Source organism: Triticum aestivum, chromosome 2B (assembly GCF_018294505.1).
Source record: "Triticum aestivum cultivar Chinese Spring chromosome 2B, IWGSC CS RefSeq v2.1, whole genome shotgun sequence".
NCBI lineage: Eukaryota > Viridiplantae > Streptophyta > Magnoliopsida > Poales > Poaceae > Triticum > Triticum aestivum.
In genome coordinates, this window is record NC_057798.1 from 691,194,054 (window position 1) to 691,265,877 (window position 71,824).

General features: G+C 46.0%; 3 protein-coding genes across 3 annotated transcripts; 1 reads left to right on the top strand and 2 right to left on the bottom strand.

The window, feature by feature from the left end:
* The first annotated feature begins 19,474 nt into the window (after positions 1 to 19,474).
* Positions 19,475 to 27,995, top strand: LOC123046754 (disease resistance protein RGA2). The gene is made up of 7 exons (XM_044470185.1): positions 19,475 to 21,152; positions 21,472 to 24,034; positions 24,113 to 25,031; positions 25,127 to 25,343; positions 25,670 to 25,790; positions 26,027 to 26,097; positions 27,500 to 27,995. The coding sequence occupies exons 1-3, from the start codon at positions 20,849 to 20,851 to the stop codon at positions 24,648 to 24,650; spliced, it is 3,405 nt and encodes a 1,134-aa protein (XP_044326120.1). The 5' UTR covers positions 19,475 to 20,848; the 3' UTR covers positions 24,651 to 25,031; positions 25,127 to 25,343; positions 25,670 to 25,790; positions 26,027 to 26,097; positions 27,500 to 27,995.
* Positions 27,996 to 32,609: 4,614 nt separating this feature from the next.
* On the bottom strand, positions 32,610 to 33,928 carry LOC123042109 (glycine-rich cell wall structural protein). Its single transcript, XM_044464631.1, has 2 exons — positions 33,677 to 33,928; positions 32,610 to 33,532 (listed from the first exon to the last, which is right to left on the bottom strand). Exons 1-2 carry the CDS (start codon positions 33,768 to 33,770, stop codon positions 32,943 to 32,945), a joined length of 684 nt encoding a protein of 227 aa, XP_044320566.1. The 5' UTR covers positions 33,771 to 33,928; the 3' UTR covers positions 32,610 to 32,942.
* Positions 33,929 to 34,986: 1,058 nt separating this feature from the next.
* On the bottom strand, positions 34,987 to 37,752 carry LOC123046755 (tRNA (guanine-N(7)-)-methyltransferase). Its single transcript, XM_044470186.1, has 8 exons — positions 37,504 to 37,752; positions 37,352 to 37,408; positions 37,184 to 37,259; positions 37,014 to 37,093; positions 36,868 to 36,917; positions 36,683 to 36,767; positions 36,462 to 36,560; positions 34,987 to 35,818 (listed from the first exon to the last, which is right to left on the bottom strand). The coding sequence occupies exons 1-8, from the start codon at positions 37,660 to 37,662 to the stop codon at positions 35,567 to 35,569; spliced, it is 858 nt and encodes a 285-aa protein (XP_044326121.1). The 5' UTR covers positions 37,663 to 37,752; the 3' UTR covers positions 34,987 to 35,566.
* Positions 37,753 to 71,824: the final 34,072 nt, after the last annotated feature.

A 71,824-nucleotide genomic window follows, 5' to 3' on the forward strand; every position in this document is an offset into this window, starting at 1 on the left:
CGGAGTGTCACCTCGAAAAGTAGAGGACGCAACACGAAACATCCTCTTCCTCTCCGTGATGTCCTCCTTGTAGTCCTTCCACCATTGCAATTGGTCTTGATCCATGTCCTTCTTGGACATCATCATGTGCTCTTTCTCTTCCACCATGAGTTCTTTCCATACCTTTGCCTCTTTGAGCTTGATCATCCTCTCCTCCAACTCGGCCTTGCGCTTTGCTTCTTCACGTTTTGCTTCAACTTGTGCAAGCTTGACCTCTTTCTTCTTCTCAGTGATAAGAAGCTTCATCTCCAATGTCTTCGTTGTCAATTCCTCTCTTGCCTTTATCATGTGGTCCATCTTCTCCCTTAGGCTTGACGCCTCTTCTTCCATCTTGACCCTTAGCTTGCCCTTCTTGTTTCCCTCGGGCTTGCCCACGTTCCTCTCCTCCTCATCTTCACTATCGTCCATCCTTAGCATTGCCGACTTCTTGGGTGCGGTCTCTTGATCCCTCAACTTCCACTTGTCAAAGGTTTGAAGAATTGACCAAACATGCTTAAATGGGAATGGCTTGCCCTTGGAAGCGGCCATCTCCTTGTACCTCAAGCCGGCAATTGTCTCCTATCAACCACACATAAATCACATAAGAACCCACCAATAGCATAGTGCACACACATAATCAAAAAAGTGAAGAAATATGTACTTACATAGTCACTCTCCACGGTTCCACTAGGTGGTGCATCCCTCACTTGGTCCATGGCCGCACTCCAACGAGAACAAGCGGGCTTGATCAACTCCCACCGGCCTTGAAGCGACCGGAATGTGCGATGGATGAACCCACTATTCTTCGGCTTGATCCTACAATAGACGTCCTCGATCCTTTGCCAATAGAGTTTACCGGTTTGATCGGTGCCGGTGGTAGCATCCATTCCCACAGCCGCCTAAGCACGAACCAAGAGGACATCTTCTGCCTCGGTGTAGTTTGTCGACCGAGCGTGTGGGCGGAAAGCGGCGGTGAATGCCTCCACCCCTATCTCGGCCACCTCCTCCTCATCATCCCCTTCATCCTCCTCATCTTCCTCCTTTTCCTCCAAGTCGTCTCCAACCCTAAAGGGGTCTAGAGGCGGAGCTCCGAGGTCCACCTCCGCGTTTTGGAGGAGGTCCATGAACGAGGATGGGGTTGCCATTTCCTCGAGCACCTCGTGCACTGCGGGAGAAGGTTCGGCGACGGTGGCGGGCGGGGCCGCGGCCGCGGCGGTGGGCTTCTTCCGCGGCTTCTTCACGGCCGGGGACGAGCCGACGACCTTGGCGGCCCCTCGAGGCCCATGGCCGGCCGCCTTCGGCCGGCTCTTCTTGGGGGCGGGCGCCCGGGCCGTGGCGTGGGCAGGGGACGGGGGCCGGGGCGGGAGGCTGGGAGGCGGGAGGAGGCGCGGCAAGGCCCGCCCGCCGCCGCTTCGCCCAGACGTGGGTCGCCGCCACCACGTCGGCGACGGTCGGGCAGGCGGGGGCGGGGGCGGGGACAGGCGCCGGGGCGGGCGAGGCGGGCGGGGCGGGAGCGGCGGGCGCGGCGGGCGGGGGCGCGGCCGCGGCGGGGCCTTCCATGGCCGGCGGGGCGGGAGGCGGCGGGAGGCGGCGGGAGCGGACGAGCGGTTGCCTCCCGCGTGATGAGGAGGACTGCGACGAGGAGGAGTGCGGGTTGGGGGAAGATTTTCCCCTCAACCCCTACTTCTACAGATTGCAAAGTCGTTTAAGGGTTGGACCTCTGTTTTTTTACGGGTTGAGGGTTTAGAGGTTCTAGTCTACGGCGTTTTTCGGCGAAAACTGTAAAAAGCGGTTATTTTTAGGGGTTTGAGGGTTTGAGGTCTCTACTAGTAATGCTCTAAGGCTGGTCATAGTGGGTGGGAAGTAAATTAGGCTGGTAACATGCATATGTTACTAGTCTATATTATTACCTTCATAATGGGTAGTAACAGCGAACCAATCTGTGGTTGGATGGTTAGAGGGACTCTGGTATCCCCAGCCCACCAGGGTTCTGCGCGTGTATATGAGCGCTTGTGTCTGTACTGATGTTCAAAATAAAATAAAATAACGGGAAGTAACATATAAATGGTTCTCCCTTCGTTTTTATTTACTCCGCATATTAGAGTTGACTGAAGTCAGACTTCTTAAAGTTTGACCAAATTTATAAAAAAGAATATAAATATTTACCACAACAAATCTATATGATGTGGAAGTACATTTGATAATCTCTACTATTAAAGGAGAATCGTGTTCCGCAACTCCGCCGACGAGTCCGGTCCGAGGTTGCGGAGCGAGGGCGAGCATCGTAGACGAAGTAGTCGAACGCGCGAAAGTAAATGGCACAGAGTGATATGGAGGAGACCAGCTTTATTAATCAATGATCAGGGATTACAATGATGGGTTCCTCGTTGCTTTATATAGGGATTAGGGGGTCAAGGGATAAGTACCCACTTAACGTAAAGAGGGGAACGGGAGGGGCTACCCCGTGCGATACGCACGAGGCGCGCCGCCACCCCAGCGATGACTCGGTTTCCCAACACTCCCCCTTAGGTAATTATCCGTATATCCATGCCTCAAAACTCCGAAAAACCCAGTGGGAAAAATATATGGAGAAAGAGCACATAGTATATGTTGTTGTATTGCACGAATTGCCTCGTCAAAAACCTCGTGTGAGAAACATCAGGAAAACTCACTCAAGGGGAAAAGAGTACAATCCACTCAACCATAAAGTTGAGTACTCGATCATCGGGATTGAGATTTTAGCGACGAGTTTGTGAAGTTTCTCCCCCTGAACCTTGCATCTCTCTAAGTCTCATCATACCAATTCCACGCACACACCTCTCTAAGGTTGATGCCGGTAATGATTTAGTGAACATATCAGCAAGATTGTCACAAGACTTTAGTATGCAAAACTTTCACCTCATTCAACCGTTGCAGCTCATGTGCATAGAAGAACTTGGGACTAATATGCTTAGTGAGGTTACTCTTCACATAACCCATCTGGACTTGTGCAACACAAGCAACATTATCTTTATAGATAATGGTAGGGGTTTGTACGGTGTTCAGCTCACATGTCTGCTGAATGTGGCTGATCATCCGCCGAAGCGATACACACTCTTTCGACGCTTCGAATAGTGCCATGATTTCTGAGTGGTTTGTGGAAGTCGACACAAGTGTTTGCTTGGACGATTTCCAGGAAAACGCAGTTCCACCACAAAGGAAAACATATCCAGTCTGCGATTTGCAATCATGCAGGTCCGATAGGTACCCAGCATCGGCATAGCCTATAATAGATAGGTCTTGATTCCTTTTATAAAATAGGACAAGATCTTTGGTCCCTTGCAGGTACCGGAAGACGTCCTTGACGCCTTTCCAATGTCTTTTGGTAGGTTCAGAACTGTACCTCACAAGCAAACTGACGGCGAATGCAATGTCTGGCCGTGTACAGTTTGCGAGATACATGAGTGCTCCAACTGCACTCAGGTAAGGAACCTCTGGTCCCAGAGTTTCCTCCCCCTCTTCCTTTGGCCTGAACGGGTCCTTGTCTGGCTGTAAAGACCTCCCAACCATCGGGGTCTTAGAAGGATATGCCTTATCAAATCCAAACCTTTCCAACACCTTCTGGGTGTAGGCCGACTCGTGCACTAGAATCCCATTTGGGGAATGTTCAAGTTGCAGACCTAGACAGAACTTGGTTTTACCCAAATCCTTCATCTCGAATTCTGACATCAGGTAGGAACTCGCTTCCTCAATATCCTCAGGTGTACCGATTATGTTTAAATCGTCCACGTACACCGAGATTATACAGAATCCATCTTGGGATCGCCGTATAAAAACACATGGGCAATCTTTATTGCTCGTGTAGCCCTTCTCATGAAGGAAATCGCTTAAGCGATTGTACCACATTCTACCAGACTGTCTGAGTCCGTACAATGCCTTTTGAAGTTGGACACTGTATAGACCCCTGATTGCTCTATCATGGTTCGAAATAGGGATACCTTCTGGAACCTTCATGCATATGTTCGAATCCAAGTTACCATACAGGTAAGCAGTGACAACATCCATTAGTTTCATTTTCAAGCCCATGTTTACTGCCATCGAGATCAAGTATCTAAAGATAACTCCATCCATGACCAGGGAATAAGTCTCCTCAAAATCGACACCTGGTCGTTGAGTGAACCCTTGAGCGACGAGACTTGCTTTGTACCGTACTACCTTATTATTTTCATCTCTCTTTCGAACAAAAACCCACCTATGGCCAACAGGGCGAACGTGGGGAGGAGTTCGACAAACTGGTCCGAACACCTTCCTTTTGTTGAGAGATAATAATTCGGCAGTAATTGCCTGCTGCCAATCTTTCCAATCCGACCTTTTATTGCAATCAGCGAGCGTGTTAGGCTCAGGGTCAAGATCTATGATTGAGGCAATTTTCGTAGCAAAGTTGATGTCGACAATCATCATTGCTCGGTTTAGGGACTCCCCCGTATAAATATAATTTATGGCCATTTCATCATGGAGCGCATCCGGCGCAAACACTTGCTCTACCAAATTTCCCATTATGGGAGCAAGGTCCTTTAGATTTCCCGCGCCGATGTGTGCGCTCACATCTCCACTGGGTGTTTCCCCTATGGGAAAGTTTAAGTCCGGAATTTCGTGCACTGAATTTTTCGTACTTGTGCCAGGTCTCGACTGGCTCCCCGTTTCAATTTGGGGTACTTTGGCGACAGGCTGTGATAAATCTCTCCTATCCTTTTTCGTTAGGCGTCCCCGAGTACTTGGGATTTGAGAAGCCGGATTTCTCGTCCTTTTAGGCCTTTGGACGGGAGCGGGTATACCATAATTTTTCTTCGGTATTTCAACCCTTTCCGGTGCATTGCGCGCGTGCACATGCGTTTTTGTCACAGACTTTAAGTCACTAAAGTGGTCAGGTAGTTGATTTGCTAATGACTTCAAATCTATTATCTTTTGGACTTCTCTCTAAGTCTCAGTAGTGCGCGGGTCATGAGCGTGGATCCCCGTGGCTTGCCACGTGATTTCTTGACTTTTAGCATCAAGGGGTTGCTTCTCTCCCCCTAAAGTCGGGAAAAGATCCTCGTCAAAAATGCAATCAGCAAAACGAGCCGTGTGCCAGTCACCTGTCATGGGGTCCAGATACCTGATTATGGACACGGTCTCATAACCAACGTATATCCCCGACTTACGGAGCGGGCCCATCGTCGACCGCTGAGGGGGTGGTATTGGTACATATACCTGGCAACTGAACCTACGAAGGTGGGAAATTTTCGGTGCCGACCCTTGCGCAAGTTGAACAGGACAGTGGATGTTGTAGGCCGACGGTCGAAAGTTGATGAGATTAGCCGCGTGTAACACCGCGTGGCCCCAACATGTAGTTGGTAAATTACAACCCTGAAGGAGCGGTCGGGCAATGAATTTAATTCTTTTAATCAATACCTCGGCAAGTCCATTTTGTGTATGAACATGTGGTACCGAGTGCTCAACTTTGATTCCCATTGCCATGCAATAATCATCGAACGCCTTTGAAGTAAATTCTCCAGCGTTGTCCATTCGGATAGACTTTATACGATAATCCGGGAAATTATTCCTCATTTGTATGATCTGTGAGATCAATTTTGCAAAGGCATGGTTCCGTGTTGACAGCAGGCAAACAATGGACCATTTAGAGGAAGCATCAATGAGCACCATGAAGTACCGAAACAGCCCCGTGAGGGGCTGAATTGGACCGCATATGTCCCCTTGGATACGTTCCAAGAACGCGGGGATTTCATCCCTCACCTTGAGGGGCGATGGCCTAATGACTAACTTCCCCTTAGCGCATGCGGAGCACACGAAATCATCGGGATTCAGGAAGTTCTTCATGTTAACATTATGGCCATGCGAGTTGTTAATTATATTTCTCATCATCCTAAGTCCGGGTGGCCTAACCTATCGTGCCAGAGGCAGAAGAGTTCAGAGCTTCTAAAGACGGTCTTGAGGATAGTGTACACGGACAGTGCTACTATCTTAGTGAAGTATAGCCCTGTGTCAAACGAAGGAATCCTTTCGATAACATGTTTACCACCGGCATCCTGCTTTGTGATGAGTAGGCACTCCTTGCCGTTTTCATCATCGGTCTCAGCATGGAAACCATTAGTGCGGATGTCTCTAAAGCTCAAAAGAGTACGAGTCAACTCCGGGTACAACAACGCATCATTAATGATCAAAGTTGTTCCCATAGGGAGTATAATAGTGGCTCGTCCGGAGCCAACTATGTGAGAACCGCAGCCGGCGATTGTCATAATACTTCCCGGAGATTTTTAATGGACTCAAAGTACTTAGTTTCTCGTAAAATGGTATGAGTGGTGGCGCTATCGGCAAGGCACGTTTCCTCCATTCGGGCGCCACACGCGTTCTAAAATATGACATCTAATTAATGTAATGAGGAAGAAAATACATTAAATATAAATGCACACATCTTAGAACATAACATGCTATCATGTATAAATAATGGAATAAATGAATAAATGTCATCCAATCGCCAAAGTAAAGAATAAGTTTATGCTCTCATAGAGCTTACAACCAAATCGAATTTATTCAATTTTATTGTATCAAATCACGGAATCATGATAACCAAAGAGGTATGCTAAGTGGACTCGGTGAAGAAGCCATCCACTTCAGCCGCAATCTCCATACTAGTGAGCTGATCCTCCTTAGAAATCATCTTGGAGGCAGCATCAATGTCTAGTGGCGGCGCCGCTACAGAGGCGACCATGTGGTCAACCTCCATGGCGACGTGGGCGTCGGTAGAGACCGCCAAAGCTGCCGCGATGGGCACCACGGGGGTCGCCTCTATGGGCGCAACAGGGGGCGTAGCGATCATCTTGGGTGCCGTCATGGGCACCGGTGGTGCTGCCTCTTGAACCAAGGCGAGGTGTGTCTCACGCGCCTTCCGAGCCTTGTATGCTTCAACGACCTCCGGTGGTGCGCGGCACTGGCGGGAGAAATGCTCCACCGAGCCACAACGAAAGCAGTCCTGAGGCCGCTGCCCTCCCTTGCCCGGCTTGTTCTGATTAGCCGGGGCAGGAGGGTGAGGGCCCTTCTTCTTGCCCTTGCGGCCCCTCTTCTTTTGTTGAGGCTTGCGGACTTTGAGAGCGTTCACCTCCTGGCGAGAACTCCCCCCAAGTGGTTGCGCGACAAAGTTCTTTTTGAGAACCTCATCCTGCGCCTCCGCCACCTGGAGGACGCCAATCAACTCTGAATACCGCGTGTAGTTCCCCTGGCGGTAGTTCCGTGAGGACTGGACCGCGTCGGGGTGGAAAGTGGATAGGGTTTTCTCAATCTTCTGGGAGTCGGTAATCTCAGTACCACACAACCGTAGAGTCGTACAAATCCGGTGCAGAGCCGAATTGTACTCCCCAACCGTCTTGAAGTCCGCAAACCTCAGACGGATCCACTCTGCCTCTGCACGTGGCTTCATAGTGTACTTCAGCCGCTCAAACCGCTGCTTAAGAGCGGCCCAAAGGCCAGAAGCACTGCGCTCAGCCATATACTCATCTTTCAGAGTAGGTGACAGGTGATGACGGAGAAAGTGCAGAGCCTGCGCATTCTCAGTTTCGAACTTGGGATCAGTGGCGGCCAGCTGGGCCCCCTTACCGATCGCCCTCAGGAGGGTTTTGCCCTGGAGAAAAATCTCGCAGTCCGAGGACCATGACAGGTAGTTCAGCCCTGTCTGGGCCAACTCAGCAAACTCCTTGTGGACAATTCCGGCCATCTGCGATTTATGCAAAAATCATGAGATTACTGCAGGTAATCTTTTGCACAAAGCGATGTTGATAAACTTATTCAATAAAAAGACGTTCCAATATTTAAAACATGCTATTATATGACTTACTAAATGATTAAGAGTGCTAAACAATTAATCTACAGCAGTAAAATCATACAATAATATCATGTTACAAAAGATAGCATGTTAAGCGCATCTCGTATGTGAAAACTAGCCCAAAAATTGAATTCCCGAGGCATTTTTAAGCCCAAATACGCATTTTTCAGCAAAAACAGACAGTTCCAGGGGCTTCTACATGAAATATTACATCAGGAATATAATGCACGTAAAAACAGAAAACTGCAGGGGCTAAACTGCAAAGAACCCCGCGCAGGCGTGCAGTCTAGCTCGGTCCGGTTCGGCTACAGGCCAAAAACAATGGGCCGTTGGCCCGTTTACTGCGCAGCAGCCGGCCCGTTCCTCTTTTTTATGGAGGAACCCAGTCCACGGCCGCGGCCCATCCGGCCCAACAGCCAGCGGGCCGGCCCATGTGCTGCTCGGCCACACGCAGTGACGCTAGGGAAAACCCTAGTGCCGCATCGTTGGGCACGGCGGCGGCTCAGCAACGCGGCTGGCGCCACCCGACGGCGGCCAAGGCATGCGGCGGCGGCGGCCAAGCCGGCCAGCGGGGCGGGGCCAAGGCAGCGCGCGTCCACGGCCAGAGGCGCGGCGCGGCCTATGGCACGGGGCCAAGGCAGCCGGCCACGGCTACGGCGCGCGGATGATAACCCACAAGTATAGGGGATCGCAACAGTTTTCGAGGGTAGAGTATTCAACCCAAATTTATTGATTCGACACGAGGGGAGCCAAAGAATATTCTCAAGTACTAGGAGCTGAGTTGTCAATTCAACCACACCTGGAAACTTAGTATTTGCAGCAAAGTGTTTAGTAGCAAAGTAATATGATAGTGGTGGTAACGGTAACAAAAGTAAAGACAGCAAAAGTAATGTTTTTGGTATTTTGTAGTGATTGTAACAGTAGCAATGGAAAAGTAAATAAGCGAGAACCAGTATATGGAAAACTCGTAGGCACCGGATTAGCGATGGATAATTATGCTGGATGTGGTTCATCATGTAGCAGTCATAACATAGGGTGACACAGAACTAGCTCCAGTTCATCAATGTAATGTAGGCATGTATTCCGTATATAGTCATACGTGCTTATGCAAAAGAACTTGCATGACATCTTTTGTACTACCCTCCCGTGGCAGCGGGGTCCTATTGGAAACTAAGGGATATTAAGGCCTCCTTTTAATAGAGAACTGGAACAAAGCATTAGCGCATAGTGAATACATGAACTCCTCAAACTATGGTCATCACCGGGAGTGGTTCCGATTATTGTCACTTCGGGGTTGCCGGATCATAACACATAGTAGGTGACTATAGACTTGCAAGATAGGATCTAGAACACACATATATTCATGAAAACATAATAGGTTCAAATCTGAAATCATGGCACTCGGGCCCTACTGACAAGCATTAAGCATAGCAAAGTCATAGCAACATCAATCTCAGAACATAATGGATACTAGGGATCAAACCCTAACAAAACTAACTCGATTACATGATAAATCTCATCCAACCCATCACCGTCCAGCAAGCCTACGATGCAATTACTCACACACGGCGGTGAGCATCATGAAATTGGTGATGGAGGATGGTTGATGATGACGACGGCGATGAATCCCCCTCTCCGGAGCCCCGAATGGACTCCAGATCAGCCCTCCCGAGAGAGATTAGGGCTTGGCGGCGGCTCCGTATCGTAAAACGCGATGATTTCTTCTCTCTGATTTTTTTCTCCCCGAAAGCCAATATATGGAGTTGGAGTTGGCGTCGGAGGGCCACCAGGGGGCCCACGAGGTAGGGGGCGCGCCCAGGGGGGCGCCCCCACCCTCGTGAGCAGGGTGTGGGCCCCCTGGTCTTCATCTTTTGCGAGGATTTTTCTTTATTTTTTCTAAGGTGTTCCGTGGAGTTTCAGGACATTCCGAGAATTTTTATTTTCTGCACAAAAAACAACACCATGGCAGTTCTGCTGAAAACAGCGTCAGTCCGGGTTAGTTCCATTCAAATCATACAAGTTAGAGTCCAAAACAAGGGCAAAAGTGTTTGGAAAAGTAGATACGACGGAGACGTATCAACTCCCCCAAGCTTAAACCCTTGCTTGTCCTCAAGCAATTCAGTTGACAAACTGAAAGAGAAAAAGAAAAACTTTTACAAACTCTGTTTGCTCTTGTTGTTGTAAACATGAAAAGCCAGCATTCAAGTTTCAGCAATTATTATGAACTAACCATACTCACAATGACACGTAGGTCTCACAATTACTCATATCAATAGCATAATCAGCTAGCGAGCCATAATAATAAAACTCGGATGACAACACTTTCTCAAAATAATCATAACATGATATAACAAAATGGTATCTCGCTAGCCCTTTCTGAGACCGCAAAACATAAATGCAGAGCACCTTTAAAGATCAAGGACTGACTAAACATTGTAATTCATGGTAAAAGAGATCCAGTCAAGTCATACCCAATATAAACCAATAATAATGAATGCAAACGACAGTGTGCTCTCCAGCGGGTGCTTTTTAATAAGAAGGGTGATGACTCAACATAAAAGTAAATGGATAGGCCCTTCGCAGAGGGAAGCAGGGATTTGTAGAGGTGCCAGAGCTCGGTTTTGAAATAGAGATAAATTATATTTTGAGCGGCATACTTTCATTGTCAACATAACAACTAAAAGACGACGATATCTTCCATGCTAAACAGATTATAGGCGGTTCCCAAACAGAATGGTAAAGTTTATACTCCCCTTCCTCCACAAGCATCAATCCATGGCTTGCTCGAAACAACGAGTGCCTCCAACATTCAACGGGTCCCAAGGGGAGTTTTGTTTGCAGTTATTTTGATTTAGTTTGCATAAAGCATGGGACTGGGCATCCCGGATACCAGCCATTTTCTCGTGAATGAGGAGCGGAGTCCACTCCTCTTGAGAATAACCCGCCTAACACGGAAGATAAGGGCAGCTCTAGTTGACATATGAGCTATTCGAGCATGCAAAACAGAATGTTTATTTGAAGGTTTAGAGTTTGGCACATACAAATTTACTTGGAACGGCAGGTAAATACCGCATATAGGTAGGTATAGTGGACTCATATGGAATAACTTTGGGGTTTAAGGAGTTTGGATGCACAAGCAGTATTCCCGCTTAGTACAGGTGAAGGCTAGCAAAAGACTGGGAAGCGACCAACTGAGAGAGCGACAACAGTCGTAAACATGCATTAAAATTAATTCACACCGAGTACAAGCATGAGTAGGATATAATCCACCATGAACATAAATATCATGAAGGCTATGTTGATTGGATTCAACTACATGCGTAAACATGTGCCAAGTCGAGTCACTCAATACATTTAAAGGAGGATACCACCCCATCATACCACATCATAATCATTCTAATAGCATGTTGGCACGCAAGGTAAACCATTATAACTCATAGCTAATCAAGCATGGCACAAGCAACTATAATCTCTAAATGTCATTGCAAATATGTTTACTTCATAATAGCTGAATCAAGAACGATGAATCATCGTATTTACAAAAATAAGAGAGGTCGAGTTCATACCAGCTTTTCTATTCCCAATAAGTCCATCATATATCATCATCATTGCCTTTCACTTGCACGACCGAACGGTGTGTATAATAATAAGAGTGCACGTGCATTGGACTAGGCTGAAATCTGCAAGCATTCAACTCAAGAGAGAAGACAAGTAATACGGGCTCTAAGTTTAAATAAACAATCATGCATATAAGAGCCACTAAGCATTTTCAATATGGTCTTCTCGACCCCCAAGGAAAGGAAAAGAAAATAAAAACTATTTACACGGGAAAGCTCCCAACAAGTAAAAGAAGAACGGGAAATATTTTTGGGTTTTCTTTTTAATTCTACTACAAGCATGGAAAGTAAACTAACTAATTTTTTGGTTTTTCTTAAGGTTCATCAAACACACAAAAAGAAAGCAGGAAAAAGAAATTTAAACTAGCATGGATAACACAGTGAAAAAGTATGAGTACCGACATCTAGCAATGAGTGTGTGTGTGAACATAAATGTAATGTCGGTGGGAAATACGTACTCCCCAAGCTTAGGATTTTGGCCTAAGTTGGTCTAATGCCAGGGATGGCCTGGCGGATATCCGTAGGTGAAGCTGGGGTCATACTGTGACGCCGCGGCTATCGCCGTCTGAGCTGTAGAGTGGAGTCGAGCAGCCTCCACTCTCCTTTCGTACTCATCTGCCTCCTCTCTGGTAATAATATATCTTCTTTTTGCCTGTGAATCAAAGAAAGCAGGAGCAGGAAGAGCAACATGGACTACACGACGTCTGTCAAAAATTAGTCGATACTGGAGAGGTGCTTCAGTCCTCTCAACAAACTGGTGGGAAACCATAGAATCAAAATCTAAATAAGAAGGGGGTAATTCCATATCACCCTCACGAATGTATATCTCAAGAAAATTAGCTAAGCGGGTTGCATAAATTCCTCCAAAGAAATCTCCGCTATGTCTATTCTGATGCAACCTGCGAGCTACAATGGCTCCCAAATGATAAGATTGGTCTCCTAACACAGCACTCCTGAGAATACTGAGATCAGGGACACACATGTGACATGCTTCATCCTTAGCATTTATGCATCTACCTATGAAGAGAGCAAAATAATGTATAGTAGGAAAGTGAATGCTCCCTATAGTAGCTTGTGTTATATCTCTAGATTCCCCCACAATTATTCTAGCAAGAAAGTCTCTATATTCAGATTTAGGGGGATCCCTGACATTACCCCAAGATGGAAGTTTGCAAGCAGAAGTAAAATCCTCTAAGTCCATGGTATAAGATTTGTCATAAAGGTCAAACATGACTGAAGGAGAATTACGCGAAGATGAAAACTCAAACCTCCTCACAAATGAACTTGTGAGATCATGATACTGGGGGCATTTGTCAGCTTCAAAGTCCTCAAGACCGGCGTTACTCAAATATGTGCTAAATTCTTCTTTGATTCCCACTTGATTCATAAAATTTTCCGATGGCCATTCACAAGGCCTCACAGGAGCGTCTCTTGGTGGTTCCTCGTCAGCATCACGTATTGCAAGCCTGGGACCTTGCTTCCTTGAAGGACCACCTTGGAACATCCTCCTAAGCATATTGTTTCCTCTGAAAAATTTCTGAAATTTTTAGTAACTTCAAATAAAAGTGAACCAACTTCAATAAAATTGATAGTAACAACTCCCACAAGTGCCTAGAGCCTATATAAAGCATTGGAACTACTTGGAACCATATAAATTTGACATGCAAGCTCAAGAACATGGTCACCTATGCAGCACAAATTTGCAATGAATAAAGCACTAGAACAAAAACTAATTGGACCAATGGAGGAGTCACATACCAAGGAACAATCTCCCCAAGCAGTTTTGCGAGAGGTGCTTTGAGCAAGGAGATCGAAAATCACAGCAACGGGGGCTGGAACTCGTGCTTGAGTTGGTTTTTCGTGTTTGTGTGAGGCAGAGGAAGAAGATGGGTGCAGGAATAAGTGGAGGAGGGCCACCGTGGGCCCACGAGGCAGGGGGCGCGCCCAGGGGGGTAGGGCGCGCCCTCCACCCTCGTGGCCAGGTGGCAGCTCCCCCCGTGGTAATTTTTGCACAGTAAATTCTCAAATATTCCCGAAAAAATCATATTAAATTGGCATGGCATTCTGAGGACTTTTATTTTCGGGATATTTTTATATTGCACGGATAAGTCAGGAAACAGACAGAAAAATATTATTTTACTTTATTTCTACTAAATAACAGAAAATATAAAGAGGGTACAGAAGGTTGTGCTTCTAGTTTCATCCATCTCGTGATCATCAAAATGAACCCACTAACAAGGTTGATCAAGTCTTGTTAACAAACTCATTCCGAATAATCCCGGAACCGGAGAAATTTCGAATGACACTAAGTTACCTCAACGGGGATATGAAAATCCCCAACAATAAGAATATCATACTTTTTCTTGACAGTAGGGAGAGGAAATTCGAAACCTCCAAATATAATCGATGGAACTTTTCCAATAGAGTTGATACTATAAACTTGAGGTTGTTTCCTCGGAAAATGTACCGTGTGCTCATTGCCATTAACATGAAAAGTGAAATTGCCTTTGGTGCAATCAATAACAGCCCCTGCAGTATTAAGGAAAGGTCTTCCAAGAATAATAGACATACTATCATCCTCGGGAATATCAAGAATAACAAAGTCCGTTAAAATAGTAACGTTTGCAACCACAACAGGCACATCCTCACAAATACCGACAGGTATAGCAGTTGATTTATCAGCCATTTGCAAAGATATTTCAGTAGGTGTCAACTTATTCAAGTCAAGTCTACGATATAAAGAGAGAGGCATAACACTAACACCGGCTCCAAGATCACATAAAGCAGTTTTAACATAACTTCTTTTAATGGAGCATGGTATAGTAGGCACTCCGGGATCTCCAAGTTTCTTTGGTATTCCACCCTTAAAAGTATAATTAGCAAGCATGGTGGAAATTTCAGCTTCAGGTATCTTTCTTTTATTAGTAATAATATCCTTCATATACTTAGCATAAGGATTTGTTTTGAGCACATCAGTTAATCGCATACGCAAAAAGATGGGTCTAATCATTTCAGCAAAGCGCTCAAAATCCTCATCATCCTTTTTCTTGGATGGTTTCGGAGGAAAAGGCATGGGTTTCTGAACCCATGGTTCCCTTTCTTTACCATGTTTCCTAGCAACAAAATCTCTTTTATCATAACGTTGATTCTTTGATTGTGGGTTATCAAGATCAACAGCAGGTTCAACTTCTACATCATTATCATTACTAGGTTGAGCATCAACATGAACATTATCATTAACATTATCACTAGGTTCATGTTCATCACCTGATTGTGTTTCAGCATCAGAAACAGAGATATCATTTGGATTCTCAGGTGGTTCAGCGATAGGTTCACTAGAAGTTTGCAAAGTCCTATCATTTTTCTTTTTCTTCCTTTTAGAAGAACTAGGTACATCAATATTGTTTCTCTGAGAATCTTGCTCGATTCTCTTAGGGTGGCCTTCAGGATACAAAGGTTCCTGAGTCATTCTACCAGTTCTAGTAGCCACTCTAACAGCATAATCATTTTTCTTACTATTCATTTCATCAAGCACTTCTTTCTGAGCTTTAAGTACTTGTTCTACTTGAGTGGTAACCATAGAAGCATGTTTGCTAACAAGTTTAAGTTCACCTCTAATATCAGCCATATAATCACCCAAGCGTTTAATCATAAAGGTATTCTGTTTTAATTGTCTACCAAAATAAGCATTAAAGTCATCTTGCTTAAACATAAAGTCATCAAACTCATCCAAGCACTGACTAGCAATTTTAGTAGGAGGGACTTCAGCTTTATCATATCTATAGAGAGAATTTACCTTTACTACCTGTGTCGGGATATCGGGAGGTTCTTCATTAAATAAGTAATTGAGATCATATACTTCTTCAACAGGCGGTAAATTAAGACCATGTATTTCTTCAATAGGAGGTAAATTCTTAACATCTTCAGCTTTAATACCTTTTTCTTTCATAGATTTCTTTGCCTCTTGCATATCTTCGGGACTGAGAAATAGAACACCTCTCTTCTTCGGAGTTGGTTTAGGAATAGGCTCAGTAATTGGCTCAGGAACTGGCTCAGGAGGTAGCTCGGGAGGTGCCCAATTATTTTCATTTGCCAACATATTATTCAATAGAATTTCAGCGTCATCCGGTGTTCTTTCCCTGAAAAGAGAACCAGCACAACTATCCAGGTAATCTCTGGAAGCATCAGTTAGTCCATTATAAAAGATATCAAATATTTCAGGTTTCTTAAGAGGATGATCAGGCAAAGCATTAAGTAACTTGAGAAGCCTCCCCCAAGCTTGTGGGAGACTCTCTTCTTCAATTTGCACAAAATTGTATATTTCCCTCAAAGCAGCTTGTTTCTTATGAGCAGGGAAATATTTAGCAGAGAAGTAATAAATCATATCCTGGGGACTTTGCACACAACCAGGATCAAGAGAATTATAACATATCTTAGCATCACCCTTTAATGAGAACGGAAATATCTTAAGTAAATAAAGGTAGCGCGATCTTTCATTATTTGTAAACAGGGCAGCTATATCATTTAACTTAGTAAGATGTGCCACAGTAGTTTCAGATTCATAGCCATAAAAAGGATCAGATTCAACCAAAGTAATTATATCTGGATCAACAGAAAAATCATAATAATCCTGATCAGGAACACAGATAGGTGAAGTAGCAAAAGCAGGATCAGGTTTCATTCTACCTCTAAAAGATTCTTTACTCCATTTAATTAGCAACATCTTAAGTTCATGTCTATCCCGGCAATCAAGAATAGCTGCAGAAGACTCAGCATTAAAAAGATAACCCTCAGGGATAGCAGGCATAGGTTCATCATCACTAACATCATCGTGTTCAGGTTCAATAATTTCTCTTTCTCTAGACCTAGCAATTTGCTCATCAAGAAATTCACCAAGGGGTACAGTAGTGTCAAGCATAGAAGTAGTTTCATCATAAGTATCATGCATAGCAGAAGTGGCATCATCAATAACATGCGACATATCAGAATCAATAGCAGTAGCAGGTTAGGTGTCGCAAACTTACTCATAACAGAAGGAGAATCTAGTGCAAGGCTAGATGGCAAACCCTTACCTCCCCTCGTAGTTGAGGGCAAAATAGTAGTTCGATCATCTTTCAAGTTCTTCATAGTGTCCAGCAGATATAAATCCCAAGTGACTCAAAGAATAGAGCTATGCTCCCCGGCAACGGCGCCAGAAAATAGTCTTGATAACCCACAAGTATAGGGGATCGCAACAGTTTTCGAGGGTAGAGTATTCAACCCAAATTTATTGATTCGACACAAGGGGAGCCAAAGAATATTCTCAAGTATTAGCAGCTGAGTTGTCAATTCAACCACACCTGGAAACTTAGTATCTGCAGCAAAGTGTTTAGTAGCAAAGTAATATGATAGTGGTGGTAACGGTAACAAAAGTAAAGACAGTAAAAGTAATGTTTTTGATATTTTGTAGTGATTGTAACAGTAGCAACGGAAAAGTAAATAAGCGAGAACCAGTATATGGAAAACTCGTAGGCACCGGATTAGCGATGGATAATTATGCCGGATGTGGTTCATCATGTAGCAGTCATAACATAGGGTGACACAGAACTAGCTCCAGTTCATCAATGTAATGTAGGCATGTATTCCGTATATAGTCATACGTGCTTATGGAAAAGAACTTGCATGACATCTTTTGTCCTACCCTCCCGTGGCAGCGGGGTCCTATTGGAAACTAAGGGATATTAAGGCCTCCTTTTAATAGAGAACCGGAACAAAGCATTAGCACATAGTGAATACATGAACTCCTCAAACTATGGTCATCACCGGGAGTGGTCCCGATTATTGTCACTTCGGGGTTGCCGGATCATAACACATAGTAGGTGACTATAGACTTGCAAGATAGGATCTAGAACACACATATATTCATGAAAACATAATAGGTTCAGATCTGAAATCATGGCACTCGGGCCCTAGTGACAAGCATTAAGCATAGCAAAGTCATAGCAACATCAATCTCAGAACATAATGGATACTAGGGATCAAACCCTAACAAAACTAACTCGATTACGTGATAAATCTCATCCAACCCATCACCGTCCAGCAAGCCTACGATGCAATTACTCACGCACGACGGTGAGCATCATGAAATTGGTGATGGAGGATGGTTGATGATGACGACGACGACGAATCCCCCTCTCCGAAGCCCCGAACGGACTCCAGATCAGCCCTCCCGAGAGAGATTAGGGCTTGGCGGCGGCTCCGTATCGTAAAACGCGATGATTTCTTCTCTTTGATTTTTTTTCTCCCCGAAAGCCAATATATGGAGTTGGAGTTGGCGTCGGAGGGCCACCAGGGGGCCCACGAGGTAGGGGGCGCGCCCAGGGGGCACCCCCCACCCTCGTGAGCAGGGTGTGGGCCCCCTGGTCTTCATCTTTTGCGAGGATTTTTCTTTATTTTTTCTAAGGTGTTCCGTGGAGTTTCAGGACATTCCGAGATTTTTATTTTCTGCACAAAAAACAACACCATGGCAGTTCTGCTGAAAACAGCGTCAGTCCGGGTTAGTTCCATTCAAATCATACAAGTTAGAGTCCAAAACAAGGGCAAAAGTGTTTGGAAAAGTAGATACGACGGAGACGTATCAACTCCCCCAAGCTTATCATGTCATAGTGAAAATGTATGGATTGAAGTAGAGTGATGACACCAAAGCTAGAGCAAGGAGTGGACCGAGATTAAAGAGGGGCAACCAAAGTTTGTCTTGTTGGGTAGTTGCCGGGACAAATACAACCAAAATAACATTATTATGTTGTCCCATGACAACGCACGGGTATTTAGCTAGTGAATCTAATGGTGTTGATTTGTTATTGTATATGTTAATATTGTTTGTCTATAAACTTTGTCAAAGTTTATAAAGTTTGACTTTGACCAAAGCTAATATGCGGAGTAAATAAAAATAGAGGGAGTAACATGCAAGCCTTCGTTAATTGAGATATAGACTCATTTTACCTCGGGATGTGCTACAAGCATCTCTCTCCTCATTAACTCCATGCCACATAAGCAAATTTGTCTTGGGATATGTTATGTTACTATCTAAGTTATTCCCACTATGACTAATCTAAGACCTTTGCCAGGTCTGGTGCCAGGTCAACGACCCCACAATTTTAGTAGTGGGAATGAAGTCATGGTGAAATGTATGTTGAGGTTATGGGCTGAAGCATGGGTTATTACGGCATGGCTCGACCAACAGTTGCATGGCCATTCTGGCGCTCCGCGTGTAGCCATTCCCCACGATCTTAATCCTGAGCATCACGTGCAGCCAAAAGGGACTAATTTCGGCCGACTCGATCCCGACGTCCACCGGCACCCACGAGAGGCAGCTAGCGTCCCAGTCTTGTACGTGCTCGTCTGATCCCACTATAGGTCTAGATCGCATAGGGCGTTTGCCGATGATCCCACTGTAGGTCTAGATCACAAGTTCAACTACACCGGATCCAGAGGTAGATTGTTGAGTGTTTATCAATTCAGCTTACCCGGTCTTTTTTCCGCAAATCTCTAAAAGGTGTAATAACTGGCTGAATATGAAACAAGTTCAACTACACCGGATCCAGAGGTTCAAAATGGATCACGCGAAACTTGGCAATACTACACCGGATTTCAGTGGCGGAGACAAGCCTAGGGCAACTAGGGCTATAGCCCTAGGCTTAGTACCAAGATCCCTTGTAATTTCTTTCTACAAATTACTCAAAATTTCAAGAATTTGTAGTTTAAGCTTGCTCAGCCCTAGACGTGACTGGCTGCTAGTTTCGCCACTGCCGGATTTGCAGCCAGTTATTTGGAGTAACAGAGAGCAGGGTGTCACCCTGCTGGCTTGGCTCTCTCGGTGGGAGCAAGCCCACCCGGGTTCGAGTCCGGAGGTGACCCGGGTGCTTAGAGAATTTCTCCTATAAAAATATGCCTCCAAGGGCTAGTCCTCGATGGTTTCATTTTTTTTTTATTTGGAGTAACACAATGTACTATAGGCCAGAAACTCCGCTACATGTTCAGTCACGACTCACGACGGCCTCGCCGCTGCTGCCCTCCTCCCTTTCCTTCGCGCGCTTCCGCGCCGCTCAACCCGTCCACCGTCGCGGCACTCACGGCCTCACGGGGCAAGCGCGAGGTGAGCCCACCTACCGCGGCATGCGGAAGAGCGCGCGCCACACCAAGCCCCGCCCCCGGTGACGCCGCGCAGCCGTCCAGTGCGCCTGCGCCCTTCATGTGTTCGAGCAAATGCCACGCAGGAGAACCTGCGCCGGCCGGGTCTATGCAGGATCCACGCGCGGGTGGCCTTCGTGCAGTTACTAACGACGGCAGTCTCCACCGGAGCATTTCCCCGAATGATTAACCTGCTCATCTTGCCCATGGGGCTACCCTGGCGTCCCATGCTCGTTTCAACTACGAGCTGGCTGGTAGACCCACAGGTAAAAGAGCCTCTTGTGATTTGGCATCACACGTTGTATCCTTCGCCAGGTTCCCCATGTCTGCAGGTCAAAGTTGTCTGGTTATGATTTCCTACTCCGTTTGGAAATTGGAAAAATACCACACACAGCATAGCAGTTTGTAAATTCCTAGGGACACCATCATCCTTGGAATAGACGCCCCAGCTCTGTCTTAGATTGGTGGATTTTTTCCCTCTCAGAATACTGCTGGAGGTTTTACATAAGTTTCGCCAACTCTACATGCCAAAATTTGTCGATAGGTACAAGGTTGTACATACCAATCAGAAACAATCATGCATCTCAATGAGGAACCAGTTTAAGCCTAGTGACAGCATGCCGCTTTGTCGTGTTTTGTCCCCGCTTGTACCATTTGTTCAATATGCGTTCTAGGAGGTGGTTTGGTGTGTCCACTGTCTACATATTCCGGGCTGCTATTGGTCCAATGCCTCTCCCCTTTTCTGCTCTCTAGGCTCATTCCCCATGAAATTGCTCTGTAGTTGAATGCGGATTTGGTATGTAACATTGCAAGCTAGTCTTTTTTACAAGGCTGTGCATTGTACAGCCATACGACCCAAAACACCGTTAATTAGTGTAACTGTGGAGCCAGGACTTGGCTCATGAGCTTCCATAGTTCCACGGTTGTGTGTACCCTGCTTTGAGCTGCCATGATGTGCATGTGTGTCGGTTGCAGGGATCCTAGTGTTGCTTTGTAAAGTTAGCTGGTTCTGCTGTGTGGTTCTAAACTTCATCTCATTTGCTGCCTGGCTTGCCCTGTGCCTTCCCAGCTACCTCCTTTCGATGAATCATCACTCTCCTTTCCACTGAATTCATCGGTTTGGTATCTCCTCTGTGCCATGCCTGCTTTTGCTCCTGTTGTTGCTGTGCTGCCTTAAGCGTGCGGGGAGATGACAGGGTTTCTTGGCACGATAGTTGATGCAGCAACAGGATGGCTGGTGCAAAGCATCATTGGGAGCTTATTCACTTGGCAGATGGAAGCCTGGACTCATGAAATCGGGCTCACTGAAGATTTTGAGAAGCTCAAATTTGAGATGAGGAACGTGGAGATGGTGCTTGCCGCTGCTGAGGGAAGGATTATTGGTGACAATAAGCCTCTGTCCCAGTCACTGGATGATCTCAAAGGGCTGCTTTATGACTCAGAGGACGTGATGGACGAGCTCGATTACTACCGACTACAACAACAGATCGAAGGTGCTGCACTCGTCTCTCTTATTCCATGGTTGTTACTTTCAGCTTATTCTTTATTGATGTGATTGTGAGGCCTACTTTTTTTTAGAAAAGGAGGATCACCCCCGGCCTCTGCATCAGAGTGATGCATGCAACCCCTTAGTATAATGTGATTGTGAGGCCTACTTGGCTATAGTATAATGTGCAATCAAGAGCAGTTGAATATCATAGACACAGCCCCTTAGATTATCTTGTATTATCAGAAGTTACATGATAATATCTTCTTCTGCTCAAGTGGTTTTCGTTGTCTTGTCCCTGAATAACTGACAGTTTTCTTATGCAGGGAAAGGTTGTACTGCTGCCAGTGATGATAATTCTGATGGGAGCTATGTGTCCTCATCTACCCTATCTTCTGCTTCTGAATTAGTATACAGTGCCACAAGCCAAATAACTAGATGGGCCTCATGCGGCAGAAAAAGGAGACGCGAAGAGGAGGGGCCAACTCATAGTATCATGCTAACTTATGAGATTAAACATGACATTTCTCAGAGAATCAACGGTATAGTGAATGATTTATGCACTATTGGCAATTCTGTGCAGAGATTTCTTCAGCTTGAGATCTCACGCCCCACCGGAACATCAAGTGAGAGTCAGAATATTCGCAGGAATGCTCGATTGACAACTTCTGCTCCAATTGAAGGTAAGGTGTATGAGAGGGATGCAGAGAGAGACAAGATAATAGGGCTGTTGATGAATGGGGGATCTAGTGATCTGAATGTTTTGCCAGTGGTTGGCATTGGTGGTGTTGGGAAGACGACTCTTGCTAGATATGTATACCGTGATGAAAGAATTATAAATCATTTCGATTTGCAAATGTGGGTTTGTGTATCCACAAACTTCAATGAACTGAGGCTAACACTTGAGATCCTAGAGCATGTATGTAAAGATAGACAAGAGTATGAAAAAATAAGCAATTTCAATGTACTGCAGGAGATCCTTTTGAAGAATGTTAGAAACAAAAGATTTCTACTTGTATTGGACGATGTGTGGGAAGACAAGAACATGAGTGGATGGATTAAACTCTTGGCTCCATTGAAAAATAATCGAGTAAATGGTTGCATGGTACTAGCAACAACTAGAATGAAATCAGTTGCAAGAATGATTGGAACAATGGATGAAGTTAGATTGAGTGGTCTAGATGAAAAGGAGTTTTGGCTGTTCTTCAAGGCATGTGCATCTCGTAATGAGAACTACGAGGGTCATCCTAGTTTGCAATCTATTGGGAAACAGATTGCTAAAGTACTAAAGGGCTGTCCACTAGCTGCACGAAGTGTTGGTGCACTTCTGAATACAAATGTTAGCGATAAACATTGGAGGATAGTTCGGGACAAATGGAAATCCTTTCAAGAAGATTCTGATGATATTTTACCCATCTTGAAGCTCAGTTATGATTATCTGCCAGTCCACCTTCAACGTTGTTTCTCGTACTGCTCTTTGTTTCCAGTGGACTACCCATTTAATGTGGAGCAATTGGTCCATGCTTGGATATCACAGGATTTTGTGCAGTGCGAAGATCGTACCGTAAGACTAGAGGAAACAGGGCAGGAATATTTGGATAGATTAGTGGATTTGGGCTTCTTCCAAATGGTTAGCTCACACTATGTTATGCACGATTTAATGCATGAATTGGCAGGGAAGGTTTCGTTAAATGAGTGTGCTACTATACATGGATTGAAACCTGAGGCAATTCGACCAAGTGTTCGGCATTTGTCGATCATAATTACTGCTTTTGATACAGATAACCATGCCAGCTTTCCTAACGAGAGGTTTGACGAAATACTTCAGAAGGTTCAGCCTTTGCAAAAATTGAGGACCTTGATGTTGTTTGGGCGAAGCAGCATAAATTTATTAGGGTCCTTACGTAATTTATTGAAGGAAGCAAAATGTTTACGGTTTCTAAGAATTTTCGTGACAGGCGCTGACATCAGCTCTATAAACAGGCTGTTAAATCCATGCCATCTTCGCTATCTTGAATATGTTTGTGTTGTCACCACAACCATGTCGCTGTTTCCTCAAGCATTGACAAGATTTTATCACCTTCAAGTATTGAATGTGGGTATTTCAGGCAATCTTGCTGTGCCTACTGACATGCATAAGCTTGTTAATTTGCGCCATCTTATTTCTCATGAGAAAGTGCATCATGCAACAGCTTGTGTTGGCAACATGACCTCTCTTCAGAAACTAAGATTCAAGGTTCAAAATGTTGGCAGTTTTGAGATAAGGCAGCTTCAGTCGATGAATGAGCTTGTACTACTTGAAATTTCTCAACTTCAAATTGTGAAGACTAAAGAAGAGGCTTGTGGGGCCAGGCTATTAGACAAAGAGTATCTAGAAAAGTTGTCCTTGTCATGGGAGGATAGCAGCATGAGCCTTGAACCTGTAATGGCAGAAGATGTGCTTGAAGGTCTTCAACCACATCCGAACCTCAAAACTCTAGAAATAACTGGATACAGTGGTGCTATCCCTCCAACCTGGCTTTCCAGTACTTTCTCAGTTACCTCATTGCAGATACTTCATCTAAGGAATTGCAAAGAATGGCGAATTCTTCCAACTCTTGAAATGCTTCCTTTCCTTAGGAAGCTGACATTGATCAGGATGTTGAATTTAATGGAAATCTCAGTTCCTTCCTTGGAAGAGTTGATCTTGATCAATATGCCAAAATTGGAAAAATGTATTGGTTCCTACGGAATGGAGTTGACTTCCCATCTAAGAGTTTTGATGATCATGAAATGCCCTCAACTGAATGATATCACTCTTTTCCAGAATTACCCTTCTTTCGACGCTGAGCAGAAGTCATGGTTCCCATCTCTCAGCAAACTCTACATCAAGAAATGTCCTCATATAATGTAGTGATTTCTTCTCTCTAAATTTTCTATTGACATTTGCAAATTATTATGCACTTACTTTGATAAATGATGTTGCAGCAATTGGGCAAACCTTCCCCTAAGAGAAATGGGGGCGCTCAAGGAGTTGGTGGACCTACATGTTGTCAAAGAATTGTCAGTTCCTTCCCTGGAGAAGTTGGTGTTGACTAAAATGCCAAGCCTAGAATTCTGCAGCAGTCTAACAACTTCTCCACCTCTGCAATTTTTACCTTCCCAAGGAGATAAAGAAAATTGGACATCTAATCTCCATAGACTCACCATCCATGATTGCCCTTGTTTGATAGTGTCACATCCTCTTCCGCCTTCTGCTCTGATTTCTGAGTTGTCCGTCAGGGGAGTTCCTAAACTTCCAACAATGAGTATAAGCCAAAGACAGTTGATTATCGAATCTAATGAGTTGAGTGTGCTGGATGAGAGTATCTTGGCATTCGATAACCTTAGGGGCATAACATTGTTTGAAATAAGAAACTGTCCAAATCTGATCTCCATTTCAAGTGAAGCTTTCAACCAGCTCATCGCTTTAGAGGATTTATGTATATACGACTGCCCTAATCTGAGCATGGCAAACATTATGTAAGAGGTTTTCCAGGAAAATAGTATGTCTGCAAGCAGTCTTGTCCTTCCATCTCTTTGGGTAGAAAACCAAGAGAGCATGGTGAGCCTAACAGGGGAACAAGAGAGAGCATTACAGCTTCTCCTCCAAGAACTTTGATTTTGGTCATGCCCGAGTCTCTTATCACATCCTGCAAACCTACATAGCATGACCTCCAAGGAGCGGTTATCTATCATACAATGTAAGAGCATCAGAAGGCGGCTTGACATGGGCCTCCCACCTCTCAGTTTCTGTTGATTAGTCAGTTGCAGCAAGAAGCTAGGTGTGCAATGCAAAATTGCGGCAATAGAAAGCTACAGGTCACTATTGATGACGAGACTGAGTTAACCAACAGTGGCTTCTTAGGTACACTCCTGGAGCATTTTGTCTTTAGTATTTATCAGCACCCTCGCCACACCCTCTTCTTTGCTTGAACTAATTGATCCCTCTGCTGACTGCAGCCATCAGAGACGCACATGTTGCTGCACTTGCCATCACTAGCACATTCGTGCCAGTGCGGCATACCCCTTTTGGTTTTCCACAAGCTACTCATAGATGGACACAGAACCATGGGTTGAAAGTGACAGACTCGTTTTTGTTACGAGGGGCATTGTGACTTTTCCCTCATTCTTGTGTCTTATCTGGTCAGTCCCTGGCAGTAAGGTATGCTATCGCAAGGTACGCAAACAAATTGTTTGGCCTCTATATATACCCTGATCAGTTTTGTCGGTGGCTCAGTGCTCATACTTGTTGGCGATATTGTTCCTTCTTGATTACTATCTGATTTAGTATGGAAATAATCTAGTCTGCGGAAATAATCTAGCTAGTCTGTTTTCTGCTACCAAATTATGCATCCCATCTTCAGTACAATTCATCACCCCATGCATATGATGATGTGCACATATCAATGCTGTTAACTAGAAACAACATAATGCTAACAATTTCTGTTTATTTTATCCTTTGTTCTGTAAAGAATTTAACCGGCTCATGTTTTCTGTTTGTAGTTGACTGTCCGGCATGAGATATGACTTCAAATTGTAGAAGAAATATAATGGTCTACTAGTTACTCTACCACCCGTCTCCTGATGCAGTTCTGCTGTGAAAAAGGATGTTTCTGTTTGGCAGGTAAATTCACCCACTGCTTACTCAGTAAAATCTACCGTCACCTACTAGCTATTCAAACTGTAGAAGAAATGTAAAGGTTACTAGTGTTGTTTTGCTCTATGTTTGTTATTTAGTAAAACCGTGCAGCAGATCGCTGGAACCCAACCTCACATAGCATGTTTATAAAGTCATCATGTTATAAATTTTTTTTTGCGACGCAAGTCAGCATGTTATATGACGGCACTTGGAATCTGCAGTCAACCAGGCCTACCTGATTAGGGATGAGATGACTGCACATCTTGCTGGATGCCAGACGACACCATTTCAGGTACGTTATGTTTGTTTATCATCAACGTTGTCAACAGCCAGTGCACACTTGCTGATTCGTTTTGCGTACCACCTTACATTCATGTGTTGTATAGGATGGACATTTGTTCTAGCTTCCGCCAAGTTATATCCTAGTGAAAAGAAAATACAAAGTTCAAAATTTCTGATGCCTGAAACATGCATCTAACTTAAATGAGTCAATTGCAAGAAACCACCACATTTGCGGCTAAGTTTGCAGAAAACCACCAACTCGTTAATCCGTTGCAGAAAGCACCGAAAATTTTGTTAACTCGTTGCAAAAAACACTAATCGGATGATTTGACCCGTTTAATCTCTTTCTTACAAGTGGGGCCAGATTGTAAGGAATTGACTTGGCAAAAAAATAACACATACACCCCTGGATCTAAAAAACAAAAGCAATCAGATCCTCCCCCGTGGAACACCGACACCCTATCACTACGCGCCGCCGCCGCTCTGCTCCGGGCCGGGAGGAGGAGGGAGGAGGAGGAGCCCAGCTGGTGGAGTTGCAGCGCTTCAGAGCAGGAGGACACCAAGGAGCATCGGAGTGTGCGCGCCGAGCCCCTGCCCGTCTCCATCTCCTGGTCCACTCCCTCCGGTGGAAGATGAAGATCCCCGCGCACCTCAGGGGCGGCACGTGACTGCTCCCCTGCCGCCCGCACCACTTGGCTGTCGGCGCCGGCACAAAGTGGGTAACGCGCGCGTGCTGAGCATCGTCGCTCGACTGATTGAGGGGAACTAGCTTGCCATGGAGCAGGAGGAGGGGCGGAGGAAGCGGGAGGCGGCGGCAGTGGTGGCGCTGGAGTGCGTGGCGGGGAGCTCCAAGGCGGAGGAGTGGGGCGGCGGCGGGGTCGTGGTGCAGGAGGGCGACGTGGTGGAATCGGTCCGCGTCGGGCTGAGCTCCGGCGCAGCTTCGCTGGACGCGCCCTTCAAGGGCGGCCGCACGGGGCTCCACAAGGCGCTGCACAAGGCGTTCATGCGCGGGGACACCTCCGTGGAGGCCCGCGTCCCCGGCGGCAAGGACCTGCAGGCCTGCATCCTGCCGCACCCCGGCGGCGCAATCGCCCGAAAGCAGTACGTGCTCGGCTTCGGCGTCGGTGTTCCACGGGGAGGGTCTAATTGCTTTGTGTTTTTAATCTAGGGGTGTATGCGTTATTTTTTTTGTTAAGTCAATCTGGCCCCACTTGTAAGAAAGAGATTAAATGGGCCAAATCATCCGATAGTGCCTTTTGCAATGACTTAACAATTTTTTCGGTGTTTTCTGCAACGGATTAATGAGTTGGTGGTTTCGTGCAAATCTAGGCGTAAATGTGGTGGTTTCTTGCAATTGACTCAACTTAAATAGAATAAAATTACTGACAGCCGACTCGCTGTGATGGTGTCAGGTGTGGACTGACAAGCGGGCCATGTCCATGAAAACTGAAGACGGTACAGCAACCAGTGGGTGACGATCTCTGGTCTGGTGAAAATTGGAGGTTGAAGTCGGGGGATAGGAAGCAGCAGCGGGGGCAACTCGGATGGACCATGGATTGTTATACTAACTGCAGCCTACCAAATATGTTGGAACTCTGAACTCTATGGAGCTCCATGGCATCAACCACTGATTCAAGAGAAAAATTACTGAAGAGATCACATGGCGAGTGATCACACGTAAACGTAAACACATGAACCATATTCGGACGCAATTTCTTCACGAAGGCACCGCGAAGGTTGCTGCCTTGTGCCGCTTTTGCTTGGCGTGAATACAGAGAAGCAGAGTCATGCGACACATAGGAAGTCGATCATCAACGGCTTTGCGAGTCTGAACAGTCACGCCATGATCAATATGAAGTATTGTATCCAAGTTTTGTCGGAAACAAAAAAGAACTATTTGAAGCATTGTATTGGCACGCTATGATCAATTTGCGCTTCCTCCATTACCTGATCGGCTCACGACCTCCATCTTCTCCTCTGCTGCCTCGCCACTTCTCAGCAGCAGATCCATCTTCGGGTGCCTCCTGCCGACAAGCTTGATCGAGGCCTGGACACGCGGAAGCTGGCCGGGCTCGACGGCGGGGAGCCTCGCTTGAGCGCGAGATGAGGACAGCCGAGGTCGCTCAGCTGAAACTGCAGGCAGGGACTGTCATCCCATATCCTGTTCGAGAGACGTATTATCTACTGGTACTCGTGAAGAGCACCTAGTGCAATGCTACGTACGCTTACGGCCTTGCGTGTGGGAGGGTGATGCTATTGCCAGGTGCGTCGGGCTGCAGCCGGTGATTCAATGCGACGCACCGGCGAGAGTCGTAGCTGTAGGCTGGGCCGGCCGCGCTGAAGTGCTGAACCGACTTGCTTTTGAAGTGCTCTACTATGCATGCTTGTAAAAGTGCTGTGGCCTGTGCATAAACACCATGATAAATTCTCTCACACTATTACTATTTGATGCATATGCACATCGTTTGCGTTGTTTGCAAAATTTAAATTCACCCACTGCTTATGAAGCACCTCGCAGAATTTATTCATCAATTGTTGAAGCCGTAATATTTTGCCCTAGGTTTGTTATTCAGTACAATCGTGTAGTGGACTCCATGGAACCTAACCTCACGTAGGATGTTTATAAAGTTATCATGTTATATCACAACACTTGGAATCTTCGGTCAGCCTGGGCTAACTGATTAGTGATGAGATGACTGCACATTTTGCTGGATGCTATGCTAGGCGCTACCACTGCAGGTATGCTCTGTTTTATCATCACCGTCACCACAGCCAGTGCAGAGTTCCTGATACATTTTACGTACCTTATCTTACTTTCATGTATTGTATATGGTGTATGTTTTTCCTAACTTTCGACCAAGTTATATTATATTACCTCAGTCCCGAATTACTTGTCTTAAATTTGTCTAGATATGGATATATCTAGACATGAAATGTGTCTAGATAAATCTAAGGCAAGTAATTTTAGATGAAGAGTATTAAGAAATTATTCAGATTTCAAAATTCCTGAAACATGAAACATGCATGTAAGGGCATCTCCAACGCTGACCCCCAAATTTGCTCCGGCATCCACCCGCCTCCACCACGTCGCCAAGCGGCTAATCGGCCGACTATATATGTTCAGTCCACCAAGCTTGGCTTCAACAGGAGGGGAGGAGCAGTGGCCTTCTTGGGATCCGAGCAGCGACGACCTACCATGCACTACTCTTGATCGTTGCCCGCGGCGTCGGCGGACGTGCCGGCTTCGTGGTCGTGGTGGCGGGGCGCGACCGGGGCAGAGCTGGTGATATCCTCCTCCTCGTCGCTCTTGCCCCACACCTCATTCGTCGTCTCGTCGAACTCCCTGTAGGCGGCTTCTAACTCCGCCTGACATTGGTGGTACCGCCAGCAGTCGAGGCGGATCTCGTGGACGGAGCGGTAGGACTCGAGTAACGCCTTTTGCTCGGGCACATCCACGTCCGGCACGATGGTTGTGCCAGCGGCAAGCAACTCCTTCACGCATCGGTGCTCCTCAAGGAGGCAAAGGTTGTAGGCCTGGTCGGCCTATGACTGCTGGAACTTGGCCTCCTCCTCCCCCGCAGCATAGTGCGCATAGGCCTTGCCGATGGTAAGGCCCGCATGCACTGGCGTGGAGGGTGTCGCCGCCTCGTCCTCCATTGGGGCGACGTCGACCTCCGTCTGTTGGCCTGCCTGCCAGCCGGCAGCAATGGCGGCCATCTCCTTCTTCTGCTTGGAGGAGAGGCTATCCCAGAGGGCTTTGGAGCACGAGGAGGCCATGTCGGGCGTGGTGCGGAGAGGAGAAAGGGGCCGGAGGTGGATGATTGCGGCTATGGTCGGGGGTAGAGTTTATATAGCGAGCGGATGGATGTGGGCCGGGGCGGTAAGGTTAATGGTGGACGGCAGACGGACGAACGGGTGGCGTCGAAGTAGGTTCCTTGGCAACCGCATATCATTAATGTATGGACGAACGGGTGGAGCCGGAGTAGATTCCTCGGCAACTGCATATCATTAATGTAGGGACGAACGGGTGGCGCCGGAGTAGGTTCCTTGGCATCGGCGCAGGCGACGCTTTCTTGGCCGACGCATCAATGAGAGGTCGTGTTCGCCTGGTCGGGCATGAATGTGGCACTGATGCTTTGGAGCGGCGCCGACTGTTTCGGGCGGGAAGCATGTAGGCGAGGGAGGGGATTTTGGTGGGTCAGTTTAGTCACATGCGGGCGTAGCTGCTGTCCGAACACCCATAAAACCCCACTAATTTGTCTCTTGTTTACGAGAAAAAAAATGCGTCCGGACTATCTAGCGGACCGATACATGTCCGTGTTAGATGGCACAACGGGTGGTTTGAGGGTCCCGGTGGATATGCCCTAACAGAAGTAGGATGAATTTATTGACCGCCGAATCACTGTGATGTTGTCAGGTGTGGTGGCCATTGGGCTATGTTCAAGAAAAGCTGGGGACGGTGCAACAATCAGTCGGTGACGAAAACTGAAGGCTGAAGTCTACCCTCGGCCTGGGCAGGGTCGCTGACAATCAGTGATTAAGCGCCGCGAAAGTAACTGTAGTTTAGTTAAAACAGTCTTCGGCCCCGATCCGCCATTCATCTCGTCATCGTCAACCTCCACCTTAGGATCTTCTTAACTGTAGCCGAACCGGTATGCGACAGTTAACTGAATAACATGACACTTGCAGAATAGGATTCAGCTGACAATGCCTCCCGCTGAAGAACATACTTGACCTCAGTATAACGATGTGGGAACCATGTTTTTTTTTCAAAACGGGGGAACCATGCTTTGATGGTGCTTGAAAAGAAGTCGGGGAACACCCGTTTCATGAAGTTTGCATCTTCCCAAGTGGCTTCTTCTGGTTTGAGATTTTCCCACTCCACTAGCCACCGAGTAACTAGAACTCCATTATTACTTCAGAGAGATCTTGTTTCGAGAATCGCTAGAGGCTCAGTCATGATTCTGCCATTCACCCACTAAAGGTGGATCTGTGTGCAGGGTACTGCACGTGTGCCTAAGTGCTTCTTCAATTGACTGGCATGGAAACAGGGTGAATGCCACATTCAGAGGGAGCTGCAATTTATAAGCCCCACTGCCAGTTCTCGCTAAAATCTTATAGGGGCCATAAAAACTTGGTAGTGAGGTTGATAGTACCATATGTATTATGAAGCTAAAAGTTAGCACTGGTTAAACAAAATAGAAGTGTAGAAAAAGAAACAAAAATCTTTTTGAACAGAAACAGAACGGCATTTTCGGATGTTTTTTTTTGAAACATCAAAACTTTATTTCAAAAATAATCGCAAGGTCATTTACAAGGGCATGAGAAATAAAATCAGGGGATGTAGAGTCCCAAAAACTAGAAGATCTATCGCTAAACGAGTTCCTCGCAAGATCATTTGCAACTTCATTTGCTTCCCGCAGGCAATGGGTATACGAAACATCTGCAAAGTCCAGTGCTAGCTCTTTGCATTCAAGAACAGTGGCTATGTCGACATTTTCGGATGTTAGTCATGCAGAAATGAAAATGGTGAAGGCTGCGGAAAATCTCATTTGTCATTTCTATGTAGCCGACCCAGCTTAGCGCGCTACACTTGTAGTCCAACGTAATCCTATCCACCAAAACTTAATCCATCGGACTGACTTGATCCTCGCCCCTCCGACTTCAAGCCTTCCACTCCTATCCTCCACGCATGCTCACTAGCGACCTTCTCTTCGGTGCGCAATTACACAACTTTGTTGGTTATGTTGTATTTTTTCTGGATGCTCTAGAGATTTTCGAGTTCTAGCAAAACTTCCACCTTTGTATTTCATGTTCACCATATAATTAACTTAGTATTCGTTTTCGGTTATGTCCGCTTACATATTCGCTTTTTGAATTTCTGCGGTGGTGTGGAGTTGGAAACAAATCAGTTTCGTTCATTTTCGTTTTGCTACCGGCCCTTATTGAGTTGAGGGTGGAGTAAATGATTTCCCTGCCACCGAGGACAAGGACAGTGGACGAGACTTGCCTGCTTCCCGCGCGTGCGCCCATCCGTGCTCCCGCGTACGTGGCTTTATTTGATTGAAACAAAATAAGGCCCGGCCCCACCCCCTTAAAATCAGGGGGGAATGATTAGATTAGAAAGAAAAAAAAGACAGCCGTAGGATGTAGTGGGAGCACGGATGAAAGCATGGGAAGGAAGCAGACAAGCCGGATCCAAGGACAGTGCCACTAACACACAAGCTTGCGCTTTATAGGCATCAGCTGAGCGGACTTTTCCCGTTACCATTTTGAGTGACAGTCGATCGGTTGCTGCAGCTGCCAGATCTAGCAAACCCAATTAATCCCTCGTGACCCGTTTTTGCACCATGGAGGAGCGCCCGGTGACTGTGTAGAGCAAAGATGCAAATCCAGCGACCCCTTTTTGCAACATTGAAACACACGTACAGCAGTGATGATCACAGAAGGAATTATGTGCACCGAGTAGAACCAGGCTATACATATTACAGTATTTTCCAGAGTGAATTTATTCCACGGTGCTAACAGATAAAGCGGGGGGTTATATATTCATCGATACGGGACATACATACAAACTTACAGAACACAGAGGGGCGGAGGCATGTGTTCTTCTACAAGGTCGTCACTGTGCAACGCGCACGTACGCGTACGCGCATATATGCACCTTCCTTTTGCTCACCATGCAGGGACCATGTTTATTTACGAGTAATTTAATTACTATATATGCACGTAGGCGTGCAGAGCAACGGCATGCACGTAGAGTTCGACGGAGGGCAGGCACTGGGCAGTAGCAGTACTGCCTACCGTACGTACGTACGTATGCATGGCTGCATTTTCGTCTCGATCGTGTGCTCATCAGTTGCGGACCTCCGCCGGCGCCCGGTACATGGGCTCCGGAACCTCGTCCGCGCGCGCACAGCAGCGGCAGCCATGGTGATGGAGGAGCCCGTGCCCGCAGCAGCCCCAGTGACATCCGCCGCCGCCGTAGCCTCCGCCGCCTTTTCCGCCGTGGCCAGGGTAGCCGCCACCGCCACCGTAGCCTCCTCCGCCGCCTTTTCCGCCGTGGCCAGGGTAGCCGCCACCGCCACCGTAGCCTCCTCCGCCCCCTGGGTAGCCGCCGCCGCCGTAACCTCCACCGCCTTCCCCACCTTGGCCAGGGTAGCCGCCACCGCCGCCGTAACCTCCACCGCCTTCCCCACCTTGGCCAGGGTAGCCGCCACCGCCGCCGTAGCCTCCACCGCCTTCCCCACCGTGGCCAGGGTAGCCGCCACCGCCGCCGTAGCCTCCTCCGCCGCCTGGGTAGCCGCCGCCGCCGTAACCTCCACCGCCTCCTCCGTAGCCTCCGCCTCCGCCATAGCCTCCCCCGCCGCCTCCGTGCCCGTGGTGGCCTCCGCCAAAGTGGAAGAAGTTCTCTACGCCGGCTTCATTCTCTTCCTTCTTGACCTCTACATGAACAGAAAAAAAAGGTGCATGGAAATTAGTAGCAGAATGCAGCAAAGCAAGTTTCTTAGCCTAATGACGCGTTGACGACCAATTAATTCAATTCCTGCCAGTTCAAACTGCTCCGAGGAGTTAGTGCGTTAGCTCACCAGGGTGTTCATCAGTCGAGGCGACGAGGATAGCAGCGGCTGCAAACAGGAGAGCGAACACAAGAAGACCCTTGGTGGATGCCATGCCTGGCATCCGTGATCCGTGCCTCTTCTTCAGTGCTCGCAGTGGCTACTGGCTGGCCAGTGTGATGGATGAGATACAGATTAGCATGCAGAGCAAGGGAATTTATAGAAGGAGGAGTCCGATGGAGGGCTTGGAGCCTTGGATACGATAGATAGCTCGGGATCACGAGGAGCTGTGAGCCTGTGACTGTGAACGAGCTGAGGTTGGGTCCCCATGGCCATGGCGTCGTCGTCGGCCCGTGGAGCGGTGGTGGGTGGGAGAAGGACGGCACGCATTAATGTATCGATCCCAGCAATCTAGCATGGAAATGGCTAAGCTCCGCATCGTCCCCAGGAGCACCAATGGCGCCAGCTTTCTTCCCTCTGACGCCGAGCATATTCTGGATCGGATGTCTTCTTCTGCATGTGCAGTGCGCACTGCGCGGGGTGGGTGGTGCTCGCGCGACGCGAAGATGAAGTTTGCATGCACGCACCAATCTCATTAATCAGCTCCGCTACAAGTTACACACGGACTCGCATGTGTATCCAAATCGTCCGAGCGGATTATGGATCGGATATATTCTTCTGCATCTGGAAAACAGACGTGGAGCATTGCTGAACGTTCGCACGTAAGTTATCTTCGCTTAGAGCATCTCCAACAGAACTCCCCCCAGTAAAAATGCTTTTACGAGATGCCCATACAACTTACTAACTTATTAGGGGAAGTTCATAGGTGAGGACGTGAGATGATTTCACAATACCTCTAAGGGCATGTTTGGATTGTCGTTTCCACTCAAATACCCTTGTAGAAAATATACGGACCTCCGTCGGCCGTTTCATTTCCAGCCGAAACTCCTTCGCAGCTCGGTAAATTACACCTGTAAGTTAAATACCGGTGTATTCAAATACATCCAATCCAAGCGCGCCCTAAAGATCTTCCCCTAAATTAAAGTGATATTTTGCGACAGTGGCGCCGGACAACGGGCGCCGGTGGTCGGCGGCAGGGGCGGCTCAATGGGTATGGCGATGACGCACTGACATGACACTTTTACGGGAAGGGCCTCTTCCCCTAAAAGTGGGTTTTGGCTCCGGCGGCGGCCGTCAGCAGGGCACCACGGTGTCGATGACCGGCAGCGGCAGCGTGGTGGTCGTCAGCAGCGAGCAGTGGGTATGGCGACGACGCGTTGACGTGGTACATGAACGGTCATCTTCCCCTAAATGCTGATCGTATTGATAAAGATCTTCAGTATTGATAAAGATTTTCATATTAGATTGATGCAAATTTGCAGACGTAAACACTTTTCGCGCGCAGAAAAGTAACAATCTCTTACAAGAACCAGTGTGAAATGAAATTGCCCATCCATCGTTTTTTACCACTGACAACAAATTTTCTTACATTCGGCCATAGATCAAACAGCAATGCTCTTTCTCTTTTCTTTTCTTTTTTTGAAAAGGGCAAAAGACAATGTTCTTGATTGCCAACGATATAACTTGCTTGCCTTTCATCTTAACTAAGATAGCCAATGCAGCCCTGGATACAGATTGCAGATGTCAAACATTCCCGTGTATGGTTAATACTGAAATTAATTGCACTGTGATCTTTCTTCCTCAACCAGAACGATGATCTCAGATCAAAATATATCAGCCACTGGGGAGATGCCAAGCCTTGACCAGTTTAACCCCTCACAAGCACAAGGCCCAATTCATTCACTAAGAATTTGCTTTGGGAGATGCCAGGGAATGTGAAAGTTGGTGCTCAAGGTTAGCGAATCAAGCAGAGAGAAACCAGCCATTAGCCCAGCACTACCTGGCCACGCAGGCATCCACTTAACTGATGGAGTAATCTGGTGAGAAACGTCTTGTCTTTTGGTACATCCTCCTGTATATGGTCGCTCCTTCGAGCTCAGCATGGATTTCCCTCTCCGTCCGTATTCCCATAGGGTTGTCCAGAAGCCAACCTTCGTTGTCACACTGAAGATCTTTATCAATACGATCAGCATTCTCAAACACATCCGAGTATCCATCAAACCTTCCTCTCATGTCTGCAGCCACATCAAGCACATCTGATTGTACAAGCACCTATCAACGAAATGAAGTGAGATGTTACCTTGCAAAAGAGTACTTGACCAGCCTTTGAAAGTTAAACTCCCTACATGATCAACACCAGCCTTTGTCGAAGATAAAGAAAAGAGATAGTCTGAATAGTAATTTTGCACTGGATCATATTAACTTGTATCATTCTATGACCTATATAATGCATAGAGGCTGTGCAATTACCATCAGTGAAGCAGTAATAACTAAGAATATAGTCCAACTAACAATATGAACACAAAAATAAGCTTGAAACATACAAATCGAGTGGATAATACATGGCATCTCATAGAGATGTTGAAATTAAGCCAGATGTACATGGTTAATATATCCTCAATCCGATGTACTTTAGGATCCCGCAAAAACATTATTCTTTTATTAGGACTATTTTGAAATTATAGATGTTTCAAGCCTGCAACATGCTTTACTACTTTTTGTTAGGACAAATTTTCAGGGTCCAGTCAATTAAACATCCATCATACCTTCATACAGCTAGAACTAACAAAATAGTGACTGTCCTAAGTTAAACAGTCATTGGACAAAACTGAAGCATACAGAAGGACCCTGACCCCTTGCAGATTGTTAGTTTAACAGAGAATACTTTGCATGAAATCGTAGACAATTGTCATACCCGCCCGCCCAGACAAAGGTTCTTTGTGATTGAATCTACCAATGGTGTCTGTAGAACTCTTCGCTTGTGATGTCTTTTCTTAAAGTGAGGATCAGGACACTGCAGAAAAGATGACTGCAACTCAGCTCTCAATTCCATAACATCAACTAAACCAGCATAAGCACAGGGACATATCGTATATAACTTAGAACAGTTACAGAATTACGCTCAGCTACACTCACCAGTATTGAAACAAGCGATAGGGGACCAGGGTATGATGACACAATTTGCTCGAAAGACACCGTTGCATTTGCAAGCATAAAGTAACTGTGCCAAGGGAGCAATTTCAAACACTATTAAATTGTTCTGATAGCACGAAGCCCTCAAATGTCCATATGTGAGAAAGAAGATCTGAGGCATAGCTTACACATTTCTAAGCCCCAATTCTGTTACCCAGAATTGTGTGCGCTCGACCAACTAGACAAAAATAAGCAAAACAAGCAGAGCATTATGACCACACCAAAAATCACACATTGAGAACCATGATTAAATTAAACATAGAAGCACAAGAACCTTCTGCCGGATTTCCAGTCCGAGGTAATTCCGCCTTTCACCGGAGTTCTTTGCTAACCAAACCAAGAATCTCCCACTCCCTGCGCATGAAAGAAAAAATCCCCTGATAGCTGAGGCTAAAGGAAATGTACAGCACAATGGAGATGCAATGGAAGGAGACATGTGCCCACCGCAGCCGATGTCGACCATGAGGGGCAGCAGGGGATCTTGGAACACCTCCGTCCATTCAGGCGGCTCCGTGGGCTCCTGCAGGCAGAGCAGAGTAAGAATCGACGGAAGGGGACGAGGCCGCGCCGGCGTTCGCCGTATGGATCTTGAAGATTGTGGCACAGGCTTACGACGAACAAGGCGCTGAGCGGATTCACGTGCTGCCGGATGCGAAGGTGATGGCCCCGCTGCATACACCAAAACCAATTGGTGGGTGGTCAGGCTGGTACGCTATTTCGAAAAGGAGACGGAGGTTGAAGACGGGGGTGGGGTTGGGGCGGACATTGGGGTAGAGGGGGCGGAGATTGAGGTCCGCGTACTCCCTGTCCACCGCGTCGGTGCTCCGCGCGGCGGAGCACAAGGTCCGGCGCCGAGCGCGGCGACTGACGGGAGGCGCGCGGACGAGGCGGCAGCACAGGGAGGCCGCGGCCGTCCAAGCCATTCTGGCGGCGCTTCCGGCTGGTGCTTCAGCGGCGGCGCTGCCTGTACCACACCCAGCCGAAGGGGTTATCTTTTTTTCTTTCAGTCGGCGAGGGGTTATCAAGGGGTGGAAATGTTAAGAGGAAATTCTTTTTAGGGTAGCTTAAAAAAAATTCTTTATGTTAAGAGGAAAGTGTCACATGTGTGGCACCAAGCAATTCCGTCTTGTCTTTTTATGGCAACTTTAGTTACTTGAGGATGACAACTCGTGGTTTTTACCGAATCAACTTGTTTCTTTATGACAACCCTGGATTTGAGCGGATCCACTGATGGCAAACACCGACCGAACCCCGTGAGATCTGCCGGAGACAAACCACCACATGCGCATCGATGACGCTAGACACATCATCGGACGGGGCTAGGCGGGGAGAACCTTATTCCGTCTCGACACAAACCCTACATAAACTCCAAAAATAACCTAAAAATGAAGCCCTCCCGTCAGCAAGGACCGGGATATTCGCGCCTCCATGGCCCTAAGGCCACAGAAGACGAGGTAGGGTGACAGCTACGCGCAGGAGGCAACGGAAACCCTAGCCAAATATTACCTCCGTACCAAAATATTTAAGTCTAGCAAAACGTCTTATATGTCGATACGAATGGTGTACATGAAGAGTACCAGTCGACACACTTACCAAAAGGAAATAATCTCTGAATTTACTGGTGTGGGCTCCCAAAGGTGTGGCCCACATTGCTCTCTTTATCGATATTCCTGACAACGCAACTCTCGGAGCCGCTAAGAATAATTCTGCTATTCTAGTTTCCCCTCTCGCTAGGATCCATATTGTGACGCCCTAGATTCAAGCGTACACTAATCATACACGTAAATGTGTACGATCAAGATCAAGGACTCACGGGAAGATATCACAACACAACTCTAGACACAAATTAAAATAATACAAGCTTTATATTACAAGCCAGGGGCCTCGAGGGCTCGAATACATAAGCTCAAATACACAAGAGTCAGTGGAAGCAACAATATCTGAGTACAGACATAGGTTAGACAAGTTTGCCTTAAGAAGGCTAGCACAAAAGCAATAACGATCGAAAAGGCAAGGCCTCCTGCCTGGGAGCCTCCTAACTACTCCTGGTCATCGGCGGCCTCCACGTAGTAGTAGGTACCCTCAGTGTAGTAGCAGTCATCGTCGAAGGTGGCGTCTGGATCCTGGGCTCCACCATCTGGTTGCGACATCCGAGAAGAATGGAAAAGAGGGAAAAAAAGGGGAGCAAAGCAACCGTGAGTACTCATCCAAAATACTCGCAAGCAAGGATCTACACTACATATGCATCAATATCAATGAGATGGGATGTATCTGTGGACTGGACTACAGAATGTCAGAAGAGAAGGGGAAAGCCTAGCCTATCGAAGACTAGGATCTTCAAGCAACTCCAAGCATCTTGCAGCATTCAGAAGAGTACAGAATAGCATAAAGTAAAGTAGTAGTAGTGTTATCAACCTCGGTCAGAGATCCTTTCTCGACTCCCTACGAGAAAGCAATCCTGGAGCCATACTATCCAGTTATCACCTCAAGTATCCAGTTCTAGTTGTATCGATCGGGATACAACTCCAAGTGTCCGTTACCGTAGGACAAGCTATCGATAGATGTTTTCTTCCCTGCAGGGGTGCACCAACTTACCCATCACGCTCGATTAACTCCGGCTGGACACACTTTCCTGGGTCATGCCCGACCTCGGCCAAACAATACGTCGCAATCTGACCTAGGCTTAATAGAGAGGTCAGCACGCTAGACTAAACCTATGCCCCCAGGGGTCATGGGCCATCACCTCGGGAACTCCTGCACGTTGCGAACGCGGCCGGTGAGCAGACCTAGCTACCTCCTTCAAAAAGGAAGGCGCTTACCAGTCCAACCCGGCACACGTCGCTCAGTCGCTGACGTCTATTAAGCTTCGGTTGATGCATACGACGCAGAACATCCATAGTATGCCCACATGATGGTTAGTGCTATCAGGCCATAGGCTCCTCAGATCAAATATCCAAATCATAGTGGATTAGGAACGCGCGGTAACAAGTGGAGACTCACGAAAGATGTGACCCCGTCGCCTAGTCTCGAGGACTTGCGGCAAGGGCTAAGAATGCCCGGCCACGCCTCGTAATTATCTCGTGGGCACCCTCCAGGTCAACCCGACTCCTCATCACTCGCAAATATGCTCGCGCGGGTACCCCTCAAGGCCGACCCGTCTTTAGTAACAGGGTTCACTGTAAAGTCATAGTAACCATAGTAACCGTGTGTCTAACACCAAGGGGAAAACCTGAGGAATCACCCTTGACGGATTCCACTCGATGTAATCATCAAGGTGAACGTAAGAGGATCCACCCTTGAGGTTCACACTTGAGGGATTGCACGACAGAGTCGTATCGGAAGTGGTTAAGGCGGAATCACCCTCGATGACCATGACCGAATAGCTACACTACCACTAGTAGAAAAAGGGGAAAATCTGAGAAACATTAGTACCGGTTTGCATATGAGCCGACACTAATGTGTCCATTAGTGCCGGTTCAAATGACTAGGCGGGAGGAGAGCTTTAGTACCGGTTCATTGCGAATCTTTAGTACCGGTTCTTGCCATGAATCGGTACTAAAGGTGCTGGCCGGGCACCATCATCACGAACCGCTACTAAAGAGGTTGTGGCAGGGCTATTTTTAGTCCCACCTTGCTCCCCAGCAAGATTTTGACCACCTTAAATATGATACTTCTCAAACTATCACAAGCATTTGGTCTTCATTGAACTCTATGTGTACGATCTGTGGCTGCAATAGGAGTCTTCGCCGGTTCTTAAATCGGTGGTAGATTCCTATTGACAATTTAGATTCTATACAAAAAGATCATTGATGATCAATGTATTTTTTATGTACTTCTCTGTAGCAGTAGCACGTTTTGGCTGAAAGGCGGTACTGATCAATGTATTTTTTCTGCGTTCAGATGCACAATTTAAATATGTTACTTCTCAAACTATCACAAGCATTTGGTCTTTATTGAACTCTATGTGTATAATTTGTGGACTCAATATGAGTCTTCACCGGTTTCGGACAAGAACTCATCAGTTACACAGGCACTTCATTTTTTAACTTATTTGAACTCCAGATTTTTTTTGAGCCGGCATTATGCAGCATTCGAAGCGACGTCATCAATTTCCAACACGTTCTGACATCATTTGCTGTTTTTCAGTCACCGATTTGTTTAGATTAGAGCTAAATGACCGTGAAAATGAAAATCACTACAAAACAAACTCTGAAAATGTTGAAGGTATCATCATTTCACCCGCATAGCATGTGCGAAAGAGTAGAGAGGGTCACTGCAAAAACTGGACGAACTTCGTGTACAAACTGGACAATCTCTTTCGGAGTATCAGGGTTTCGGGCGAGAACTCATCAGTTACACGGACACTTCATTTTTTTAACTTATTTGAACTACAGACTTTTTTTTGAGCCGGTATTATGCAGCATTTGAAGCGACGTCATCAATTTCCAACACGTTCTGACATCATTTGCTGTTTTTCAGTCATCGATTTGTTTCGATCAGAGCTAAATGACCATGAAAATGAAAATCACTACAAAAAAAGTCTAAAAATGTTGAAGAAAATAAATAATGCAGAAAAGAAAAAAGAATGTACTCAGAAATAAATATTCACAAAAAACTAAATACAGCAAAAGAAACTACTCAGAAATAAATAGAAGAAAAAACAAATAAAGCAGAAAAGAAAAAACTATATAAAAAAATTACTCAAAAATAAATAGAAGAAAATAAATAATGCATAAAAGAAAAAAAATAAAAAAAATTGTTGGGGCGCTGCCCGGTGGGCCTGCCAGACCTAGGGTGTGCAAATTCAGGCCCAGAAGGGTCAGCAGGCTCATAGGGCAGCGCGCCGAAGTTAGGTCCAGAAGCCTGCTATATAGAGGAGTTCGAAAGGGCAGCCGCGGCTGGGTTTATAAATCAGTGCGGCTGCCCTTCACTCGGCGAGGTGGGACTAAAAATAGCGCACCGCGGGTGGCAGCGCACGGTCTTTAGTACCGGTTGGTGGATCCAACCGGTACTAATGGAGGGGCCTTTAGTACCGGTTAGAGCCACCAACCGGTACTAAAGACCCTCGTTTCCCGCCGCTTGGCCTGGCCAAAATTGGCCTTTAGTACCGGTTGGTGGCTCCAACCGGTACTAAAGGCCCATCCTATAAATAATACACTTACGAAAAATCAGTTCCATCGTCGACCACTTCTCCACTTCTTCTCACGTGACTCGATCTATCGCTGACGACGCCGACTCCGCCACGCCGCCGCACTGTCGCCCCCGCCGCCCTCGATCGCCACCCCCGCCGCACATACGTCGTCGCTGTCCCCGCCGCGCCCTCGCCGTCCCCGACGCCCGTCGGCGCCGTCCCCGTCGTCGCCGCGCGCCCCCGCCGCCCCTGCCGCCTGTCGTCGCTGCCCTTGCCGTCCCCGCCGCCCATCGTCGCCACCCCCGCCACCCGTACGCCCGCTCGTCATACCCACACACACACACACACACACACACACACATACACACACACATGTACACACACACACACAACACACACATGTACGTACACACATACACACACACACATTTTTTTTACTTATTTCTGTTTTCTATTTTTTTACTTATTTTCTATTTTTAGTAAGAAAATTTAGGTATATGAGATTATTTGAACTAGTTGAATTAATATAACTAGTTTATTTTTAGTAAATGCTTAGTTGAACTAGTTGAATTAATAGAACTAGTTTATTTTTAGTAAGAAAAATTAGGTATATGAGATTATTTGAACTAGTTGAATTAATATAACTAGTTTATTTTTAGTAAGAAAATTTAGGTATATGAGATTATTTGAACTAGTTGAATTAATATAACTAGTTTATTTTTAGTAAGAAATTTAGGTATATGAGATTATTTGAACTAGTTAAATTAATATAACTAGTTTATTTTTAGTAAATGCTTAGCTGAATTAGTTGAATTAATTGAATTAGTAAGTGTTTAATGTTTCGCCTATATGAACATATATAGGAAATGTCGTCTGACGACGGAATTTTTTTCATTATGTGCGAATACTGTAAAGACCAGCGCGACCTATGCGACAGAAATTTCCTTGTTGATGATAGACGATTCAGCATCAAGCTGAATGACACATTCGAATTCGATACAGTAAGTCACAACGACAAGTCTGTTTTCGTAATTAAGCATGACTTATATATGCTTCATTTGCCTGACTTATAATTTTTAATTTTCACTATTCTACTAACGCATCCCCTGCCATGCAAGAATTTTTGTTTTGGATAAGTTAGGTTTCAATGATATGGAAACTATGGGGGTAAAGAGAGTTTACCTGAAAACTGAGCATGGTTATACTTTCAACGTCAAAGTATACAATGCAAAGACATACACCTATTTTGAATGCAAAACTTGGCAAGCACTATGCAAGGCTTATGCATTTGAGCCTTATATGGTTATCACCTTTGATATTCGTCCGGAAGATGATATTGAAGGTAATAGAGACATATGGGTCAATGTGCAGACGCCTCTAGTTCTACCATTATATGAGTTCTTCTCAACTATATTTTTGTCTTTGATATTGCTTATTCAAAAATAATTGACAAATAATTTCTATTGACAGCTTATTTCCATTCAAACAAACATGTCCGACGCTTGGTAGACAGGACCTACTACTGTCCCGGAGCTGAACTAAACTGCGAGGAGATAAGTCATTATGTTTCATGGCTTGAGGATCCTCATACTGTCAAGACAAATTTTCTTCCTGGACTTATAAATGTTAGTACTCAAAACGTGTGACCAATAGTGATCGTATTGAACTACGGTCACATCTATTTAGGAATGATGGTAAGATTTTTACTATTTGTCCTCAGTGCATCTTTTGCATACATAATTTTTTTTGCTAAACTTTCATTGCTAAGTATATTAATTAAGTATTATACGATGTTGTTCAACAGGGTCTCCCGATGACAGTTGTGCCTCAGGGGATCGAGACTAAAGGTCGCATGTCAATTGTTAGCTTACGGCCAAGATATCCTGCATTGCAGATGAGTGCATTCAGGATTTCTAGAAGCGATGAATGCTTAATAGTGAAAGATTAGAGGAAAATTGTTAACGATCACAGAGAAGTACTAGGGGACAGCAATGAGAAGCGCAACCCATGATTAGGAGACATGTTCATCTGCATGCCCCAGTATGATGAATCAGGAGAGCTATACATGTTCTATGATATTTTACCTGAGAGAGAGCAGCATGAGTGATTTAGCTAGTTCATGCTCTTAGTACTTGTCCTTTCATGTCCATGTTCTTCGTTCTGAACTTAATCTCAAAGAGTGATTTGCTTTTGTAGTGTTATATATGAACGCTTATAATATCATGACAATCATGTTGAACTCGATGATATTTTTTCTTCTGGTACAAGTGCGAATGTTTCATCTTTAAGTTAGTGTTTGTGGTGATTAGATAGCGGTAATGACTATGATGATTAAATAGTGATAATGACGACTATGATGATTTTTAGCTAGCTAGCTAGAGTATATATATACTCATGTTGATGATATGATGCAAGAGTTTTTATATTAATATGATGATATGATGATGAGTTATCATATCATTTAATGAAAGAAACCGCATATTAGTTTCAGCTGGATGGATCCTACCTAAGTGATCAAGTAAATATGCCATATCCATATATATTGTACTTGATCACCTAATTAGGTGATCAAGTATAATATGGATATGGATTTAACAACTCATTATAATGTAAAACAATCACTAAATTAAATTGAAAACACAAAATTAAAGGAAAAATTAAAAAAACACAAACATTTAGTACCGGTTGGTGTTACCAACCGGTACTAAAGACCTACGCGCACCCGGGCCTTGCTCGTGCCACGTGGTGGCACTTTAGCGCCGGTTCATGACGAACTGGTACTAAAGGGGGGGACCTTTAGTCCCCACTCTTTAGTGCCGGTTGGCGAACCAGCACTAAAGGCCGTCACGAACCGGCACTAAAGGCCAGTTCTGCACTAGTGTACAGGGTTAACATCAGAAGTGCCGATGATGTCTCACCCTCGGCGCTCGATAGTAACCCAGTAGTGTCGAGCAACTAAGGGGAAAGTTATGTGCAGTGCCGGGGCCTGGTCTTTGATCCCGTTGATCGGGTCTTCGATGATGAAGCAGGGGCAACAAGGACAAGGTGGGGGTCACTGATGGATCACTAACCAACCTATACTAAGCAGTTTAGCATAAGCAGGTAGGTAACAGTAAGCAGGTTACAAAAGCAGGCTATGCATCAGAATAGGAGCAAACAATTACAGTAGCAAAATCTAATGCAAGCATTAGAGAATTGAATGGGCGATATTGGGATGATCAAAGGGGGGGGGGCTTGCCTGGAAGCTCCGCTGAAAGGGAAGAAGGGTCGTCGTCGACGTAGTCGATCACAAGGGCATCATCGGTCTCGGGGTCTACCGGAGAGAAGAGGGGGAAGAAACAATAAATATAAAGCAAACATAGCATCACAAAGCATAACATGGCAATACGCGGTGCTAGGGGTGAACTAACGCGGTACTACACGTTGCAGACGGAGGGGATAAACATCCGAGGATGAATTCCCAGCGTTAGGCGGATTCTGGACAGAGGAAAGAGGGGGGAAAGTTCCATGTTGAACATGCTAGGGGCATGTGACAGATGAACGGACTGCGTATTTGGACTGGTCTCGTCGTTCTGAGCAACTTTCATGTAGAAAACATTTTCATCCGAGTTACGCTTTATTTTCTACGAAATTCTAAAGTTTTAAACATTTTCTGAAATTATTACTAATTCAAAATGAAAGGTGAAATTGCTATGTGTACCCAGCGGAGTGCACACGGCAGGGCCACTAGAGGCTGACAGTGGCCCCCGTTGACCAGGTCAACTGTTGATCAGTTGACTGGTCAACTGGGCAGAGGAACCACATGTCAGTTTCTTTCAGTGTTAGCTAATTAACTAATTAGGTAATTAGACTAATTAAGTTTAAGTTAATTAATTAATTTACATATTTAGCTAATTTTTAACTTCTCTTTTTTTAACTTTAACAGGGGGTTGTGGGAACCTGCTGTCATTGGCCCAAAACGCCAACTGGGCGGGGGCGCTAGCGGGCGCGGGTGAACGGGCACGGCCCAGCACCCGCGGGCGGCGGAGCACCCACAGGCGAGCCCTGGGCGGCCAGAGGCGTCCGCCGACGGCAGCAGTAGCGGCGCGGCGAGGGGTGGGGGGGGTAGCGGTAGTAGCGGGTAGAGCCGGCGAGGGGCGGAGAGGGTGGCACCGGCTGTAGCAATCGCCGCAGCATCGGTTGGGCGAGGGAGTGCGGCGAGGGGAGGCGTCGGTCACGGCAGCCAGACACAGCAGCGGTGGCAGGGACGCACAGGCGAGCGACGCGGGGCACGGGGGCTGTGGCCAGCGGGCATCACGGTGAAGGCTGCACGCGCGTGAGGCCTCGCGCCGGGGCGCAAGCGGCAGCAGACTACTACAACGCCAACAGCCAAGCAGCAGTGGCAGGAAGGGGACGCAAGGGGAGGGGGCTATGTGCGTGCAGGGGACTGTGGGTGAGCGAGGCAGGAAGCGGCGCGGAGAGGCCGATGAGCAGCAGCGCGCGACCAAATGGTCACCGGAACGACGTCGGCGACGTGCTATGCGGCGGCGAGCTCAGGCAAGTCGAGGATGACGGCTAGAGGGAGTAAACGGTGACGGGAGAGAGAGAGAGAGAGAGAGAGAGAGAGAGGAGGGAGAGGAGGCTCACATTGAGCCTTCAGATGTGCGAGAGTGAGCTCAGGGGAGGCTCGAGGCGGCGAATTGGGCGGCGATCAATGACGGCCGTGCGGGGAAGATGAGCTCAGGGAGGTCATTGCAGTGGCTCCAAGCTTCAACGGAGAGGCGGAGGTGATGTAGTCGAGGGCGACGATGACGTACGACACGGTTGAGTGGCGATTGGGGCACGGTGGCCTCGGGATCGAGCGGAGCGCGATGATAGCTGCGGCGGGCGGGATACCGAGGGAAAGAACGAGTGACGGAGGAAAATGAGTGGAGATAGGGTTCCAGGGGACGAGGTGGACCCTTATACGTGCGGGGAGACGGGGATGATCGCCACGGTGGCATGGCGCGGCCATTGATGAGGGATCTCTGCCATGACCCCCCCCCCCCCCGTGAATAGGGAGAAGCCGACAGGGGGCCTAGATGAGTTGGGCCGGCTTCTGTAGCTAGCTGGGCTAAAGTGCACAAGGGCTTTCTCCTTCTTCTTCCTTTTTTTCTCCTTCTTTGTTTTTTGTTTTATTTATTTAATAAACAGAGATGGGTAAGAAAATATTGGGCATGCTATTTACTTAGGAAAAATATTGGAAGTGCCCCTTTTATTCCCTGGTGATCTTAGACAGTGCCACAAATATTTTGGAGACCAGAAGAATTCATTTGGTATTTTTCATAAATAGGATAGCATTTAAAAATGCTGAATTGGTGCTGTTATAATTGCTAATGCTCATCTTTGCACAAAAGTGATGTTGTCTTAACAAATAATTATTATGGATTTTTTGACAAATGATGAACATTTTGCCAGCAACTTTTGATCAACTTCAAACTTCACTTGAATTTGAATTGACTGGAATTTCAAATGGGATATTGGACAAAGGTGATTAAGCACTGTTTGGACAAATGATTAGCTTAATCACAGAGGGGTTACTGTAGCATGACACTGGGGGTGTTACAAATCTCCTCCACTACAAGAAATCTCGTCCCGAGATTTAAGAGGTGGAGTAAGGAGAGAAGAGTTGGTTATGAAATTCCAACGAATCTTCTTTTTCATGTTGCTCTCATCGAAGAGGTTGATCCATAACATTGATGTCTTCAATTCGCTGCATCAGGGCATCATCATGATGAAGTCCTCGTCCTTTCTTCAGAAACTCCATCGTACTTACGAATAGGGTATAAGGGAAAAACTATAAGGATGAATGTCTGAAAGGATTGGCATCTGGTAATTATCTCAAGGAAGGAGATTTTTTGAAGCACCAAGAAACAAATCGAGAGTGATATAAGGAGGTTCAACAAGTTTCAACCAGGTAGGCATCAAGCTGATGCCTATAACAGGTGATGAAGGGGTTCAGAGCAATAAAGAATAATGTTGCCTCTGATACCGGAATGAATCATGGTGAGGAAGTTAGCTCATGAATTACATACGAAGCCAAGTGCAAAGAATATTTTGGAATCAAGATTGTAGAGGAGAGTTAGGTTTCGATCCTATGACCTGTGGGTTATGGGCCCACCTTGTGTGTTCAGAGTAGGAAGAGCGGCGACATCTTGCATGGAAATGATAGCAAGGCATCATTCGGGAACATAGTAAGTTCAAAAAAAAATCTATGCACACGCAAGATCATGGTGATGCATAGCAACGAGAGGGGAGAGTGTTGTCCACGTACCCTCATAGACCGAAAGCGGAAGAGTTAGCACAACGCGGTTGATGTAGTCGACGTCTTCACGATCCGACTGATCCAAATACCGAACGTACGACACCTCCAAGTTCAGCACACGTTTAGCTCAATGGCGTCCCATGAATTCCGACCCAGCAGAGCTTTGCGGGAGAGTTCCGTCAGCACGACGTTGTGATGACGGTGTCGATGATACTACCGACGCAGGGCTTCGCCTAAGCATCGCTACGATATTACCAAGGTGGAATATGGTGGAGGGGGGGCACCGCACATGGCTGGGAGAGATCGACAGATCAACTTGTGTGTCTTGGGGTGCCCCTAGCCTCAGTATGTAAAGGAGGAGAGGAGGGGAGGGGCCGGCCCTCTCTATGGCGCGCCCTGGGGAGTCCTACTCCCACCGGAAGTAGGATTCCCCCTCTTCCATGTAGTAGGAGTAGGAGTCAAGGAAAGGGAAAAGAGAAGAGAAGGAAGGAGGGGGCGCAACCCCTCCCTTTAGTCCAATTCGTACTAGACCTTGGGGGGCGTGCGGCCTCCCCTCTCTCTTTCCCCTAAAGCCCAATAAGGCCCATATACTCCCTGGCGAATTTCCATAACTCTCCGGTACTCCGATAAATACCCGCATCACTCAGAACCTTTCCGATGTCCGAATATAGTCGTCCAATATATTGATCTTTATGTCTCGACCATTTCGAGACTCCTCGTCATATCCCCGATCTCATCCCGGACTCCGAACTACCTTCGGTACATCAAAACACATAACTCATAATATAAATCGTCACCGAACGTTAAGCGTGCGGACCCTACGGGTTCGAGAACTATGTAGACATGACCGAGACACATCTCTGATCAATAACCAATAGCGGAACCTGGATGCTCATATTGGCTTCCACATATTCTACGAAGATCTTTATCGGTCAAACCGCATAACAACATACGTTGTTCCCTTTGTCATTGGTATGTTACTTGCCCGAGATTCGATCGTCAGTATCTCAATACCTAGTTCAATCTCGTTAGCGGCAAGTCTCTTTACTCGTTATGTAATGCATCATCCCGCAACTAACTCATTAGTCACACTGCTTGCAAGGCTTATAGTGATGTGCATTACCGAGAGGGCCCAGGGATATCTCTCCGACAATTGGAGTGACAAATCCTAATCTCGAAATACGGCAACTCAACAAGTACCTTCGGAGACACCTGTAGAGCACCTTTATAATCACCCAGTTATGTTGCGATGTTTGGTAGCACACAAAGTGTTCCTCCGGTAAACGGGAGTTGCGTAATCTCATAGTCATAGGAACATGTATAAGTCATGAAGAAAGCAATAACAACATACTAAATGATCAAGTGCCAAGCTAACGGAATGGGTCAAGTCAATCACATCATTCTCCTAATGATGTGATCCCGTTAATCAAATGATAATTCATGTCTATGGCTAGGAAACTTAACCATCTTTGATTCAACGAGCTAGTCAAGTAGAGGCATACTGGTGACATTATGTTTGTCTATGTATTCACACATGTATTATGTTTCCGGTTAATACAATTCTAGCATGAATAATAAACATTTATGATGAAATAAGGTAATAAATAATAATTTTATTATTGCCTCTAGGGCATATTTCCTTCAGTCTCCCACTTGCACTAGAGTCAGTAATCTAGTTCACATCGCCATGTGATTTAACACCAATATTCACATATGTATGTGATTAATAGCCATAGTTCATATCGTCATGTGATCAACACCCAAAGGGTTTACTAGAGTGAATAAACTAGTTCACATTGCTATGTGATTAACACCCAAAGAGTACTAAGGTATGATCATGTTTTGCTCGTGAGAGAAGTTTAGTCAACGGGTCGGTCACATTCAGAGCCGTATGTATTTTGCAAATATTCTATGTCTACAATGCTCTGCACGGCGCTACTCTAGCTAATTGCTCACACTTTCAATATGTATCCAGATTGAGACTTAGAGTCATCTGGATCGGTGTAAAAGTTTGCACCGATGTAACTCTTTTACGACGGGCTTTTTTATCACCTCCATAATCGAGAAATATTTCCTTAGTCCTCACTAAGGATATTCTTGACCACTGTCTAGTGATCTACTCTTAGATCAAAATTGTATTCCCTTGCCAAACTCAGAGCAAGGTATACAATAGGTCTGGTACACAGCATAACATACTTTATAGAACCTATGACTGAGGCATAGGGAATGACTTTTCATTATCTTTCTATTTTTTGCCATAGTCGGGTTTTGAGTCTTACTCAACTTCACACCTTGCAACACAGGCAAGAACTCCTTCTTTGACTGTTCCATTTTGAATTACTTCAAAATCTTATCAAGGTATGTACTCATTGAAAAATCTTTATCAAGCGTCTTGATCTATCTCTATAGATCTTGATTCTCAATGTGTAAGCAGCTTCACCGAGGTCTTTCTTTGAAAAACTCCTTTCAAATACTCCTTTATGCTTTCCAGAATATATATATCATTTCCAAGAAATAATATGTCATCTACATATAGTTTTAGAAATGCTACAGAGCTCCCACTCACTTTCTTGTAAATACAGGCTTCTCCAAAAGTCTGGATAAAACCATATGCTTTGATCAACTCATCAAAGCGTATATTCCAACTCCGAGATGCTTGCACCAGTCCATAGATGGATCGCTGGAGCTTGCACATTTTGTTAGCACCTTTAGGATTGACAAAACCTTCTGGTTGCATCATATACAACTCTTCTTTAATAAATCCATTAAGGAATGCAGTTTTGACATCCATTTGCCAGATTTCATAAAATGTGGCAATTGCTAACATGATTCGAACATACTTAAGCATCGATACGAGTGAGAAAATCTCATCGTATTCAACACCTTGAACTTGTCGAAAAACTTTTTGTGACAAGTCAAGCTTTGTAGATAGCAACACTACTATCAACGTCTGTCTTCCTCTTAAAGATCCATTTATTTTCTATGGCTTGCCGATCATCGGGCAAGTCCACCAAAGTCCACACTTTGTTCTCATACATGGATCCCATCTCAGATTTCATGGCCTTCAAGCCATTTCGTGGAATCTGGGCTCATCATCGCTTCCTCATAGTTCGTAGGTTCATCATGGTCTAGTAACATGACTTCCAGAATAGGATTACCGTACCACTCTGCACGGACTGTACTTTGGAAGACCTACGAGGTTCATCATGGTCTAGTAACATGACTTCCAGAATAGGATTACCATACCACTCTGCACGGACTGTACTTTGGAAGACCTACGAGGTTCTGTAGTAACTTGATTTGAAGTTTCATGATCATCATCATTAGCTTCCTCACTAATTGGTGTAGGAATCATCAGAACTGATTTCTGTGATGAACTACTTTCCAATTCGGGAGAAGGTACAATTACCTTATCAAACTCTACTTTCCTCCCACTCACTTCTTTCGAGAGAAACTCCTTTTCTAGAAAGGATCCATCTTAGCAACGAATATCTTGCCTTCGGATCTGTGATAGAATGTGTACCCAACAGTTTCCTTTGGGTATTCTATGAAGACACACTTCTCCGATTTGGGTTCGAGTTTATCAGGTTGAAACTTTTTCACATAAGCATAGCAGTCCCAAACTTTAAGAAACAACAACTTTGGTTTCTTAACAAACCACAGTTCATAAGGCGTCGTCTCAACGGATTTTGATGGTGCCCTATTTAAAGTGAATGCAGCTGTCTCTAATGCATAACCCGAAAACAATAGTGGTAAATCGGTAAGATACATCATAGATTGCACCATATCCAATAAAGTGCGGTTACGATGTTCGAACACACCATAACACTATGGTGTTCCAGGTGGCGTGAGCTGTGAAACTATTCCTCTAATCATCTAAGTGATGACGTGAACTTAAGAACTCCCACTTAGATAGACATCCCTCTAATCATATAAGTGATGACGTGATCCAAATCAACTAAACCATCTCCGATCATCACGTGAGATGGAGGAGTTTTCAATGATGAACATCACTATGTTGATCATATCTACTATATGATTCACGCTCGACCTTTCGGTCTCAGTGTTCCGAGGCCATATCTGCATATGCTAGGCTCGTCAAGTTTAACCTGAGTATTCTGCGTGTGTAAAACTTTCTTACACCCGTTGTATTTGAACATAGAGCTTATCACACCCGATCATCACGTGGTGTCTCGGCATGAAGAACTTTTGCAACGGTGCTTACTCAGGGAGAACACTTATACCTTGAAATTTAGTGAGAGATCATGTTATAATGCTATCGTCAATCAAAGCAAAATAAGATGCATAAAGGATATACATCACATGCAATCAATATAAGTGATATGATATGGCCATCATCATCTTGTGCTTGTGATCTCCATCTCCGAAGCACCGTCATGATCACCATCATCACCGGCGTGACACCTTGATCTCCATCGTAGCATCGTTGTCGTCTCGCCAACTATTGCTTCTACGACTATCACTACCGCTTAGTGATAAATAATGCAATTATAGGGTGATTGCATTGCATACAATAAAGCGACAATCATATGGCTCCTGCCAGTTGCCGATAACTCTTGTTACAAAACATGATCATCTCATACAATAAAATTTAGCATCCTGTCTTGACCATATCACATCACAATATGCCCTACAAAAACAAGTTAGACGTACTCTACTTTGTTGTTGCAAGTTTTACGTGGCTGCTACGGGCTGAACAAGAACCGTTCTTACCTACGCATCAAAACCACAACGATATTTCGTCAAGTTAGTGATGTTTTAACCTTCTCAAGGACCGGGCGTAGCCACACTCGGTTCAACTAAAGTTGGAAAAACTGACACCCGCCAGCCACCTATGTGCAAAGCACGTCGGTAGAACCAGTCTCGCGTAAGCGTACGCGTAATGTCGGTCCGGGCCGCTTCATCCAACAATACCGCTAAATGAAAGTATGTCATGCTGGTAAGCAGTATGACTTGTATCGTCCACAACTCACTTGTGTTCTACTCGTGCATATAACATCTACGCATAAAACTAGCTCGGATGCCACTGTTGGGGAACGTAGTAATTTCAAAAAGAATCCTATGCACACGCAAGATCATGGTGATGCATAGCAACAAGAGGGGAGAGTGTTGTCCACGTACCCTCGTAGACCGAAAGCGGAAGTGTAGCACAAAGTGGTTGATGTAGTCGTACGTCTTCACAATCCGACCGATCCAAGTACCAAATGTACGACACCTCCGAGTTCAGCACACGTTCAGCTCGATGACGTCCCACGAACTCCGATCCAGCAGAACTTTGCGGGAGAGTTCCATCAGCACGATGGCGTGATGATGGTGTCGATGATACTACTGACGCAGGGCTTTGCCTAAGTATCGCTGCGATATTACCGAGGTGGAATATGGTGGAGGGGCCCCGCACATGGCTGGGAGAGATCAACAGGTCAACTTGTGTGTCTTGGGGTGCCCCTAGCCTCAGTATATAAAGGAGGAGAGGAGGGGAGGGGCCGGCCCTCTCTATGGCGCACCCTGGGGAGTCCTACTCCCACCGGGAGTAGGACCCCCCTCCATATAGTAGGAGTAGAAGTCAAGGAAAGGGAAAAGAGAAGAGAAGGAAGGAGGGGGCGCAGCCCCTCCCTTTAGTCCAATTTGGACTAGGCCTTGGGGGGGGGGCGCACAACCTCCCCTCTCTCTTTCCCCTAAAGCCCAATAAGGCCCATATACTCCCCGACGAATTCCCGTAACTCTCTGGTACTCTGATAAATACCCGAATCACTCGGAACCTGGATGCTCATATTGGCTCCCACATATTCTACGAAGATCTTTATCGGTCAAACCGCATAACAACATACGTTGTTCCCTTTGTCATCGGTATGTTACTTTCCCGAGATTCGATTGTCGGTATCTCAATACCTACTTCAATCTCGTTAGCGGCAAGTTTCTTTACTCGTTATGTAATGCATCATACCGCAACTAACTCATTATTCATATTGCTTGCAAGGCTTATAGTGGTGTGCATTACCGGGAGGGCCCAAAGATACCTCTCCGACAATTGGAGTGACAAATCCTAATCTCGAAATACGCCAACTCAACAAGTACCTTCGGAGACACCTGTAGAGCACCTTTATAATCACCCAGTTACGTTGTGACGTTTGGTAGCACACAAAGTGTTCCTCCAATAAACGGGAGTTGCATAATCTCATAGTCATAGGAACATGTATAAGTCATGAAGAAAGCAATAACAGCATACTAAATGCTCAAGTGCTAAGCTAACGGAATGGGTCAAGTGATACGTCCATTTTGCATCATGCTTTTATATCAATATTTATTGCATTATGGGCTGTTATTACACATTATATCTCAATACTTATGGCTATTCTCTCTCATTTTACAAGGTTTACCATGAAGAGGGGGAATGCTCGCAGTTGGAATTCTGGCTGGAAAAGGAGCAAACGTTGGAAACCTATTTTGCACAACTCCAAAAGACCTGAGACTCCACGAAACAACTTTTTTGGATTTATTAAGGAATTATGAGCAAAATAAATAGGCTAGGGGGCCCACACCCTGTCCAGGAGACAGGGGTGCCCCCCCAGGGCGCGCCCCCTATCTCCTGGGCCCCCTGGTGGGCCTCCGACGACCATCTTCTGCTATATGAAGGGTTTTGTCCTGGAAAAATTCGTGGGCAAGCTTACGAGACGAAACTCCGTCGCCACGAGGCAGAACCTTGGCGGAATCAATCTAGGGCTCTGGCGGAGCTGTTCTGCCGGGGACACTTCCCTCCGGGAGGGGGAAATCATCACCAACATCATCACCAATGATCCTCTCATCGAGAGGGGGTCAATCTCCATCAACATCTTCACCAGCACTATCTCCTCTCAAATCCTAGTTCATCTCTTGTATCCAATCTTGTATCCAAAACCACAAATTGGTATCTGTGGGTTGCTAGTAGTGTTGATTACTCCTTGTAGTTGATACTTATTGGTTTACTTGGTGGAAGATTATATGTTTAGATCTTTAATGCATGTTATTACACCTCTGATTATGAACATGATTATGCTTTGTGAGTAGTTACTTTAGTTCTTGAGGACATGGGTGAAGTCTTTCTATTAGTAGTCATGTGAATTTGGTATTCGTTCGATATTTTGATGAGATGTATGTTGTCTCTCCTCTCGTAGTGTTATGTGAACGTCGACTACATGACACTTCACCATTATTTGGGCCTAGAGGAAGGCATAGGGAAGTAATAAGTAGATGATGGGTTGCTAGAGTGACAGAAGCTTAAACCCTAGTTTATGCGTTGCTTCGTTAGGGGTTCATATGGGCCCATATGTTTAATGATGTGGTTAGGTTTACCTTAATACTCCTTTTTGTAGTTGCAGACGCTTGCAGTAGGGGTTAATCATAAGTGGGATGCTTGTCCAAGTTAGGGCAGTACCCAAGTGTCGGTCCACCCACATATCAAATTATCAAAGTACCGAACGAGAATCTTAGGAACGTGATGAGACTAGATTGACGATAATTCCCAATGTGTCCTCGGGAGCTTCTTCCTTATTATTAGATTTTGTCCAGGCTTATCCTTTGCTACATAAAGGATTGAGCCACCTTGCTGCACCTTATTTACTTGGTTTACTTGTTACTCGTTACTATTTATCTTATCACAAAACTATCTATCACCTACTATTTCAGTGCTTGCAGAGAAAACCTTACTGAAAACCGCTTATCATTTCCTTCTGCTCCTCGTTGGGTTCGACACTCTTACTTATCGAAAGGACTACGATAGATCCCCTACACTTGTGGGTCATCAAGACTCTTTTCTGGCGCCGTTGCCGGGGAGCATAGCGCTCTTGGTGAGTGGAACTTGGTAAGGAAACATTTATATAGTGTGCTGAAATTTTTTGTTACTTGTCACTATGGAAACTAATCCTTTGAGTGGCTTGTTTGGGGTATCTTCACCCCAACCAGAAGAGCAAAGAGATGCTCCTCAACCTACTGAACTTTATGAAAATATTCACTTTGAGATTCCTTCGGGTATGATAGAAAAACTGCTAGCTAATCCTTTTGCAGGAGACGGAACTTTGCATCCCGACTTACACCTTATCTTTGTGGATGAAGTTTGTGGATTGTTTAAGCTTGCAGGTATTCCTGATGATGTTGTCAAATGGAAGGTCTTCCCTTTATCTTTGAAGGGAGATGCAATGACATGGTATAGGCTATGTGATGATACGAGATCTTGGAATGATAAGCGATTGAAATTGGAATTTCACCAGAAGTTCTATCATATGCATCTTGTTCATCGTGATCGTAATTACATATATAATTTCTGGCCTCGCGAAGGAGAAAGCATCGATCAAGCTTGGGGGAGGCTTAAGTCAATGTTATATTCATGCCCCAATCATGAGCTCTCTCGGGAAATGATTATTCAGAATTTTTATGCTCGGCTTTCTCTTGATAATCGCAACTTGCTCGATACTTCCTATGCTGGCTCCTATATGCTGAAGACTATTGATTTCAAATGGGACTTATTGGAAAGAATTAAACGCAACTCTGAAGATTGGGGTTCCGACGATGGTAAGGAGTCAGGTATGACACCTAAGTTTGATTGTGTTAAATCTTTTATGGATACCGATGCTTTCCATGGAGTTAGCTCTAAGTATGGACTTGACTCTGAGATAGTAGCTACTTTTTGTGAAACTTTTGCTGCGCACGTTGATCTCCCTAAAGAGAAGTGGTTTAATATAATCCTCCTGTTGAAGTGAAAGTAGTTGCACCTATTACAGTCGAAGAAAAGACTATTACATATAGTGATCCTATTATTCCTACTACTTATGTCGAAAAACCTCCTTTTCCTGTTAGGATAAAAGATCATGTTAAAGCTTCGACCATTGTTTGTAAGAGTAATACTAGGACTTATACACCTCCTGAGAAAATTAATGTTGAACCTAGTATTGCTATGATTAAAGATCTCTTGGATGAAGACTTAGATGGGCATGTTATTTCTTTTGTGGGTGGAACTGCTAATATTGCTAGACCCGATACTAAGACACGTAGACCTGTTATAGGCACGCCTGTTATTTCTGTTAAAATAGGAGATCATTGTTATCATGGCTTATGTGATATGGGTGCTAGTGCTAATGCGATACCTTATGATCTTTATAAAGAAATTATGCACGATATTGAACCAGTTGAATTAGAAGATATTGATGTTACAATTAAGCTTGCTAATAGGGACACCATTAAACCTATTGGGATTGTTAGAGATGTTGAAGTCTTGTGTGGGAAGATTAAATACCATGCTGATTTTCTTGTCCTCGGTTCCCCACAAGATAATTTTTGTCCCATTATATTTGGTAGACCTTTCTTGCATACTGCTAGTGCTAAGATTGATTGTGAAAAGAATATTGTCACTGTTGGCTTAGATGGTATGTCTCATGAGTTTAATTTCGATAAGTTTAGTAGACAACATCGTGAAAAGGAACCATCTAGTAAGGATGAGATTATTGGTCTTGCTTCCATTGTTGTTCCTCCAACTGATCCGTTAGAACAATATTTGCTAGACCATGAAAACGATATGTTTATGAAGGAAAGGGAAGAAATAGATGAAGTGTTCCTTAAACAAGAACCTATGCTAAAACATAATCTTCCCATTGAAATTCTTGGGGATCCCCCTCCACCCAAGGGTGATCCCGTGTTTGAACTCAAACCCTTACCTGATAATCTCAAGTATGCTTATCTTGATGAAAAAGAAATATATCATGTTATTATTAGTGCTAACCTTTCAGAGAAAGAAGAAGAAAGATTATTGAAAACTCTAAAGAAGCACCGAGCTGCTATTGGATATACCCTGGATGATCTCAAGGGCATTAGTCCCACATTATGTCAACACAAAATTTCAGTGGAGAAAGATGCCAAACCTGTTAGAGATCCTCAAAGAGGATTAAATCCCAAAATGAAGGAAGTGGTGAGAAAGGAGATACTAAAACTCCTTAGGGCAGGTATTATTTATCCCGTTGCTGATAGTGAATGGGTAAGCCCTGTCCATTGTGTCCCTAAAAAGGGAGGTATGACCGTTGTTCCTAATGGTAAAGATGAATTGATCCTGCAAAGAATTATTACAGGCTATAGGATGGTAATTGATTTCCGTAAGTTAAACAAAGCCACTAAGAAAGATCATTACCCTTTACCTTTTATTGATCAAATGCTAGAAAGGCTATCTAAACACACACATTTTTGCTTTCTAGATGGTTATTCTGGCTTCTCTCAAATACCTGTGTCAGCGGGGGATCAATCTTAAACTACTTTTACTTGCCCTTTTGGTACTTTTGCTTATAGACGTATGTCGTTTGGTTTATGTAATGCACCTGCTACCTTTCAAAGATGCATGATGGCTATATTTTCTGATTTTTGTGAAAAGATTAGTGAGGTATTCATGGATGACTTCTCCGTCTATGGATCCTCTTTTGATGATTGTTTGAGCAAACTTGATCGAGTTTTGCAGAGATGCGAAGACACTAGTCTCGTCCTGAATTGGGAAAAGTGTCACTTTATGGTTAATGAAGGCATTGTCTTGGGGCACAAGATCTCCGAGAGAGGTATTGAGGTTGATAAAGCCAAAGTTGATGCTATTGAAAAGATGCCATGTCATAAGGACATAAAAGGTATAAGAAGTTTCCTTGGTCATGCCGGTTTTTATAGGAGGTTCATTAAGGACTTTTCTAAAATCTCTAGGCCTCTGACTAATTTATTGCAAAAAGATATTCCTTTTGTCTTTGATGATGATTGTGTAGAAGCATTTGAAACACTTAAGAAAGCTTTGATCACAACACCTATTGTTTAGCCACCTGATTGGAATTTGCCTTTTGAAATTATGTGCGATGCTAGTGATTATGCTGTAGGTGCTGTTCTAGGGCAAAGAGTCGATAAGGAACTAAATGTTATCCAGTATGCTAGTAAGACTCTTGATACTGCCCAGAGAAATTATGCTACCACTGAAAAAGAATTCTTAGCAGTTGTGTTTGCATGTGATAAGTTTAGACCTTATATTGTTGATTCCAAAGTTACTATTCACACTGATCATGCTGCTATTAAATATCTTACGGAAAAGAAAGATGCTAAGCCTAGACTCATTAGATGGGTTCTCTTGCTCCAAGAATTTGACTTGCATATTATTGATAGAAAGGGAGCTGAGAACCCCGTTGCAGACAACTTGTCTAGGTTAGAGAATGTTCTTGATGACCCACTGCCTATTAATGATAGTTTTCCTAATGAACAATTAGCGGTTGTCAATGCTTCTCGTACTACTCCTTGGTATGTTGACTATGCTAATTACATTGTTGCTAAATATATACCGCCTAGTTTCACATACCAACAAAAGAAAAAGTTATTCTATGATTTAAGACATTATTTCTGGGATGATCCACACCTTTATAAAGAAGGAGTAGATGGTATATTAGACGATGTGTGCCTGAGCATGAACAGGAACAAATCCTACGCAAATGTCACTCTAAATCCTATGGAGGACACCACGCTGGAGATAGAACTGCACACAAGGTACTACAATCCGGTTTTTATTGGCCTACTCTTTTTAAAGACGCTCGTAAGGTTGTCGTATCTTGTGATGAATGTCAAAGAATAGGTAATATTAGCAGACGTCAACAAATGCCTATGAATTATTCTCTTGTTATTGAACCGTTTGATGTTTGGGGCTTTGATTATATGGGACCTTTTCCTGCCTCCAATGGTTATACACATATTTTAATTGCTGTTGATTACGTTACTAAGTGGGTAGAAGCTATTCCAACTAGTAGTGCTGATCATAACACTTCTATTAAAATGCTTAAAGAAGTTATTTTTCCGAGGTTTGGAGTCCCTCGATATCTTATGACTGATGGTGGTTCACACTTTATTCATGGTGCTTTCCGTAAGATGCTTGCTAAGCATGATGTCAATCATAGAATTGCATCTCCTTATCACCCGCAGTCTAGTGGTCAAGTAGAGTTGAGCAATAGAGAGCTCAAATTAATTTTGCAAAAGACTATGAATAGATCTAGAAAGAATTGGTCCAAAAAACTTGATGATGCATTATGGGCCTATAGAACTGCATACAAAAATCCTATGGGTATGTCTCCATATAAGATGGTTTATGGAAAATCATGTCATTTACCTCTTGAACTTGAACATAAAGCATATTGGGCTATTAAAGAGCTCAATTATGACTTCAAACTTGCCGGTGAGAAGAGGTTGTTTGATATTAGCTCACTTGGTGAATGGAGAACTCAGGCTTATGAGAATGCCAAGCTCTTTAAAGAAAAAGTCAAACGCTGGCATGATAAGAGGGTACAAAAGCGTGAGTTTAACGTAGGAGATTATGTGTTATTATTCAACTCTTGTTTAAGATTTTTTGCAGGGAAACTTCTCTCAAAATGGGAAGGTCCCTACGTTATCGAGGAGGTCTATTGTTCCGGTGCTATAAAAATCAACAACTTCGAAGGCACAAATCCGAGGGTGGTTAATGGTCAAAAGAATTAAACATTATATTTCAGGTAATCCTATCAATGTTGAAACCAATATTATAGAAACCATAACCCCAGAGGAATACATAAAAGACACTTTCCAGAACGTTCCAGACTCCGAAAAGGCATAGGTACGTGGTACGGTAAGTATACCGACTCCAAAACAACTATAATGGCATTTTTTATAAGTTTTGGATTAATTAAGGATTTTAGGAAGAAAGAAGTAGTCTGAAAGGGACACGAGGCTCCCACGAGAGAGGAGGGCGCCCCCCCATATAGGGCGTGCCCCCTGTCTCGTGGGCACCTCGTGTGCCTCCCGGACTCCGTTTTCTTATATGTTACGTACTTTGGTCAGTAAAAACTCATTATATATACTCCCGAAGGTTTTGACCACCGTATCACACAATTATCCTCTGTTTTCGTTTCGAGTTGTTCCTGTTGCAGATTCGGAATAAGATGTCGTCCCAAGATTCGGAGGGAGAGAGTTACGTGGCTGATTATATTACAAATCCAAAGGTATATGTAGATGTGGAACATTATGGCTGGACCACAGAGGAAGAAGAAGACTATGATCCAAAGATGAAGGAGGAGACAAGCTTTGATGAAGAGGATGATCCACTACCTCAACCGGGTGATATGCATGTGGAGTTCAAGAAGTCAAGCTTCGCTAAGGTCCAATCTATCCCACGTTTTTTGTAGGAAAGCAAGGCAACACTATGCAAAACGATAATGAAACTTGAGCTCGAGAATGAAGATCTGAGGGAGGAAAACTTTAGCCTCAGACGCAAGCTAGAGAAGAAAAATGCAACAACTCCTACTTCACCACCTCCAAAGAAATAATCACATGGGTATGGGCACTCCCCTTGGCAACCGCCAAGCTTGGGGGAGGTGCCCCGATATCGTATCACCATCCCACTCCTATTTTTACCGCTTTATTTAGTTCGATCCTTTTAGTAGTATCTTGATCTAGTAGATTGAAGTTTTGATATCAAGTAGTTTTCAGTATTGCTTTGTCATCTCTTTATGTAAGCGTGTCCGTGTGCTATCTATAATAAATATTAGTGTTGAGTCAAGGGCTTTGCTATGTTTCTATGATCTTGAGAAAGTAGAAAGAACAAAAGAGTTCATATTGATCTTATGGATAGTGATAACTTCACACATAGAAGTATGAGGCATAAAAATTGTTGAGAGTTGATGAACGTAGCCTTGGTCATCGTTGCAATTAATAGGAAGTAATAAGGAAAGAGGGGTTCACATACAAATATATTATCTTGGACATCTTTTATGATTGTGAAGAACTCATTAGGTATGACATGCTAAAAGAGTTGACGTTGGACAAGGAAGACAATGTAATGGTTTATGTTTTCCGACATCTCAGTTAAAGTATATTGTCAATGACCTTCTAAAACATGTTGAGCTTGCCTTTCCCCCTCATGCTAGCCAAAACTCTTTGCACCAAGTAGAGATACTACTTGTGCTTCCAAATATCCTTAAACCCAGTTTTGCCATGAGAGTCCACCATACCTACCTATGCATTGAGTAAGATCCTTCAAGTAAGTTGTCATCGGTGCAAGCAATAAAAAATTGCTCTCCAAATATGTATGACTTATTAGTGCAGAGAAAATAAGCTTTGTATGAACTTGTTGTGGAAGTAATAAAAGCGACGGATTGCATAATAAAGGTCCACATACAAGGGGCAATATAAAGTGATGTTATTTTGCATTAAGATTTCGTGCATCAACCTTAAACGCGCATGAAAACCTCTGCTTCCCTCTGCGAAGGGCCTATCTTTTACTTTATGATTTACTTTATACTTGAGTCAAGGTGATCCTCACCTTTCCCTTTTTCATTTTATCCTTTGGCAAGCTCTTCGTGTTTGAAAGATCATGATATATATATCCAATTGGATGTAAGTTGGCATAGGCTATTATTGTTGACATCACCTAAAGGTGAATACGTTGGGAGGCAACACAATAAGCCCCTATTTTTCTCAGTGTCCGGCTAAAACTCTATAACCACAAGTATTGCGTGAGTGTTAACAATTATAGGAGACTACGAGATAGTTGAGTACGCGGGCTTGCTGAAAAGCTCTATTATGGACTCTTTCTGATGTTACGATAAATTGCAATTGCTTCAGTGACTGAGATTATAGTTTGTTAGTTCCCAATGAAGTTTATGAACCACACTTGACATTGTGAATTTCTTATTACTTGAACATAGGAAATCATATGACAAAATCCATATATGTTGCTGTTATTAGAATGATCATGATGCCCTCATGTCCGTATTTTATTTTTATCGACACCTCTATCTCTAAACATGTGGACATATTTTTCGATTTCGGTTTCCGCTTGAGGACAAGCGAGGTCTAAGCTTGGGGGAGTTGATACGTCCATTTTGCATCATGCTTTTATATCAGTATTTATTGCATTATGGGCTGTTATTACACATTATATCTCAATACTTATGGCTATTCTCTCTTATTTTATAATGTTTACCATGAAGAGGGGGAATGCCGGCAGCTAGAATTCTGGCTGGAAAAGGAGCAAACGTTGGAAACCTATTTTGCACAACTCCAAAAGACCTGAGACTCCACGAAACAACCTTTTGGATTTATTAAGGAATTATGAGCAAAAGAAATAGGCCAGGGGGCCCACACCCTGTCCAGGAGACAGGGGGCGCCCCGCCCCCCTAGGGCGCGCCCCTATCTCCTGGCCCCCCTGGTGGGCCTCCGGCGACCATCTTCTGCTATATGAAGGGTTTTGTCCTGGAAAAATTCGTGGGCAAGCTTACGGGACGAAACTCCGCCGCCACGAGGCGGAACCTTGGCGGAATCAATCTAGGGCTCTGGCGGAGCTGTTCTGCCGGGGACACTTCCCTCCGGGAGGGGGAAATCATCACCAACGTCATCACCAACGATCCTCTCATCGAGAGGGGGTTAATCTCCATCAACATCTTCACCAGCACCATCTCCTCTCAAACCCTAGTTCATCTCTTGTATCCAATCTTGTATCCAAAACCACAAATTGGTACCTGTGGGTTGCTAGTAGTGTTGATTACTTCTTGTAGTTGATACTTATTGGTTTACTTGGTGGAAGATTATATGTTCAGATCTTTAATGCATGTTATTACACCTCTGATTATGAACATGATTATGCTTTGTGAGTAGTTACTTTAGTTCCTGAGGACATGGGTTTAGTCTTGCTATTAGTAGTCATGTGAATTTGGTATTCGTTTGATATTTTGATGAGATGTATGTTGTCTCTCCTCTAGTGGTGTTATGTGAACATCGACTACATGACACTTCACCATTATTTGGGCCTAGAGGAAGGCATAGGGAAGTAATAAGTAGATGATGGGTTGCTAGAGTGATAGAAGCTTAAACCCTAGTTTATGCGTTGCTTCGTTAGGGGTTCATATGGGCCCATATGTTTAATGCTGTGGTTAGGTTTACCTTAATACTCCTTTTTGTAGTTGTGGACGCTTGCAATAGGGGTTAATCATAAGTGGGATGCTTGTCCAAGTTAGGGCAGTACCCAAGTGTCGGTCCACCCACATATCAAATTATCAAAGTACTGAACGAGAATCTTAGGAACGTGATGAAACTAGCTTGACGATAATTCCCAATGTGTCCTCGGGAGCTTCTTCCTTATTATTAGATTTTGTCCAGGCTTATCCTTTGCTACATAAAGGATTGAGCCACCTTGCTGCACCTTATTTACTTTGTTTACTTGTTACTCGTTACTATTTATCTTATCACAAAACTATCTATCACCTACTATTTCAGTGCTTGCAGAGAAAACCTTAATGAAAACTGCTTATCATTTCCTTCTGCTCCTCGTTGGGTTCGACACTCTTACTTATCGAAAGGACTACGATAGATCCCATACACTTGTGGGCCATCATCAAGTCAATCACATCATTCTCCTAATGACATGATCCCATTAATCAAATGACAACTCATGTCTATGGCTAGGAAACTTAACCATCTTTGATTCAACGAGCTAGTCAAGTAGAGGCATACTAGTGACACTATGTTTGTCTATGTATTCACATATGTATTATGTTTCCGGTTAATACAATTCTAGCATGAATATTAAACAATTATCATGAAAGAAGGAAATAAATAATAACTTTATTATTTCCTCTAGGGCATATTTCCTTCAGGCATGTCATAGGATAGGCTGTCAGTTATGTTGGCAACAAAGTTTGGTACCAAGGGCGTGGGACAAAGAGAACCATTTCCCTGCTCATAAGACGAGGCGGACCAATAGGCAAAGTTCTCGTCCATCGGTGGTTACCAGAATGTCATCAACAATACTAACATGGTCTTACGGACAGAGTTTGTACACCGATGTGCTTACATAAGATGGAATTATCACTTCTTAGACAAGTTAGATTACAAGAAAGGTGAAACAAAACAATGGAAAGGAAAATGTGATTATTATGATAATCAGACCAATGGAAAGGAAAGGTGTTTATAACCAAGTATTAGAGTATAAATTTCCCAAGGAAAGGCATAACATGATATACATGATATGACAGCAAGTTCAAAAACATTTAGATAAAGGGGGCGAGGGAAGAATCATGATATTACCCATACAACGGTGTTTGGATAATAGATCAAGAAACATTTGACAATGTGCTTCCAATGTTCTTGTTGATATTCGGAATACCTCAGTCATGCTTTGAGGTAGCATTAACATGGTGTTACAAGTACGGGTTGGAGTTGAAGATCAAAATAAATACTCAAGGAACAATTGCAGGAATAGCAAGGAGTCCAAAGTATAACCAAGACATGATCAAACATGTGTTGGAAAGAAGACAAGGAGGTTGTCGATGATAACTCAAATCATCGAAGGTCAAGGATGGTATTTCTCATCACGAATTCGATTGATATGCTGGAAGAGCTTAGAATGTTGACGAGCATGAGACAGTTGTCGAGAGATTTCAGGAAGATGTAATCGATCGGCGATGACATCAAGTCAAAGTAATGATGAAGCGAAAAGTTATTCAAACCACAGGTACGACACAAACTCGAAAGCAAGCTTGTTGTTCAAGGCGAAATGGTATGACGAGGAAGATCGACATAAGCTTTGCTCATCGTTGAAAATTCTGTTTCGGGAAGAAGGACCAGGTAGCACAATTAAAATTTAGCATGATAATGATATAGTCGATCATGCTAGGAATGACTTGAAGGATTATTAAACTTGTAAGCAACGAAAATAGCTTAGAGTTATTGAATCGGAGTGTGGTATCGATTCACTTATCGGTGTTCTCGAGTGACTAATAACTCGGAACCCGGGGCAATCTGAAATTGCTGAGGAGCAATACTAGGTGAAGACTCATGGGAATCAACACAGTTCTTTGTTATTCTCGAGATACTGGAGGGTAATACTCGAAGGAAGGTCAAGATAGAGGTTGCGAAGATGCATTGATCTGCAGAAGACAAGTGCTTTAACTTGTCCGAGAAATGGAATCAAAGGGGAACACTCATGGTCAGAACCATGGTTTTAGAGGATCAATTCATAGATACAAGATGAGCTTGTACCAAAGAAATAACTAATTTTACGAGCAGCTTCCATGATAAGTTCTACATCAGGTCGATGGGCATGAACACAAAGGTTCAAGGTCGACTCCCACATCTTCAATGCATAACCTTTCATTCATTCCTCGTTTTCTAAGAAATTGTAGTGCAGAAGATTTATCTGGCGAAGTACCAGAAGAGTAAGAGTCATGAGAACTCTCGGGTTCATACGGATTATGGAAGCCATAACTTCAACCCATCGGGGCATTTTTACGAATCTATACAACCATCAACCAAGAAAAAGATACGAGTTCGAAAGCAGAGTATCGAAGTCAAAGCAGATGATACAATTTACCGAAGGTATTATGTATCAGGGAAAAACTCACAAGAATTTGGATGTGAAGGACACTGTCGGATAACAACCCAGCAATGGATCTGGTGATTCACGATAGAGTTGATGTGATTATCGGTAATCAATCAAATGAAGAAGGGGATTGTCGGGTGGTAGGTGTGACATATGCCAACAGATGGCTTATCATTGTGGGAGCCAGTAAGACATCGCCGGTGCCTGGAAACGGGATGAGGCGAAGACATGCACGCCGGCGGATCTTACCCACGTTGGGGGCTCTTTGTGGAGATAATACCCCTACTCCTGCTCTGCGGGGTCTCTGCATGATCACTAGATCAACAAGAAGCTACAAGAAGCTCCTTGAGCTGTTCGGTGGAAGGAGGAAGAAGGTCAAGGCTAGATCTCTTCTCTCCCTATGGTAGTGTCTAAAACTCTATGAGATCAACCCTTTGCATGGGTGCCCCGGGGGGTTTATATAGGCCTACCCCCCGGGGGTACAATGGTAATCTAGCCGGGCGTGGGCCCTTGCCGTCAGTATCTGTGGCCGCCGGCTTCTCCGCCGGTTGCTGGAGCCCGCCGACTGGTGGGTCCCGCCGGCTGCCGGCTCATTGGTCGACAGGCCGGCCCCACCGCTTGGGGGTCTTGTCGGGGGCTGGTTACTGTTGCCTTGCCTCTGATGACGAGAGCTTGGTCGAGGTAAGCATGGCTACAGTGCCGCCGCCTTGCGGGCTCTCACTGTAGCCTTACCTTGTCTTGTCTCCTTAATGGTGCGCGTGCCCCAAGGAGGGGAGCAAACCGGTCATAGGAAGCCGGCCATGCCTCAGGCCGGCTAGGGGAGGCGAGGCCGCCTTCGGGCGTCTCTCTGACCGAAGGGGCCCGCCGCCTGCGGGCCGTACTGGCAGCCTGTCGTGGAGGGCGTCATGATCAGCATGGCAACAGTGCCACGCTGGACGGGTGACGGCTGTCCAGTACGGCGTACTGTAGCCATGCGTGCTCCGGGATTCGGGGGTGGCAGGGTCCACTGTTGCCACGCCCTGTCCCATCATCGTTATGGGGGTGCAGACTTTTGGGGCACGCCCCTGGCCGCTTGCCAGGGGCCGGCCTCTTGGAATCGGCCCTCTTGGGCCGACTTCTTGGAGTCGGTCTTTTAGTGGCCGGCTTCTTGGAGTCGGCCCTATCGTGGCATCCTCGAAGAGAGTTTAGGTCTGGGCCACCTTCCGGTAGTCGGCTTGTGAGGCAGCCGGCCGGAGGAAGGCGGCCCCGCGTCTTGGGTGCTCCAAGGCTCGATGGGCTTGTTGTTTTTTTCTAAGGGCCAAAGGGAGCCGGTTAGGCTACCCGTGGTCATTTACTCCAACAGTAGTCCCCGAAGCTGGTTGGGCTTCGTGGCTGAAAGGGGAATCGAGAAGCTCAATCAGCTTCCTATCCCGAAGAGCCAGCAGCTAGGAGCCGGCTTCGCTTATGCATGCCTTCTCGGCGAAGTTTCTTCGAAATCCGAAGGCGGGAACCAGCTGGGGCGCTAGCCAGGCTGCGGGCTGGCCACCCGCCGCCTGCGCGCCATGTGGCACCCTTCGGCTGGAAGGGCCTGCCAGCCCATGCGCATGATGGGACACCACTACAGCCCGGGGCCCGCCACTTCCACGCCTCGGCCCGTGCGCGGATCTTTTGCGGTCCGAACCGACCGCACGTCTTCCAACGGCGGTCTCCACTCGCCGTAAAGGCACAATAATCACGGGACATGGGGGAGTGGGCGCAGTTAATCCCACGCCCCCACGCCTCGCCTCCTCGGCTTTGCCGCACAAGGCTATAAGTAGGAGCAGGGAGGGGGAGCGGCAGTCATTCGCACGCTCGCCCTCGCTCCGCCCTTCCCTCCTTCTTCTTCCTCTCCGTCGCTGCACCAGCTCTCCACGATGCCACCATTCCGCCATTCTTCTTGGCGCGCCATGGTCCTGCTGCCACCGGATCACGCGCGCGCTCCGTCGCTGTGCTTTCTGTCGCCTTCTCGTCCTCATGGCTCCGACGTCGAGCTCCTGGAACGGCTCCAACGTCCGCGACGACCACATCGATTTCCTCCGCAACACGCGGCGGTTGCCGGGCGAAGATCTCATGCGGGTCCGTCTCGCACCGGCGAGGGAGATTTCGCCGGCGCCGGAGGAAGGCGAGAGAGTAATCTTCTACTCGCATTGCCTGCGCGGCGTCGGCCTTCCCGCGAGCGGCTTCTTCCGCTTGTTTCTTGAGTTTTATCATCTTCAGCCTCACCACCTCACTCCAAACACGGTGGTGTTGCTGTCGGCCTTCGTCACTTTGTGCGAAGGTTTCCTCAGCGTCCTCCCCACCATCGAACTTTGGTGGGAGTTCTTCCAGTCCAATCTTGGTACCATCATCGCGGGCGTGCCGGCTCCATGCGGCGCCTTCATCGCCATCCGGAGATCGACCGCCGACAACCCGTTTCCGCCTATCGCGCTGATCCAGTTGGTGAAGCTTTGGCAGAAATCGTACTTTTATGTGAAGAATGTCGCTCCGTAGGGTGACTACGTCAACTTGCCGGCTTATGTAGCCGGCCCACCGGCTAGGAGGTGGCCCTCGTGGTTCTACCGGGCCAGGTCGCTGACGCTGGCTGGGGCTGGTGCCGTCACCCGGCTTCGGTGCTGATCCAGTCGGAGCGCCTGACTGGGCCCGACTTGATAGCCGCCTTCGTGGAGCGCCGGGTGCTCCCACTCCAAGGCCGCCCTCATCTGATCTGCCAAATGAGCGGCCGCTTCGATCCGAGCCGGCTGAGTACCAAGGAGATGCCTCACGATGAGGTATCTTACATGGTGAACTACATTGCCAACTACAAGCTCACCGAGGAGTGGAAGTACGGCAAGGAGCCATATTGTCGCGCCAACCCCCCGCCTGTGGTAAGCTTTCCTGCTTTTCTACTTCTCTTGTTGCCGAGTTCTCTCCGGCCGACCTCTGACCAGTCGGCTTGTTTTTAATCAGAACCCCCTCCTTCATCCTTCGGCCGGGACCGCGGGGGAAGAACGCGAGTTCGCTCCCGACCGTGTGGCGGACGACCCTGATGACCCCGACTTGGGGGCGGCTACCTTGGACGACGATGCCGTGGGGGGAGGCGGCGATGCAGGCGGCTCCGGGTTCACCGCCGGTTTCGATGACTGGCCTGATTATGACGAGGCCGAACCTATTCCACGCCGCCAGCCGGCATCCGACCACCAAGGTACGGGCCCTTTTGGCGGGCCGGCTACGCGGGGCGGTGCGCACAAACGCCGGGCGGCGCCGACTCTCTTCGGCGGTCGGCCGAAGAATCCCAAGGGTTCCAAGGCGGCGACCAAGCGGGACGAGGCGGCCGTGAAGGCGGCCCGCTTCCGCAAGGTGGTGAAGCAGCCGTAGGCGGTTTCGGCGTAAGTGTTGACTTCTCGCACGCCTTTCTTTCTTTTCTTCAGTCGACGTTCTTCTAAGCGTTTTCTTGTTTTATGAACCAGAGCTCCGCTCTCTCTTGAGCGGACTATCGCCACCTCCATAGTCAGAGGGGCGGGAGGATCTTCAAGCTCCCGCCGTGTAGACCCCCGCGCCGAGCTCCAAGCGGCGACGGAGCGGAACGCGCGGGAGGCGCGGGAGGAGCGGGAGGCGGAGGAGCAGAGGGCAGCCGCCGCCGAGGCGGCTCAGGAGACGAGGCGGAGTCGGCTGAGGAGCAGTCCGACACGGCGGCCAAGGCCCAGGCGGAGGCCGCGGCCGCAGAGAGGGTGGCTGAGGCCCTGCGTAGCCAGCCTCCGCAACTCGTCATCCCCCTCCGCACCGTGGCCCCTGATGTCCCGGTGCCCCCGCCAGAGGAGGCCGGCCGCGACCAGCCAGTGATGAAGAGGGAGGGGGGCGATGTAGTCGTCCCGGAGGGAGAGGCGGTACCGCCACCGTCAGCCGGAACAGGCCAAGGCGGCCAGCCCGAGGCGCCGCCTGAGCAGCCGGCTGGAGGCGAGCCGACTGCGAGGGCGGATCTTGTGGTCTTGTTGCCGACTCGTCGGCGCGCGGGGAGGGCGGCTTCAGAGCCGGACCCGCAGAGGGCCGCGGGCTCCAGCTTGTTGTCCCATGACCTGGAGACGGCCAGCGTCAGCTTGCCAGGGTGGACGCCGGGTGGTGGGACGACCGCGCTGAATCTGGCAGCGCAGGACGTCCGGAGCCGGCATCAGTCTCAGGCCGCTGCGCCAAAGCAGTGTACCCAAGAGTTCCTTGCGACGCGGTCGGTCATTTGGGTGAGTCTTCTTTCCCTTGATTTCTTCCGTGAGGGTGCGTCAGCGCACCCACTGGGTGTAGTCCCCAAGTTCCAAGTCGGCTGCTGAGCAGGCGGCTTGGAACTTCTTAGGAGACTTTGATTTAATGATTTTCTCTTGTTCACACCTTCGTCCTATTTGCAGGACTATCACAACCTCCACGCCGCTACCTTCTACTGCCAGGCCCGGGAGATGAACCAGAAGACCGCCGATCTGACGGAGAGCCGGCGTGAGTGCTTTTGTTTTTTATATCATGTGGGGGTGCGCCAGCGCACCCACTGGGTGTAGTCCCCAAGATTTGGGCCGACTGCTGAGCAGTCGGGTCGGATCTTTCCTGACGACTTCTTCCTTAACTTCTTCTTCTTCATATCGGCAGGAGCCAATGCCAACTTGAGGCAGCAGGTAGGTGTGGCCCAGACCGCCCTTCGCACCAGGGAGGGCGAGTTCAATGCCTTGGTACAGGAGCGTGATCGCCTGGCCAAGAAACTGGCCGACCAGGAGGAGAACCACAAGGCGGCCCTGAAGACGGCGCAGGACAGCAAGGCCGCCCTCAAAGCCGAGTATGAGACCGAGGCGGCGAGCTGGGCCGAGGCGAGGCAGGCCCTGAGCGAAGGCTACGGACGGGTTGAAGATCTGATTGATGGTAGGCCTTCTTCTTCTTCGTTCCTTTGCTCGTTCTTGTAATTTGGTTTATCTTCTAATTTGTTCTATTTCTTTCTTCTTGTGAAGAATACTTTCCTGGCTACTCCGTTGCCGCCAACCAAGCCATCGAAGCTCATCGTGAGGCTCGGCGGCAGGTTGGGGTTGAGATCATGCCGGATGCCAACCGGTCACTTGAGGAGCAGCTTCTAGCGATCCAAGCCCGCCTCCAGCCGGCCTACCGCATGCTCCGTTGTCTTCAGCGTGCCGGAGCGCAGGTGCTGGCCGCCCTCTGGCCCCGCGAGGTGATTCCCCGCACCCCCAGCCGGACTGCCGACTGGCTGGAGGTAGCAGTCAGCCGCCTTGAGGCTTGGAAGGCTTCAGCAGC

Bases quoted from the DNA above. Each gene is read 5' to 3' on its own strand.
- LOC123042109 (XM_044464631.1), bottom strand. From the start codon at position 33,770: ATGCCAGGCATGGCATCCACCAAGGGTCTTCTTGTGTTCGCTCTCCTG. The intron at 33,533-33,676 runs GTGAGCTAACGC...CTGTTCATGTAG, and splicing joins CTCGACTGATGAACACCCTG to AGGTCAAGAAGGAAGAGAAT.
- LOC123046755 (XM_044470186.1), bottom strand. From the start codon at position 37,662: ATGGCTTGGACGGCCGCGGCCTCCCTGTGCTGCCGCCTCGTCCGCGCG. The intron at 37,260-37,351 runs GTAAGCCTGTGC...CTCTGCCTGCAG, and splicing joins CGCTCAGCGCCTTGTTCGTC to GAGCCCACGGAGCCGCCTGA. The intron at 36,561-36,682 runs GTGAGTGTAGCT...TCTTTTCTGCAG, and splicing joins TATCGCTTGTTTCAATACTG to TGTCCTGATCCTCACTTTAA.
- LOC123046754 (XM_044470185.1), top strand. From the start codon at position 20,849: ATGACAGGGTTTCTTGGCACGATAGTTGATGCAGCAACAGGATGGCTG. The intron at 21,153-21,471 runs GTGCTGCACTCG...TTTCTTATGCAG, and splicing joins ACTACAACAACAGATCGAAG to GGAAAGGTTGTACTGCTGCC. The intron at 24,035-24,112 runs GTAGTGATTTCT...ATGATGTTGCAG, and splicing joins AAGAAATGTCCTCATATAAT to CAATTGGGCAAACCTTCCCC.